Raw genomic sequence first — 72,089 nt, forward strand, 5'->3', positions numbered from 1 at the left:
TTGTGCTCCCCTGGAATCAACAACACTCAAGCCCAGCACGTGCATCCCTTGAACCCGTGACGTGTTCACTTCTACAAACCTGAACCCCTCCCGTACACACAATGGACAAGGAAAAACGAAGGGAGCCCCAGCTTGCATTAATGTCTTTCTAATTGCATTTAGCTAACTGATAGTGACATCGTACATATTTTAAAACTATGCTTCTCGTCTTTGTTGCCCTAAAAACGAGCATCCTTTGATTCTGTTTTGCTCTGCAGCTTGGAGGTTCGCACACCTGCCGTGTCAAGGTCGGTTTGTTGTGGCTGGAGGCAGTGAGCGGTAGTTAGTTTCACAGGCGGTTTCTAGGATTTCCACAGATCTGCATTTCGGGTGTGTGTACAAATCTGCTCGATATACCCCTTATATGTGTATTATGTTAGATTACGAGAGGTAGGTAGCGAGTTTAAATCCCTCCTATATCCGTTCACACTTCTTGGTAGGATGTCTTGTTTTTACCTATATTATTATTGTGTGTTGTCTAGTCAGGATTTCGCTTCTTATTTCCACTCTGCCAAATAGTGAAAGACACTTTTTTTCTGTGGTGGGGGAGTGGTGCAGTGGAACAGGCAATATGCCCCCCATGGAATGAACAGTTGTTATTGTTGCTGTATGAACATTTGATTATTTTGCCCTTGAAACCTGCAGACTCCAAATCTAACTCCAACATTGGCAAAGCGAATGCAAACGTGGGATTGTGGGCAAATGGCTGCATTTCCTTCTACCCCAACCTGTAAATATATGTAACAGAATAGAAACAATAGCAGTGCTGAAGCTCAATGCACAGCGTGCTGTCTTTGACTCTCCTAATTGCATGTTGCTACCACTTCTCTTATTTATACTCGCCCTTGTTTTGGTAATCACGTTTAAACGACACGCGGCTTCCATAATTGTATTTATGTGCGGCCACTCAAGTGGAAGACGCTCCTGTAAACTTGTCCTATCCTTGTTATGCCAAGAACAGGACTGAGTGCCTAATCATTATATTTAGTGCTACGTGAAGTTACAAAATATAAAGGCACGTCAAAAATCCAACCAGCTGTGACCAGTAGAGAAAGGTAGTAGTTATTTGCTATAATCCATTATTTAGTGTCACTGCCTCTGCTGTGCCTACCTTTGTCAGACTTGCTGCTACCCTCAGCAATTCGTAGATTTCTCGAGTACATCTTTCAGTTTCCAAAACTGACCGTACCTCACTACCTGTGTGAGCTCTGGTGCACCATTAACAAATACCTGCAAGAGGCACTGAACACAACTCACTATAAAGCACTCTTCACTACATGTATGCCTGGAGAGACACAGTGGAGCACCAATGTGTACCCCAGTGTACGATGACAAAACCACCAAGATGCCAGGCACTGTGAAAAACTGAGGTGTATCTCCCTTCAAGGCGCCTTATGCAATTGAGATATGCCATAATGTAGCGCACTGTACAATACTGAAATAAACTCATTTGTGGGCACTGCGTGCAATGAAGTATACCTCACACGGGAGCACTGTACACCATTCAGTTAGAACAAATTGTAAGTAACTGTACACTAATGAAGCGCACTTAATTACCTACCACTGCACACTACCATGATAATCACCACATCACTGGCGGAGGACAGGCTCATAACCGTTTCAAGATGTCACCTGAGGTCCAACACCTTTGGGCTTTCCTCAACCACACCATCCCAAAACACGAACTTAAACTAGGGGAGCCCCCAAGAGATCAGCAGCGTTAAACTGTCTCCCATGAATGGGTTTCAATAGGATGGTATGAATTAGAACACTGTCCCTTAGTTACTTCATCACCCACTCATACCCGCAAGCAGACCCTCCAGCATTTTGCGATTTAATGATTCACAAAATAATCGTGAAGTCAACTATGGAGTGCAATGAACCCAAGTTTTAACATTTGGCTGCAAAAAAAGGTCTCCAGGAAAACACCAAATTTATGGTGACTTTTAATTGGCCTTCTGGACCCCTCCCAATCCAGATTCCAATCCAACTACAGCACTGAGACAGCCATGATTGCAGCCATTGAGAACATCAGGGCTCTCCTGGACTGTCGAGAAACGTCAGTCCTCATCCTCCTTGACCTGTTAGCTGTGTTCGAGACAGTTTCCCATCACATCCTGATCAACAGACCCCACCGCATCGGTATCCAGGGAGATGCACACAAATAAATTGCGTCATACCTCACCGTTAGAAGTAGAACCCAGAGGATCCGTCCCCCCATTCACCTCAGAGCCCAAGAAGATAATCTGTCGAGTACCCCAAGGACCGTTCCTCACCCCCCCCACCCCCCTTCTTCAACACCTACATGACCCCCCTGGCTGACACCATCAAATCACACTGACTCAGCATCATCTCCTCTGCCGGCAACATCCAGCTCATCCCCCCACTGCCTGAACACTCCTCCATCACCAGAGCCAACTTCCACAGATTCATAGTGAATGTCGCTGACTGTTTGAAGAACAACTGTCGTAAACTAAATATTGTCAAGATGGAAGTCCTCATCTTTGAGACTGACACCTCGCCGTGGAATGATGCATGGTGACCCCCAGAACTCTGCCTACCCCCGCCACAGCAGACCATGCTGCATCCTCCACATCATCCTGGACATTAAACTATCTATGAAGAAACAAGTCAATGCAGTCTCGTCAGCCTGCTTCAACATCCCTTCGCATTCTTAACAGGATATTCAGGTGGTTCCTAGTCAACACCAAAAGGACCGTCATAGAGGCCCTCATCACCAGCAGATTGGAATCCCAACAATACAAAACTCAGCAGCAGGTCTCATCCTCAACCTCCCCAGAAGATCCCACATCACAACCCACCTCAAGAAACTTCACTGGCTCCCGATCCTGAAGAGATGCCTGTTCAAGATGCTGACGTACGCGTACAAGGCACTGTACAACGTAGGACCAGCATACATTAACAGACGACTGACCTTCCACCAACCAACCAGACATCTTCAATCTGCATCCCTCGCCTTCGCTGACTCCCCTCTGATCCGCCAAACTAAGAGCAGAGAACGCTCCTTCTTGCACCTTGAGGCACCATTGCTCCCTCACTTAAGGAAAGAACGCAAGACCTGGGTGTTCCAATAAGCAAATATGCAGTAACCAACTTCTCTAGCGCCTTGAAACTCTCACGGGTGATTTGCCATGCTTAATAAATGTTGATTGAATGTTTGATTGCCTGTATGCACGTCACTACGTGCTGCCGTCCTTTCTTAATAGCTTAGCTGCTTCCTCCTGCCCCATTACAGTTTTCTGAGGGAATTCCGCCGAAATGGGATGAAAAAAAGTGGAATCTCACCTTTTCCTGGGTTCAGGTTGTGGTTTCATCCTCTTCACCTTCATTTAGGTCCTCCCTGTCCTGCTGCACCTTGACCATAATGGACCTGCACCCTGTTTTGATGGACCCGGATGTAGGTGTTCATGGTGTGTGCGGGTACACATTGCATGGTGTGTGTATGTTGGTGGGGAGAAACACAGAATATACACAAAATGGTCCCAACACATAACCTACATACATACACATACCCAACATATATGTGTTCTGTATTAAAAGAATTGTTACTTACCTGTCTCCCCACCAACACAGTCACCCTCTGTCAGCCCTCCTCAGACACGCCGCCAGGTCAACAGGAACATCCAAATCTGCTCGGCGGGACCCTGCCGTCCAGACAGCGATGGCTGGCGGTTCTCCAACACAGAACACCGCTGCTGAGGCGGTCTTCTGTTTATCATATAAACATCTAAATATGGCAGCTGGAATATCGCCAGCTCAGCGAAGTACTTGATCCCACCGCCACAGCGGGCCGGCGGTAAGACCGCCAAGATCTAAATCAGGCAATAAGTCTGGTGGCAGACTCATGTAAGAACAATCTTGAATAGGCAACTCAATATCCAGAGAAGGAGAGGTTTGAACGCTGCTCAGGCATGCCAAGCTGAACCCAGCGCGTGCCCTGGTGGTACAGAAACCCTGCCTGCGGGTCTGCACTGTCTCTCAATTCAAGCAGCTAGAAGGATGCCTGCGAGATAACTTTGCAGAACCCCCTCGCCTTCACAAGACAAGACTCTGGCTGCTCTCCATGGCTTGATAGCAGACAGGCAGAATTAGCTCCCCGCATTCCTTCCTCTCAGAGCGGCTAATGACAGCAGGCTTGTCAAGCGGCTGCTAAAAGGCATCCCTAGCGCCAAGAATGGTACGCCAATATGACTCTCATTCCCCCCTTAATTTCTCCGGGGTGTGCCTGCAATGCTAACAGGAAAAAACTAAACACATCCTTAAGCCCACTTCTGAACACCACATACAAACAGCTGCATAATGACCATTCTGTGAAGAACAGTCACTTTGGGAGCACTCCACTACAGTCAGAGGGTGTGTCATTTAGAGAGACCTCTGGTGTGAGCTCCAGGGCTCCACAGCTGCTAAAGGTTATGGAGGAGCTCTTAGCGAGTAGAAACCTGTACCCTGTAGAAAGGGCTGTAGTGTTGACTGCCAGCCTAGAAGCATTAACACCACATTAAATGCGATAGTGTGTTCTATGTTATTTTTCTGTCTACCTCTTAAATCCCTTGCAATGATTTTGCTACTTGCTGATGTCCATGAACTTGTGAAAGGATGCACAAGCGCTTCTTGTATTGATTGCAATGCTGCGAGTACATTCCACTGGGGTTCTTTACCTTTAGCCTTACACTGCCTCCTCACAATCCTTACACTATGACAAGGAGTTAGGTTGTGAATTAGGACCCTTGCCGGACTTTTATATGAACAAAACAGTCTTGTTTTTCATATCAAAGCAGTACAACACGCACCACCTTTTTCTCCTCGTCCCAGTCTTTTTCGTATGTATGGCAACCAAGCAATACCAGTGGTCCGACTTACAACCCTCAGCAGCTTACAGTAAAATGCCCACAGCTTATGACCCTTGAAGGATCATCAGTTCCAAAACATCACTTACACGATAGGTGACCATGAACTCATTCACCAACTGGACGTCATGATACTCATACTCACTTTTCACAGAGTACCACCTTAAAGACCAGCGGATCTGAGAGTAGAACATCTGTCAATCCCACAATCCAGGTGCTATCCCATCTCACTGGTTAGAGGCTGCAGACCCGGAAGCAGAGAACGGCCCGGGACCAGGGTTCAATTCCCGATGCGGCAGGGTCGTGGACCAGGGTCAACGGACTTGATAATTCTCGCCTCGATGCCTACTCTAACCAGGGATCACACTCGGCAACTCTGGGAATTAACCTTGCCTCATCTCTACAACGGCCCCACACAGACGCCGGGGATGCCTGGTTTCACCTTGGAGATACCCAGAAGGGACCATTTCACAGGGAAAGCCAGGACGGGTTCCCCAGCGGTCTTCAGCACCAGGACACCCCGAGATGTGGTAACAGTGCGCTTTACAAGTATCATTACATTACATTACATTACATCTCCCAACATTGTCACCCAAGAGAAAATGAGGTGAAGAACACCATCTCCATATACGCCATACATCGCGGGAGAAAGTATTGTAATGAACAGTCCTGTGACTATCCTTAGAGATTCACTCTCAGACAATTTAAACATGCCCATTTCAAAGTGAAATACTCTGCTACAACAGTTTCTATTGAATTAAGGCTGAGAATGAACGATTACGAGTACAATGAAGTGCCACAATAATAGTGCAAAATTCAAATTTTTGTGCCGCAAAATTTGCCAATCTAAACCTCAGTATCCTGGGGGTTCTGCTCAAGTACTTTGCCAGTTTCTCTCAGAATTGGTATAGTCAACACCCATTTAGTACTCAATCAAGCTACAGAGGTCCACCCCCTCTTGGTAGCCGAACACACCTCAGAGGTCCAAAACCATGGATCCTGTGCTTCACAGAAACCTGAGTCACTAATGGTGCTACTTTGTGAGGAGTATGATAGAGATTTTGTTGGTGTGTGACTGCTTGCCTGTGAGTAGTGTGAGTGTGTTGGTTGAGTGAGACTCTTAGTGTCTGAGAGGTGTGAGAGTTCTGTCGGTAGTATTAGAGTGCTGTTCTGTCAGGGGTGTGAGTGTTGTTAGTAGTGTGGGACTCCTAGACTGTAAGGACCGTGAGTGTGCTTCTGATAGTGTGTGACTGCTACTCTGATGGAGGTTGGAGCTCCGTTAGTGTTACAAAAGCAGATCCCCCAGCGCCTTGAGACCCTCTGGGTAGGTAGTGCGCTATATAAATGCGATGATTGATTGATTGATTGACAAAACTGCAATCATGTGAGCAGTATAAGAATGCCTCCAGTGGTGTTTACAGTTGTCCCTGGGGACAGTCATTTGCCGAGCCCTGATGTTCTGCTTTTCCTAATGAGGATGGTCAAAGGTTGGAGTTGTGGGGGTCAGGAATGGCACACGCTGTCTATTGATTAACTATAGATAACCCTTAGCGGTGACCATTAGCAGATGCCCCCATCCACAAACCTAGTGCACGGATCACTGACCCCCACATGATACTCAACTGGTTGTATTTACCAATGCCATCAAGAAGCAGTGAACAGGGACTTAGTGAGTGCTTAATTTGTAATAAAATATGTGCCAGGGCCCATCTCGGGTGGCCACTGCAGCTTTAACCATCCACTGCCCCCACCAGAGCTGCCAATGACAACACCTGCGCAACTACTAACCATAACACTCCTAAAAGTGTGATAATTCATATTATTCCAGGCCCCCATAGCTATAAGAATGGCTTGGGCTGCAGAAATGAATAGTTTTTAATGTATATTAAATTAATAAACAGCTGTTGGTCTGTTCATCTCTAAATTATACACACAGCACCACCATGTGGCAGACTGTCATAAGTCCTAGCGTTCTCAATTATGTGTGGGTGCCAGCAGTGTAAACATCCGGCTCAAATTCAGCACTGGACTCAGTCCCCTTTCACATCCCTGACCCCTTAGTGCTCACAAACATAGGATGGTGACTCTGTCCTCACATTAACAGATCAGCATCAATTTGGAACAGTGGCTTACCCTGGCTGAAGTCAGCCCAAGTGCAACAAAAAAAAGTCTGTACAGCTCCAATAATGCAGACGTGAGGCAAAGCGCCCACCACATGCAGGGAACATGTGAAGAACAGTGAGCTTGATGGGAGCAGCTAAACCACAATACTGTGTGTGCAGTAAAGATCATGTACTCACATAGACTTCTACTTGTGCTTCAGATAAATCAGCATAGTTCAGAGTAGGCCCGCCACTAAGTCCTCACACATTAGGATGGAAAGGTTAGGGCTCTAGGCTATGCTATTAGCAACCAAAGCAAAGAATAATACGATCACCCTTAGGGATTGGCATGAAGCACCCCACAGTTCCTCGGCTATTCTTTGCGTTACCGTAGCATGAATTGCCCACCAGCCTATACTATAGGCCTCTGCATGATTAGGTTTGAATGTGGCGGCCATCTTAGGAATTGAGAATCTGACACACATCACACCACATTGTAACATCCCCGCTGGTAGCACGACGTGACATGTGATTCATTTTTATTTCAGTAGCGACCTTTACTGCAGGAGTACAGAAGCAGTCACAGCAGGAGGTACTGGAAGAGATGGACCGTGGTAGGGGAAGTGAGCAAAAGCGCCTCCAATGCTGTTCATGTGGGAGTGTCAGAACTGGTTGAGGGGTGGCTCCTGGGGCAAGCAGAAGTTGCTGGGCTCCAGTTGTATCAATTGGAGTCTTTCTTCTGGTGTTCTGGGGCCATCTTACTGCACACACCCAATAAAGCAATTGGACCCCACAGTAGTAAGGTGGAGCAGTCCAAAGCTTACTGGCGGCGGACGGGATTAGAAACTCAGCGGTTCAAAAAAACACACAGTAAGACCTAACATATGCATTGTTTTTACTTTTAAAAGAAAAAAATACTTTAATTCATACACAACTAAAGACTAATCATAAAATGACAAATATGCACAATAAAAACAAGCCCTCTCTAGCCCTTTCTGAACTAGAGATCGATATGAGAAGGTTTCTTTGTGTTAAACAATGTAAACCCCCTTCTTATCTTGTTAGTCACAGAGTTCATAATGTAAGTGTAACATTTCATTCCTGTTGAATTGTCACAGATTTTACATTGTAAAACCCTTTCCTATTGCCTTTGTTAGGGTGTTCCCAATGAAAACTCCATTGCCATTGTATTTGCCAGAAAACTCATAATTTAAATGCCCTTCTCACTGTGTTACTCATGCAGTTCTCCCTGCACAGCCCATTCCTATGGCACTTGACACTGGGGTCTCAGTTAAGAATGTTTTGTCCTCTATGAACGATGGTTGAGTTTCATAGCTGGGCGAAGTCAGCTGTTGTCCACTGAAATGATAGCAAAAAAGATCAAACATGGGTCAAGCTAATGCCTCTTTCTATTCGGTGTTTACATTTTTCTGATTACATAAGCTCTGGCAAACAGTTAAAGTTGTCTCTAGTAAGATCTAAAAGTTATTATCAGAGATCAATTTCAGATGAAGCGCCCCCAAGCCGGGAGCACCAATCTCTGCCTCTTTAATCTTGTTAACCCTGGCGTTGATTGTGTTCAACATGGCGGCAAGGCTCCGTTTTGAATCCGTCTGTTTACAGTGACAGCGTAGACTCGTGAGAATCAACGAAAGAAGTGCACGGTTGGTGAGAGCAGCGGAATGAGACGCCGCGTTCCACTCTGTGACTCAGATCCTCTTCTGACACGCACAAGCGACCTCTGGGAAATCTTGGAAAACAGGCGACGTCCTCGCCCGGGAACATTTGGTACTAGAACATTTTCCAGACCCCTTTTCCTGCCGCTCTACAGACAGTCTCCATCTTTCTCAATTAATATCAGCAGCTAAGGGAGGAAGGGAAGCAAATCAGACCTTTAAAGGCGACAACAGTTACAACAAGGCCTTTGTGACTCATACAGAAGGTAGACTTGTTAACAGAGGCAGCAATGGCTGCCTTCGGCACTCTTGCGCCCTCAGCCAGACACAGCTCAGGAACCTTTCCCTCAGATGGGGGTCTTATAATAATGCTCGGCGTTCATTATGCTTTAACTTGTCACACAGAAGGAGTTGCTCTTATATGATCCTCAAAATCCTGCCCAAGAAGAAGGTGACATTCCATGATATCTGACCCCTATGGATTGGATCTGTAAAAGGCGTAGACCACCCATGTGAGTGACGTGGAATAATGCTGATCTTGTTGGTCCCATGCTCTCAATGTGGTCTTAACCTCTTTGGCGCTCATTACGAGCTGAGCATGTCATGAGGCACAGTGGCGCTGTGCTCATGACGAGCTGAGCTCGTCATAACGGCCGTGGAACGCCCACGTGGGGATAATGCCCCTGCTGTGCTGGGCTGTCCATTAAATGGGCGTGGTCATGATGAGCTCAGCACAGCTCCACCCTGCTGCATGACGAGCCAAGCTCGTCACAAGCACTGCGGCGCCGGGTGCGGCACCCCTCGCCCCGCGTTGCAGGGGAATTAGCCCCGCGGCAAAGGCGTTAAAGAGGGACATCCAACCTTTAGTGTCATGAGAGAAAAGGGGAAGGACTTCTAAAGGGTGGATCCTATAGATACATAATTAGTTATCCAGCCCTGTGATAGCTGGACAACGCATAGAAGACACATAGCGCTTGGGGTGGATCTAGAACTAGAAGCACGAGCGCCATCCCAGCATGCCTTAGCCTTGATGCTGAGCTTTATCGGCTGTGATGCAGCTGCCGTGGGAAAGTGGGATACAATTATAGCACATCGTAATATGGTTCTGAAGGCTGAATGCGGCACTTGGTGTATCCAGCCTCTTTATTTGATTTTTTTATAGTGTTTTACCAGGTTTGTAGTGTTGCTTCACTGTATACTATATTACAACAGAAATAAACGCAATTACACCGTCTTGCGAAGAGCTAGGGACCTTTAATAGGCACTTCTGAGCCGCAGGCGTGAAAGGTAGCATGCAGAAGTGTTAAAAGGGTCTACAGAAGTTGTTCATGGCTGAAGTGTGATTACCACATGCTGAATGAGAGGAAAGGAAGATATGTATTTTACTTTACTTTTGGACTTAAAGGAGTTCTGCCCTGGTACCTGGAGATGAGGATACTTTGCGCAGTGTGCACAGGCATGATGTTTGTTCCCTGGCCTTTGGTGGTGGTGGCTGACCGGTGTTAGAAAAGTCCTTGTACTGAAGGGCTGTTCTTAGTAAGCAATTGTGTAGTCTTAGGAGGATGTGAAGTGCTTGCCTTGGCTACATCGGCGGGGGTCCACCGATCCAGTCCGGCGCAACCATGAATTTGTCATCATGTGAGTGGAAACGAAGGTGCACTGGTGCAGTACAGTGGATGTGATGTCCTTGTACTGGAAGGAGTGACTGGGGTGCACATGTAGAGTGAAGGCATGACCTCTTGATTGGCTGTGAAGGATAGAGGTGCCCGGCCCAGTGTGGTGACCTTATGAAGTGCTTGCCATTGGTGATGCTGGGATGGTACAGATATGCTATACTTTGGATTTGAAGTCCTTGACCTTCTAGAGTACTGTATTCTCACCCGATCAACCAGTAGGGGAACCTATCCGCAGACTGAGTGAGAAAATACACTTATAGGGAGCACCAATTTTGAACCTTCGCTTTGAAATTTCGTGAATTTAGAAACACTTCTATGAAGGAAACAAGAAAAAGAGGCCTATAGGTATATCCGTAGTCCCTTGGGAACAACCTATTTTCAGAGAGAAAAGAGCAGAAACTAAGGTGAGTACCAATCCATAGCCCTTTGTCTTCTGGCAAGAAAGGCAAACAGGGGCCAATACAGTACCCACCTAGCTTAGAGCAGGAGAGTACCCAGAACCAACCTCTGCCCACCCCTTGCACAAACAGTAAGACACAAACTCTCCTCAAAACGAATTTAGAGGAGTTCCCCCAAGTGCCAAACAAAAAACAACTGTATGCCTGCAATTATTTATTTATTTATTTATTTTTTCAACTTGTAGGGCGCAACAGCTACCCAAAAAGGGTTTCCCGGCGCCTAGATGCAGCTAGTAGAAAGACAGGAGAAGGAAGGTGGCTATTGAGATTTATTGATCAAATAGCCAGGTCTTGACATGCCTTCTAAACCTGGCGTAATTTTCCTCCTTTCGGATAAAGAGAGGGAGGGTGTTCCAGAGGGAAGGTCCCAGGTGTGCGAAAGATCTGCCACCTACTCTTGCCAGTTTGAATCTCGGCACACAAAAATTGGCCGCTGATTGCGACCGAAGGTTACGCTTGGGAGTGTAAGGGTGGGCTAGAGCTAGGAGGTATTTAGGTGCCGTGCCTGCTTTAATTCTGAACATATAGTTCAGGGCTTTAAAGCGGATTCTGTTTTCAACCCTGAGCCAATGGAGTTCCCCGCGATGATGATTAGAAATGAAATGACGGTGATAAGTCCCATGACTCATCTGATCGACCCATGTGTCCCTTGAAGCAGCGCCATCCAAAGCGTCTTGAGTCTGGCTACTTTGGGTTCAAGAACCTCTCCCTTAAGCACTTATTAGTGGACACTCCTGAGGTCACTACACCATGGCCATAAGTCCTGGGCTTTTTTCAGGATCTTCTCCTAATGCTCCTACTGAGGGAGAGGACATGACGTGGCTCCTGCTTCAGTATGCTCTATTAGTGAGATTAAGAGCAGTGTTTTGAGGAGGTGCAGTTTATGCTTGTGCCGCTCACAAGAAGCCTCAAATATTTAGATTTGTCATGATATCCATAATATTTTTGAGGGTAGGTGAAATGGGTGTTGTTGTCCTAGGAATTTAAAAAAAGTCATAACTTCTCTTCAGCAACTGCTTTTCATTGATTTATGGGGGGATTTATTTATACACACTGACCCCAGGTCACAGCAAGAATCCACTTGTTAACATCACTTGTGCTCTGGAACCTACTGTGCTGAGGTATCTGCTATATATTGCATGCTGTGGTTGCAGAGTTTGGCTTCCTGCCACAACTTGCACTCCACCACTGGGCCCCAGAAACTAAAAGCAGTGTAGCAAAGAGGGGCGGTCTGCCCCAGGCGGCACAAGTTTTGTGGGCGGCGGCCTCCCCCCCCTCCCAGGGGGGCAAACACAGGGACCTCCACGGGTGGCAAAAGGTCTAGCTACCCCACCCTGGAAACTGATGCAGAATGATTAAGGTCATGGGCAGCTGTTTCAGGCCACAATGTGTGACCTCAGCTATGATATACGCCCTGCTCCTCTGCTTCCAAAACCCATGTATATAAAGGCAAAGGATGCGCACAGTGATATATGGGTAAGGAGACTGTCTGGCTTCCAGACATGCCATGAGCTAAACATCTTTTATTACCCAGAACTTGCTGCACAAGGTCGAAGGAACTCCCAGATCAGACTACTGTTTTTTATTCTGTTTTTCCCGACGTTTTCCATTTTTTCTTTGACAGTTTGATAACTTTTTGAGAACTTATTCAAGAACCATTTTCATTTCTGTTTTTGTACAGAACAATACTCATTAGCTGTATATTTCTAAGTTATAAGTGTTCCAGCTAAGTCTGCCAGGATGTTGCCTTTTCCCACCCAGACTTTGCTGACATATTTTCTTAGTTATTTATAAATATTATAATGTTTCAGATTTTCAGGCCCAAGCGGCTTACCTACCACATACACACATGGCTCACAAGTGCTTTTGATTTACGAAAATTAATCATATTCTATTGTTTATGGACATAAAAAACACATCAACGAAGACGGACTGGGCCTACATTTAGTCGAGCCTAACTGATATTGACTGCCACATAACCATACAATTTATTTTGAGTGAAAAATCAGACAACACATCCTAAAGAAAAAAGGCATCATCAAATTAGGATGTTACTATAAAAACAAATATAAACAGGGTTTTGTGAACCTCAATAGTATGTGGTAGGTTCTAAAATATGCATTACTCAACTAGAACGTCATGTATAAAAACAAAAAATGAAATTCCAGTTTATTCACAGTAATGCTTAGCAGTGCTTAATTTGTGCCGATGGTTTATGGTGCACAGCACTGTCAACACCGTCTGCCACATGATGGCGCTGTTTTCTGATTTAGAGATGAGCACAACAACAGTTGTTTATTAATTCAAAATACATTACAAATGACTAATGCATTACGTCCAAGCTTTTCCTATTGCTTTGGGGGCTGGAAGAGTGTGAATTGTTAGAAGTTGTGTTGGTACTGTCGTTGGCAGCGCTGGCAGGGGCAATGGGTGATGCGAGCTGCGGTATCCTCCTGAGGAGGGCCCTGCAGCTTATTGTTTTACTAATTAAGCTCGAATTCTAATTAAAAACCCGTCCAAATCAATAAATAGCATGCCCTCCGTAAATGTACGAAGAGCAGCAATATTTTCTGAAACAATATTAATTTGTGAAGATAAGGTTGGCCATTTGCTGATCTTGGGTACAACACACAGCCTCAAAATATGGCCCATTCCACAGTTATTGTATGTACTACCTTAATATGAGCTACCAGCCTCGCCATACTTTTTTACTACGTCCAATATGTTTCCAGACATCAAGGACCTGATTGCAGAATCTACAATACCAGGAATTGTATCAATAATTTTACCATGGATAGAATCCAATGCTTCAATGACACAAATGTATAAAACTATATTACAATACCATAATTACACTTATAGATTTCATACAGTGGCATACAAGGAGTATATTCTAACGTGTGGCAATTCTGCGTAACCATTACAAACCAACCACTCATGTCTCACTGCCCTATAATTTTCCAAACTGCCAACACTGAAAAATAAACTATTATGCTTTTATTATTCAAATACGAAGCCACTCCAGCTACTATCAGGATTTATTTTTCACCCTATTAGTCAATCAGTAATCAACAAATTAGTCAGTGGTTCAAAAAGTATAATAATACAGCCAAAGAGTTCAGGTGTCAAAGTATTCTATATGTAAGTATTATAAAGTACAGAATAGTTACAAACAATATGTAAAGAATGCAAAATATCCAAACAATGTGTTTCATAAAGAAACTGATGTTGTCTAAATTAAAATAAGAGAAAATAGGGTATTTCTAAAGAGGAAAGGGATAAAGTGTCAGTATTCTGTGAACCTGGATACAAGGTTAGAGAAAACAAAAGTGTCTAGCATAAAGCTTTCCACTCAGGAAAACCCCAACAGAAAGAACTGCTGCCTTCTAGGTCAGGGTAGGGTTTGAACCTAACTAACTATGGAACACTAATTAAAAGCATAGTCGAAGATACCAGAACCTCCATATCTTGCTCCAACAGTCCAAGACCAGTTCCGTGGCCGAACTGGTAGACTCCCGAAATCCCCACTCTCGCACAATTTGGTGTACATCTCCAGCTAAGGCCCTGCGTCAGGCTAAATTAACTTGAGAATCAAAATGGAAGCACGTTACAGTATTATTAATCCTATCGTGTAAGCACATTCGGTAAATGTGTCTACATGGATTTTGATTCAACTTAGTATATTATACATGATTTCTCAAGCACTTAAGAAATGACTTACTACAATTCGTATCAGAGTTAAACACACAGATTAATGACATTAAACACACATTGAATATATCAATCACACATAAATGCATATACATTTTCTATAAAAGACAAAGCTTTAAATTATGCTACTCCAAAAACAACGTGGATCTGACGAAAGGGAGCCGGTACGGGTGGTTTGTGGTTCTCCCCTCTCTCTTATCTGTCTTTCCTACATTATGTGATTGGCAGGTGGTATATTAATACCAGTACTGGGGTGCCAAAGAGGGAAACAGATAAAAGCCAATGTTGCTGAAAGGAAGCCACTACCCTTCTTTTCTTGTGTGTGCCACTCCATGAGACACTTGAGCAAGATGGGATATTAAGAAGGAAGGTGCAACAAGCAAGGTGCATGAACCTGGCCAGTAGGAGAGCCAAAGGAACCACTAGAAGATTGTGCAGAACAATTCTTAACCCATATTTATTTTCTGTAGTGGGCAGTTATTTGTGAGACTGACTTAAACAATTGGTGCAGTGGGATGGGAAAGATGAAGAGAATAAAAAAAGAGATGATGGCAGTGGTAATACCAAACTGCTAGCACATCTGTCTAAATCGGAGGTTCGTACATAAGATACAAAAAGTATGATGTGCTTAAATGGATCAACACTATGCCACCTCAATAGGGTGTATAGAAATATGAACAAGCAGACTTTTCCATATAAGCAAATAACAAACAATCCAGAGCACTACACAAGTGTAGGACTTGGCCTTTATGGCTAAAGTTCCCTACATTTTTTCCTTTTCCCCAAGACCGTTTTCCTGACATAGAGTTGCCAATTTAGATGCTTTGGGCACTTTGCTACTGCTGATCAATGTCAAAGTACAAGTGTTCCCTGTGTAAAGTATAATGGTAATTGGTTTGCCATGATTGGTATGTTTGCCTTATTGGTAAAGTCCCTAGTGATGTGCACTGTGTGTGCCAGGGCTAGTAATGCAAAGCTGCGTGAGAAGGGAACTCAGGCCTCCAGTGTAGGGCCTGCAGCAGTTTGCTAAGTTAGCATGTTGTCCTGACAAGTGGAACCACTTGTCAGGTCTTACTTTCCCTTTTGCGTACACAGTTGGCACCCCTGTGGTAAGGGCCGGGTAACCCTTGGGCAGGGTGCAGTGTAAGTAAAGGGCAGGACATATACGGAGGTGTGTGCTATGTCCTGACAGTGAAAAACACTCCATTTTTGTTTTTCGCTGGGGAATGGCCATCCGGCCCATAGGACAGAATGGGGGAGGCTGGGTATAGTGTTTGTTAGCCTAGTTTCCCATAGGTTTAAAATATAGCGGTAAGTTTGGTATGTATGAACTCACAGTGTCATAACACATCTTTCTATGAAAGTGGTTTTGTCACTGTGTGTTCAGAAACCACTCTTTTGGAAAGTGGCTGAGTTTTGTGCTTTAAGCATTTCTGTGTGTCTCTGCTGAATGTGGATTGACTGTCTGGAACTGAGAGGTGAGATGAGATGGGGGTGGTCTTGACCCAGGGAGGGAATGAGATGGCACCAGGCTGACCTGCATCTGTAGAGTAGGGGGAGGAGAAACCCGGGAGGTGAAAAGCCAGGGTTGCTGCTATAAAACAATTGACCCATCTCCTGCTGAGTGATTAAGGATACAGACCCCCAGTATCAAAGGGAGAACGGTGACACTGGGAGGGAGACACCCAGAACTGATTTAGGCAGGGGTCAGGGACCCCTGAGCACAACGAACTTCAAAGACAATCAGGGGTATAACTATGAGAGCTGAGACCCCTGAACGTTGGAATAGAAATGGATTGAGACTGAAAAGGCTTGGACCCATTTTGTGGTCAAGAGGAACCTCTGCTAAGGAAGGAACAACTGAAGAGAATTCTGGGAAGGACCGACCCTTGCTTCGTGATCTGAGGCCGGTTTGCAGTTTGCTGTTTTAACCAAGGAAGAGGCTGTTCGGACTGTGCTTTGTGTGCTGGGTCCCCCTTCTTGAAGAAGACTGTGCTTTGTGCTGTGTCTTGTTACCCCATGATCCAAAGTTGAGCTGGCTCCCTGTTTGGAAACACAGGAACATAAAAGTTTGTGGAGAAGTTTCAAGCGATGCGGTGGGCGCGTGTTGTGGCAGCTTGAGACCCTCGGAAGGTGTGCCCTGTGATCTTGGACACACGGAGGAGACGTGAGACTTGAACGCACTGGGTGCATTTCGTGGTACACAGGAGGCATTGGTGAAGAGCACCTGGTCATCGTGTGCATCGAAGGTGAGGTGAGACTCAGATGTGCAAAGGTGCATGTCATGGTGCACAGGGCGTTGGTGAGAAGCACCTGGTCAACGCGTGCATCGGAAGTGGAGTAAGTCTCGGACGTGCTGGTTGCATGTCTGGGTGCACCGAAGGCTCTGGTGAAGAGCACCTGGTCATCGAGTGTACCGGAGGAGAAGTGAGGATCGAACACAGTGAGTGTGTCATGGTGCGGCCAAAGACGTTGGTGAAGAGCACCTGGGTATAGGGGCACTGGAGTTGGGGTAAGTCTCAGTGAAGTAGTGTGCATGCTTTGATGCAACCTGGGACTGTGGAGTTGATCAGCTGATCATCGTGTGCACCGGAGACAGTGAATCTCTGCAGCGCGGTGTGCGTGTCTTGGTGTCAACTGAGACCGCAGGAAGGAGTGCCTGTTGAACATGCTCTGGAAGTCAATGTGAAGTCTTATCAGTGTTGTGTGTCATGCCAGAAGACCCAGAGGGTGCTGAGGTGAACGTGCAACCGGAGTAACTTAATCTCAGAGGCGTGGGGTTTGTGTGCCCTGCGGCTGCCTGAGACCTTCTTGACAGTCGCAGCCCAGACCGGCAGCCCCAGAGGAGCTGAGCTGCCAGGCCGAGCCGCTGAGGCCCATTGAGAAAGTTCTGCATGGAAGTTCACTAAAGGAGGATTGGAGAGTGGGGTTGTGCCCCCAGGTAATGTGGATCACTACCTGGGCAGGGTGCGAGCTCGGAGGGAGACTCTCTCGGCCTCTCATTCCTTCTTGTGATGTGAGCCTCTGCTTCGGCTCAGTTTGGGGCCCGTACTGACCAAAGGAGCGGCAGTACTGGGGCCAAAGTGAGAAACTGTACTTTATGTAATCATTGATACGTGTGGGGGGGCAACTGTTATTGAAGAGGCTGATTGTCAAAATACACATTGCCAATATTGCTGCTAACAAACTGCTGGACTGTCTTATGACTCCTGACATTATTTCTGCATAACAAAGAACACAATTGTAGCGCTACGCATTGCATTATTTCTTCATTGCAAAGTACAGGATTGTAGCGGCCTGCTTTGTATTATTCCTTCATTGCAAAGTACACGATTGTAGCTATGCATTGCATTGTGCCTTAATTTCAAAGTACATGATAATAGCGGTGCGCATTGCATTATTTCTTCATTGCCAAGTACGTGATTGGGGTGTGACGCATTGCATTATTACTTCATTGCGTAGTACATGATTGTTGCAGGACGCATTGCATTATTTCTCCCATTGCAAGGTACCGGGGTGTATCGTTACACATTGTATTATTTCTCCTTTGTTAAGCACAGGATTGTATCATTACGCAGTGCACTATTGTTTGCCCTTTGCAACATGTGTGATTTTAACGTTATGACCAGCATAGCATTTGAAATGGGTGGTTGGGATTTGAACCTACCAGCCAGCCAGAACTAATATTACCCTTTATTATATGTTGGCTTTTGTATCGTGTGGTCTGATGGTATATCTTTTTATATACAGTTTATACTCGTTTTATCAAACTCGTGTGGAGTTCATTTGTGGTGTCACCGGTGGGTTGCTGTGAGTGTGGTTGCACATATTGTACACTTGTGCCTTGGAAGGAGGCCCGGCTGCTCGTGTCAAGCTACAATGGGGGTGAGCAGGGCTATCGCAAACGATAGCCTTACTTGGCCTAACGTTCAGTGAGGAGTCCTGGGTCTCACATTTGGTGACAGCGGTGCGGGACTGGGACTCCAGCTTCCAACAAAAAGTACAATAATTTCGATCTACCAATCTTGCAGACCCAACTTTCATTTTCAGACATTCAGATCCAAACATTTGTTGACATGCAGGTCAATGGATGAACAGCACAGCCAACAAGTGTTCCGTCATAATGACAACTTTTTCAAGGCACGTCAATCTTTCAAGGTGAGGAAATCAGTAGAAAATCTCTCTCACATATGTAGTGCTCTGGATTGTTTGTTAAGATAAAGAGAATGTCGAAGTGGATGCACTTGTGGAGTTGCATATGATAAGGCAGCTGTCCTCTTAGCATCATGTGCACAAGCATAGCCACTGATGATGACATCTGTACCCGATTGATGAGCAGTATACTTAACTTTTGTAAAGCAGTGCGGGGGCGGGATTTTGATCTCTATCTTATCACTCTAGATCTAAACCCCGTTCTGGTCGACTGAATCTTTATTGCCTGTCATTGAGGAAAGAAAGTGCATCTCTTACCAGGTTAGTTCAATCAATAATGGGCTCGACTCTGAAAAACCACAGACTACTTCTAAGTTTTAGAGGTTTATTACAGAGTCAATGATAACTGCAAGTACAGACATCTCAAAATGAGATTCAAAAGGTATACGGGCACCACTACATACATGTGCTCTCTAAAAGCCCTCAGGCGAGCAAAGAACACTACTAGGACTAGTTCCAAAATCAAAAGGGCTGCAAGCATTGACACGAATTGTGATCTCTCCGTCATTTACAGCAGGAAGGAAGGTTTCAGGTTAGGCTGTCCCTACCCTGTTCTGGATGGTATCCCTACTTAACAGAATCTCAACCTATCAAAGGTGTCAGCTGTGAATGACTTCCTAAGAAGCTCACCCACTCTTAGTCTCTAGGTGAAAACCTATGATCTTCCGCCATGACCCTCTCTGCCTACCCATCCGCTCTCTCAAGGGTCCTCAGGCATCTGCTCTAATTCCACCCAGGGGTGCTGTCCCTAATACAAAAACACAATAATCATTTGAGACGCCCCTCGAGAGATGCCCCTCACGTGGTGTCAATTCTGGCTTTTTCCATGATGATCTTCCTCTGGGCCTCGTGCTTCGCGTTGACCTTGCTTCTCAGGCTCTTCTCCGGCCCGCTGATACCCCCTAAACATTCCTGAATCCTCCTCCATGTCTGTACCAGTCTACTCGAACAAAGCTCTATTCATCAAGCTTTTAATCAAAACCCCCTCGCACCTGCAGACAGACATCCGCATCTAGGATCCCAATTCTCATAAACTTCTAACAGAAGTTTGCAACTTATTTCTCGACACAGCTCGGCCTGTACCAGTACGTGCAAATCAGAAACCTTTTGATCACTTCAGGCCTACAACATTTCTCGCAGAGGTTTATTCTCTTCAAATTCTTTCGTAAATCCAAATAACATGCTAATACTTTGTTCTATGATTATATAAAACACATCTATAGAATATAACAGAATTACTAAATAACATTAGTGCAATCCATGTTATGCAAATGAATACCTTTCCTTACCCTTTCAGCTCTGGCCATGAGGCCTATTCCGTTCTGTGCTTTGCAGCATGACGTTCTTCCATTAGCAGCTACATAACATGGATCAGGATTAATCACATCTAATAAGGTTATACATTCTCCACACATTTCTGCATTAGTTCCACTTCTATATGAAATCTCTAGATTAAACACACAATTCTGAGTATAGGTGAATATATTTTCAGCACTTATAATATTTCTATTATGGGTTGTGCATACTACTGGCACTTATGATGCACTTATACATTTTGTTCAGTTTGCGCTCTCTCAGCAGTAAGTAAAGATGATGCACCATTTTTAATAGGTGCACACGCTGATGTAAAAAACCCTCTATTATCAAAATCATAAACAACTTCAAAGGAATCCTTTAAGGCTGTATACTTTGCAACTGTCTTCTCAGTCACTAGGACACAGGCCCTGATCATGGTTATAATTTCAACAACCTGCGCGGAATAAACTCTTTGCAATATATTGATCGCAGTGGAGACTATGCACACAGCATATGAAACTACTGAATGACCTTGATTATTGCACAGGAATGAAGCATCAACTAAGAATACAAAGCAAGCATTGGAAGAGGCATATCAGACCAATATGTGGTTTTATGTTATTTTATGCTATATACATTTCTAAAGCGCAGCGGTTACCTGGAGGTGTTCTGGCGCTGGCTACTACCCTGGAAATGCTGCACGTTAAAAAGCCAGGTTTTTAGTCTCTTCCCCAGAATAGGGTGTATTTAGTAAACTATCATGATGTCCCCCATTTTAGGGAGTAGGTAGCAATGAAACAGGATTAAGAGGCGTAGAGCTCAGAAACAAAAATAGGAGGTTAGGAGAAATTATTCATACTTAGTGAGTCGAGTAGCAGTGAGAAGCTGTGTTTTGTTTTTTAAAGGACAAGCACCCATTGTGTGAGGGTGTGTCACTGTTGGTGAGATACAATATTTTCTTCTGGTTACATCAAGTTTGGATCTAATCTTTAGGTGGAGTTTGGTAATATTGTTGAAGTGGCAGATGCTAAAGTGCTTGTTCACTACTATGATATGGTGTGGTGTTGTTTTGCTTTGTAAAAAGAAGTGATTTATGGTCTGTGCATTTATACTTTAAGGCATATATTTGTGTCTAGTGGCTGCGTGGAGTGTTAAAGTGAATGTGGAGCTTTGTTTACTAAAATAATCAGATGGGTTTACCTGTTGCTGCGGGCAAGCCTGTTACCTGTTGCTCCAGTTCCTCACCTTCTTCTTCAATAAACTACTGTTTCAATCTACACTATGTCAGAGCACTGCTTTATTACAACTAGTAGGCACCCAGGCTGAAGAATGCCAGTGCCTGATTGGAGCATTCGAAGAAAGACTCAGCTGAAACTGATTTCCTTGCGTATTTGGGTGACCGTTCTCTGTTTGATAATCTTCTATAATGAGACTGGGATAAAGAAAAGCTGAAGTTGAAGTAATGCAAATTACCATTCAGCAGCCCACCTGGCACTTACTCTTCCCTCTTTCTTGTCACTTTCCTCACCTGTGCTTTAAATGGACAGGTATTGTTACCCTCTATGTACTTGCACTTCCAGTTCTTCGCTCCTCATTGCCACACACACTCTGGCATACGTCTTAGTACACGCCTGACATCTCTAGGGGGTGAAAGGCCTTAGGTAGGATGAGTGCTCTTTATAGCTCAATATTTCAGATCATTTTATGGGTAGATTAGTTGGATTCCTCCTATCAGAGACTGCCGTTCAGATAGAGAGGACTGCAACAAGAGAACGATTTACAAAGTGTACAGAGGATTAACAGTGCGTACTCAACTATCTACAACAAGATAAAGCTGTTTCTACTCCCTCTTCAAGCTCAGATGTATCTCGTGTTGAGATATCTCATTCTATTTATTGCTTCTTGAGAGACCAGACTGTTTTGCGACCACCTGAGATACCTAATTTTGCATCACATCTCTCAATGGCATGCCTTTTAGGATTTCTTGGTCATGGCAGATCTTGTTGCGGTGAGGACTTTTCTGGTTATTTCGCATCATGTATGTCTCACTGACATGCTTCATTGAATTTTCTGTTCATGGCAAACCTTGTTGTGGTAGTGTCTTTTCATGACACACATCAAACCTTACATCTCATTGACATACCTTACTGTATTTTCTGTTCGTGAAAGACCTTTGTGATGGTGATTCCTCTTGACATGCTTCATCATGTATGTCTCGTTGACATGCTTTATTGCACTTTATGTTCATAGCAGATCTTGTTGTAGTAGTGTTGTCTGTGCGTATGGATACATGTTATGGTGTTTCTTCTTTGAGTGAGAGGAGAGTGAATCCAAGGTGTTCAGTCCGCACTGCTAATTTGCACGTGGAGCCATTTAGGTTTAAGTTGGAGAATCTTGTGTGAATTCAAAGAATGTTTCGCATTATTGACAAACAGGAGGAATTCGGTTTTTATGGCGGTTAGCATTGGGTACTTTGTTGACATCCGTGTTTGGATGCATTTAAAGCAGGCTTTTAGTTACTGTATTTCATTGGTTGAGATTTTAAGATACTGATGCGTTTCGTCAGCATACTGGTGGATCTTGATGTTGCTGTCTGCAAGGTTACCTCCCAGCGGTTCCACATAAAGGCTGAAAATGATTGGTGTGAAGATAAAGCATTGGGGGACTCCGCAGGTGATGCAGAGAGTACGAGTTCCAGAAGTTCCTATTTTCTAAGAGTTGCTGTCTGTTGGTGACTTAGGAGGTGAACCATTGAAGGATTGTGCCAGTGAGCTCATGCAAGTGTTCAATGTGTGGATCATTGCTTGATAATTGACAGTGTTGAAAGCTGCAGAGAGATCAAACCGGATGAGGAGGCAAGGGTCCCTTTTGTCATTGAATTATAAGGCTAATTAACTACTTGGAGCATTGTTGTTTCAATACTATTGCATGCTCTGAACCCCAATTGACAGTCTTGAAGTAGGTTATTCTTACTGATGTGCTCCTGTAGCTGAACAGCGATTGCCTTCTCGATGATATTTCCAACAAATGGAAGTTGTGTTTTAGAATGGAGGTTGACATTGTTGGCTGCATCTTGTATCAGCTGCTTTAGCAGCAGGAGGATCTGTCTGGTCTTGAGGCTCTCCGGGAAGGTACCCTGGGTGATCAGAGACTTGATGGAGAAGGGAAATGCATCATAGTAACAATTATGAGTTGCGAGAGGTGGAAGCTCCACTCAAATATTAAACACAATCCTTGTCAGCATGAAACACAAAAAAAATTTACTAAACCTGTGCTTAACCCTTGCTTTGCGTAGCTTGGCACAACAATCTGAGGCTTATCATAGAAGCAATGTGCAAAGTGTTTATGCAGGACTCTAACAGTAATGAAGTAAAAACAGAACACAAACAAATCCCAAACCAATTAAGGCAAATAGAGTAAAATATAATCACTAAAAATGACAAAAATCCAATCAGTAAAATCAGAATTAGGACTTTTGAAAGTTTTAGGTAAAATAGAACAAAAAAGCATGAAGCACCACTCGCAGGTATATGGCCGCATTGGACAAGGTCAAAGTCACATATTCAGAGAAACCATGATGGAGTTTGGGTCAGATACAGAGACCAGGTTTGTTCTGGTGAAGCGTTTACCCTCTCAGCCCATGGTCACGTGAGGAGAGTCAGTTGTAGCTTCATGTTGGCAGGAGCCATGAGGAGTCTGTTGTTTGCGCGAGGAGCAGATCACCGCTGGAGCTTCACGTTGGCAATCAAGCCGCAGTCATTATTTGATGTGAATAGCCGGCCATTGCTGGATATTCATGTTGACGTGAGGCGTGGTGGTTGTTGCTGACATGTATGGTTGTAACAGATGGTCATTTCTTGCCACAAAGAGTCCTCTGGCGGTTGTGAGGAGCCCAAAACATCTGGAAATTCAACCATAACTTCTTTTTGAGGCAGGATAAACACATTCTGGTGGCAGCCAAGAGTCCAGGACCTGGGGGCACCTTTTGGGGATCAGAACTTACTCAAGCAGAGGCCAGCAGCAGGGCTCAGACAGGTCCAGGCAGGTCCAGTTGGTGTTGGTCAGCTAGACAGTTGCAGGGAAGGCCTCTGGAAGCTTGTTGTGTCCCTTTAGTTCAAACAGGAGGTTCCTCAACTGTCCCTTGGAGTCAGTACTGGAGATTCTGTATTCAAGGTAAACAGGTCCATTCTTGCTTCTTCAGGCAGCTGAGCAGTCCTTCTTGTGAATCTTCCACAAGATTGTTCTGATGAGAGGTTCGAAGATGATATTCTTATACCCAGTGCCAGCCTGTGGGTAGGAGATGGCCCACCGCTTGTCTGACCTTCCAGTTTTCCTGGGTTTGGTTACAAACTGTCTAGGGTAACAAAGGACAGGTAGGCCTAGATGTGAGCTACATTTGGCAGTGGCAGGGCATGCAGCCTAATACGTCAGGAAGGGGGCAGACATAGCCCTCAGGCTACCCCTTGAAGGCTCAGTACAGCTCCCCAGAACATCCTGCTCAGGAGAGGAACACTCTGCCCTACATTCAAGGCCCTTTTGTCCCCATGTCTGGAAGGAATACACAACACACCACAGGAGAGCGATTCATAGTCATGTGACCAAAGACACTAGCTGAGAGGCACATTTGGTCAGGCTGATAAATGCCAGCTTTCTAAAAGCAAATATTTTGCGGCGGGAATGCACTCTAAGAGTCTAGTTTAAACATAATAATCACTTTTACAAACTTAAATGAAAATCATGTGTGCACCAGGTGAGGGGCTCTGCAGGCCACCTGATTCAAAATGAAAAGTAATCAACCCAGAAAGGTTTCCAGGAATGCCCAGTGCACGACAGACAAGTCACTATCCAATGTACACAAAGTTATCACAATAATTCTTAGTATTGCTCAATGTCTTCAATTTTAAACAAAAGTACACCAAACAGTTTTCAATGTACCAATTAGGTGTATGCCAATGTTACCATGTTTAAGGAGAGAATACAAGCAATTTACCTCTGGTTAGCTGTGCAAAAGTGCAGAGAGCCCTAAAGCCAACAAAAATAAATTCAGTAAAAATAAGGGAGTGAAGGCCAACAGTTTGGGGAAAACCACAGCAAGGATGTCAGGTCTAACAGTATTCTTTGTAGGAGGTTACTTTTGAGTGAGTTCTGAATGTTTGAGAGGTCTGTGTTGGAGCTAGTTTTGAAATTTGACAGGTTGGTCATGTGAAAGCTGGGAATAGGTGATGGAGTGAATGACAAAGTTGAATGGGTGATGTTAGGTCAGATTTTGGTGATTTATTTCATTGAAGAAGAGGCTTCTACTGTTGCATCTGCTGGCTCATGAAGGGATAGCGGGGTCAGGTATTGGGCTTGACACAGTGCTTGATGGCCTTAAGGCCTAAAAGCTTTGTTTATGTTCATTGCTCTATTGATGACAGTCATATAGTAGGTGCTGTTAGCTGTGGTGATGATGGAACGAATATTGGAGTAGAATGCTTTTTAGAATGGTAAAGTCCTCTTGGCATTTTAATTGTTACCATTTCTTCTCCTGTCTTTGTCAGATGAGCTTGTTCTCGATACATTCTTGGATGAAACAAGATATGTCAGAGAGTTCTACATGATTCTTCACAGTGGCGTTGAGAGGTTGGGGCTGGAAGCGTCAGGGTAGGTTGATTAGTTATTCTTGGTGGTCTTCTAGTGGGATATCCCTGAAGGAGCAGAAGGTAACTTTTTTATTTTTCGGTTCCCTTTCATTTGGTGGAGCGTCATGTGTGATTGTGAAGATGACGGAAAGATGATCAGTCCAATCCAGGAGCATGAAAGGCTGGCTGGGGATGATGGGGAATGCAGAGAGGATGACATTCAAAATGTTTCCTTTGTAGTCATCTGGGTTGGTGATGTGGTCTTTTATTTCCAGGGTGATGAATAGAGAGACTAGGGCTGCCTTCTTGGTTTTGGTGCAGGACTCACCTGGCAGATTGATGTGGCTCAGGAAGGTGCGGTGAGAGTGTTGGATGGAGGCAGAGATGATGAGGCAGGACATTTCTTCGATTAATAAATAAATCAGGATTTATAAAGCACGGCAAATTACCCGTGAGGGCCTTAAGGCGCTGGAGTTGCTAGCTGATTCATTGAGAAAGCAGTGAAAAACAAAGGAAAAGCAGGGCAAAGAACTCAGGCAAAGGGAGAGAAGCAGAGTGGTGCAGCAGCACGGTAGAGCTGGGCCTGGGGCTGAGCAATGGGGTTGCGCTGCAGCCTCCATCAAGTAGGTCCTGCGAGGAGGGAGGGATGCTGGGAGGCGGTGGGCAGTCTAGCCAAGGGGAGGGAAAATCGGGGGCAGGCTGGAGAGACAAATGAACAACAAAACAAGGAGAAGCAGTGAAAAATGAGGGAAAAGCAGGAGAAATGACTCAGAGAAATGGCTCGGAGGAAGGAGAAAGCTGTAAAAAAAAAGGGAAAAGCACGAGAAAGCACTCAGAAATGTGGGGGAGGGGAAGGAGAATGCAGTAAAAGGAGGCAATAGCAGGAGAAAACACTCAGAAAACGGAGGGAAAAGAAAGAGAAAGCAGTAAAAAATAGCCAAAGGTAAGACAAAGCACTCAGAAAAACGGGGAGGAAGCAGAGCGGTACAGCAGCACCGAAGAGCTGGGCCTGGGGCTATAAACTCATTGTGGATTCTTGATGGTCTGTAGATGAGATGAAAGGAGGCTGAGAGAGACAAGTATCGAGAGAGCCCAAAGGACCTGGGGGATGCCACGTTGAAGATGGTACAGGCCCATGTTGCCTTGTGAATGAGTATGGGTCCACTTCTTGTTTTGTATGTGTGATCTATGTGCTGGGTGTAGTATCCAGAGGGGTGGAGGATGTCAAGAAGGTGTGTAGAAGAGGGTGTGAACTAGGTTTCTGTGATGATGAGAGGGTCTAGGTTGGGTGTATGATTATGTTGAAAAATAAAATAAAAAAACAGCAAAATCCCACCAACCCACTATAACCTATCGAGAGTGGATCAATTTACATGACACTGAACATTAAACTCTCAACTGAAAACATGTAACTCTGTGAAAAACTATGAATTGGTGTTCTTAGTATTTGACGTATTATTCCAAAAACTATTTCAAAATAAGGCAAAAGAAATACGAGGGCCCCTTGGATGAATGAAGAGCTGACAAAAATTAGTGGACTACTTTCAACACTTCAATGCAGATGGCTGAAGTCCAAGAACATACAACACAAAATGTCTCTACACAGACCCAACAGAATGTGCAAACCATACATATAGAAGGCCAAAATATCCACTACTCAAGCAGGATCAACAGTGCTAAAAGCTCAGCAAAGGAACTCCATAAAGCTGTATCACAATTCAGAGAGCTGTCTATCCTCTTCCCCACTTTCACAAGACATACCAGAATCATAACTAACAACCAAGAGAAACAACTCCTGTGGTTCTTTACAACTAACAACAATCACAGCAGATACTAATCTGCCATCTATATAGGTTTCCAAGAAATTGCAATCTCAATATTAAAGGACTTACTAAAAGCTAGTAGTCCAGTTGGCTGTCCTTTCGGTCCCCCGTCCTCCACACATTTCAAACAGATCTTTAATCATCATCAGCATCTATCTCAACCAGAAATATTATCCACAACTGCTTATAAACATGAACTTTCCCAGAGATATTAAAGAACGTATACCTACTCCCTACACTGAAAAAACCAACCTGGACCCTCAAGACCTCAACAGCCACAGATCAACCTCCTTTGCCTGTGCCTTTCCATAGCAAAATTATGGAAAGAGCAGCCTTTCACTAGAACTCAGAATTTATAGAACAAAAGAAACTCCACTCTGGCTGGCAAACATGGTTCAGCCTAGGGATAGGGACCAACTCTTTCCTAATCACAATTTAAGATGACCTCAAAAGCATAGTTGTAAAAAATGGTGTTGCTACATTGTTATGACTTGACCGTTCAGCAGCTTTTGACACAATACACCAAGACACTTTACTGAAAGATGTTGGTTCCAGAGGCATCATTCTCAACTGGATTTCTTCTCGCCTGAACAGCAGATAATACCAGAGTCACAAACTGCCTTTCTCTTCAGATTCTTACTATGTGAAAACAGGACATTTTAATAATTTCACGTCTACTCTTTAACACATAGATAAACCCATTACTAAATCTTATTAACAGGTTCAAACTCACCTGCTACAACTATGTAGATGGCACACTGTTAACTTAAATATGAATGCTTCAAAAACTGAAACACCGACTTGTGCTGATTGGAAAAACTGTAGCCCTCTAGCTTTCTGATCAGATCAATTGGGAACCCCACCAACAATAGACACACAATCTCAAAATGTTCCTTGATTTTATACTTTCCATGTATACTCAAGTGGACTGTCTCCTCCAATCTACATTGTACACATTCAAAACACTAAGATGCATCTTTCCACATCTTGGATTTCCTCAAAAGGTACTAGCAACAACAGCAGTCCTCCTCTCAAAACTTGACTATACTAACAGACTATGCCACAGCTGTCCAATCTCAACTTGTCAAAAGGCTACAAAGAATCAAAAACTCAGCAGCAAGACTACATCCACATCTAAATATATAAACCCATATTTCTCCAGTTCTCGAGGCTCCACACTGGTTCCAAGTAGCAAGTGGAGTCTCTTTCAAACTACTGTGCCTCAATCACAGTGCTATTAATGGCAAAGGGCCAGAAATTATTCTAGCAAAAAATAAAAAATATTCCCTACCCAGCAATTTATGTTCCATAGCTTGCATTGCACTAAATAATTCCTGTTAATAGGTAAGAAATCGTTGGTGGCAGTACTTTATCCGTTCTCTTGACAAAACATTTGGATTCCATACCAGTAAAGACCAGAGCCATTGACAATTTCATAAAGTTCAGAAGGCTTGTTAAAACCTGATTATTCCCATTGTGATCCAAAATATAATCCACGCATGTGCACTTTCTGCCCACAGACAGGTACCCGGCAGGACCCGCTAGATCAAGGAAGTGTGAAATCAGAATAATCCCATTGCAAACAACCACTAATTTCATGGAGAGTTACATTGCCATAGAAACTCAACACCCATGCATCTTTCGCAAACAAACACATAACATACCATCAATGCAAAACCATTGATTATCCACTCCTTAAAATCTCATAAGACATACTTAACAACTGTGTATCCAAACATACCAATTATTTAAAAAAAAAAATCAAGTACAAAGTTTGACAACTTCAATGATGTTCAATATCTGTATGGAAGTGAACTAATAGTGTTGGTGCCATTGGTGGTCCTAATTTACATCAGCTGTCTACAAGTATTCAACATTCAGTCTTTCTTCTACTTTTTTTTATAGCTAGGGATTATTCCCTCCCTTACCTGTCTATTTCAATGACACTTTCCTTATACTCCATCCTCTGCATGCCTTATATATATGTTTATATTTAGGAATTTATAGAGCGCACAGCTACCTCCAATGGATGTGTCCCAGCGCTAGGGCAGTCGACTAACAAAGGGTGCCTACAGGATTAGGAACAGTTGAAGGGCCAGGTTTTTGAGCTCGCCGGAAGGCTGGTTCTAGTTCAATCAAGCGGAGATGGAGCGGCATGGCATTCCAGAGTTTAGCGGTCCTTACCGCGAATGCCCTGCTGCCTGTCCTCGCCTTCCGAAAGTGAGGAGGGTGAGGAGCTTTAGGTGGTTGGATCGCAAGGCCCGGTCATGTTGGTAGAGTTGGAGTCTGACTCTCAGGTATGCCGGGCCTCGGACTCTGGTGGCTTAGTGCCTCTGAGTTTACACTTTCCATGCACATGCCTACTGTCTTACTGTCTAATATATCTCAGAACAATCGCCTATCCCTTCTTATAAAGTATAGACTAACCTTCGGAGTAACCGTTCCTGCAACACCAACACCGTTGTAAACTATCTACTCATCCTGCTACCATAAATCACGCCTCATTCTGTATAATCTATAATCTTTCCATACTATCTCATTATGTTAATCTCCTCCAACTCAGTGCCTCACCCCTTTTTTCACTTACATTAACCCAATATCCAACAAATCTACTAAAATAATTAATAACCACTGGATCACCCACTAGCTTTGGGCTATGAAGTAGCATCTTACCCATCATAAAGCACTTTAAAGGCTTTTCAAGTGTGGAAAGCGATATATAAATGTAATTCCAGTGCAATACAATACCCGGCCCTCTGTCAGAGCCACAGAGTGCATGCTAAGTCGGACATGCCCCCTGTCTTCCACCCTCTGTACATTGCCCTCTTTCAGACCCAGAGAGTCTGTGTTCAGCTGGAAGTGTGTCCTGCCTTCCAGGCTCTGCACACAGCCACTGGTCAGAGTCATGCTAGTTGTGCTCTGCAGGAGGCCTTTCACTTTCTGAACATGGCCCCACCTTCCATCAGGCTCATTCTGTGTGCGCTCTGAAAGAGGTGTATCCTGCCACCCCTCTCTCTGTACCCTGCTACTAAGTCCTATCCAAGACGATCTGCATGTGATGTGCTGTGGGTGTACCCTGCCTTTCTCTCTCTGTACCCGGCCCTTTGTCATTCTCCGTCCGCTCAGCAGGAGGTTCCACTCCAGGCCCGTGCTGCATGTGCTTTGCAGGAGGACTGCACTTCATGCCCCATGTTGTGTGTGCTCTGCAAAAGGGGTGCACACCATGCCTGTACTGTATGTCTGCAGGACGTGTGTAGTTCATGCCTCGTACCACTTGCCCCTGCAGGGGGGGGGCACCCCATGCCCCAAGCTGGGTGTGCTCTGAAGGAGGGGGTACTCCATGCCCCATGCTGCTTGTGTTCTGCAGGGGAGGTGCACTCCATGCCCCGTGCTGCGTGTGCTCTGCAGAAGGGGACACTCTATTCACTGTACTGCATGTGCTCTGCAGGCAGGGTGCACTCCATGTCCTGTACTGTGTACGCTCCGCAGGAGAGGTGCAGTCCATTCCCCATACTGCGTGGCCTCTGCAGGAGGGGGAGCTCTGTGCCCCATACTGCGTGCCCTCTGAAGGAGGGGGCACCCCATGCCCCTTACAGCCTGTGCTCTGTAAGAGGGGTGCACTCAATGCTCTGTACTGCGTGTCCTCTGCAGGGGGGGGGCGCTCCATTCCCTGTACCACCTGTGCTCTGCTGGAGGGGGTACTCCATGCCCCATACCAACAGAGATACTCCTGAGGCGGAAAGCCGGGAGCCTGATACTGCAACTGCTCGTATTTTTAACCTTTGTATTTTGGTGTATGGTGATTTTAAAACTGCACTCTGTATATTTGCACTTACCCTGGTACCCAGCCCAGCCTCGCCTCACAGCTGACATATTGCTGTCTTTGGCAATAAAACGCTCGTTTGTGCTGCCGCCATTACCCCGCTCGAAGAGCCCAGAGACACGCCCACCTCTGCTGGCCACGCCCCCCTCCCCTCTGACGCCTGAACATCCACCATAAAGCATGAATCATTACCGGAAGCGCAGCGGACGAGCGCAGCGGGAGCGCGGTTTGCGCGCCGAAGGCGCGTCTAAAACAAGCCCGTCTGCGCCCGTCCGCGGCCGGACGGGGCTAGAGGCACGTCTCTATGCCAAATTGACATCGTATTCTGCTGAGGAGCTCACTACTCTTCAGGGCCACTGGCCGCTTTCAGAGTCAGTCCGCAGCCACATCGCCTCACTAGGGCTTGCCCCTCCATCTTTGCCAATATCGGCTTCCCTGCCGGCATTGTCGCCGCTGTCCTCTCTTTTGACTGATTCCCCTCCTCCCACTCCTTTATTATCTATTCTTTTGCTCAACACCAGATCAGCGGTCAAACACCATCATGAGCTGTTTGTCCTGTTTGATTCCGAGAAGCCTGACTTACTGCTCCTGACCGAAACCTGGTTTTGTGACTCTTCCCTACCCGCACTTTTGGCTGCTCTCCCCCCTTCCTACGTTGCCCTACGCGCCGACCGACCGCCCAGCGGGTAGGATAGGTGGTGGTGTGGCTTTAATTGTTCGGTCCAAATATAATTTTCAACTTCTTCCCTCCCCCCCATTCCTCCAACTGAATTCCTTGTAGTTCGTTCTCTTTCCTTTTCCCCTCCAATTACTTTCCTTTTGATGTATCGTCCACGCCAGCCTTCGTCTTTGTTCTTGCCAGCATTTCAAGACCTATTGGCCACCCTGGCGGTCAACTATGCCTCTGTCTTGGTGCTAGGCGATTTCAATTACTGGCCCTCGGACCCTTTAGAGTGCACTTCATCTAAACAATTCACTGAATCTCTCCTTTCCCTGAACTTTGTCCCTCACATATCCGTCCCCACACACTCTCATGGTCATATACTCGACCAGGTTTGGTCTCTTAACCTTTCCCCGGTGTCTGTATCTCCCTGTCCCTGGTCTGACCATGCCCTCATCTCTTTTTCCATCCTTCTCAACTCTGTTACTAAGGTCCCGCATGCCAAAAACACCTAGGCGCGGAACTGGAATCGAGTTGATCTTCCTTCACTGACCTCCCTGCTTCTGAACTCCTCTCCGACCCTCACTGGCCTATCATCCAATTCACAAGCCATTGCTATCAATACCTGGCTGGCTGGAGGTTGCGACTCGGTCACTCCATTACGTTGTATCTCTACTCGACGACCCAAGGACTCCAACAGGTGGTTCAATGACGACCTAAAGGAACAAAAACTGACCGTACGGCAAGCTGAGAGGCAGTGGAGAAGAAATTACTGCCCCTTATTAAAAATTCATTACTCCTCATTATTAACTGAGTATAAAAAAGCTATTCTAGCTGCTAAAACCATTTATTTTTCCACAAAAATTCTGACAGCAGAAAATAAATCCAGGGAGATTTTTGGTATAATCAACGACCTAGCCTATTCTGATAGAGCCTCACCCCAAATTCCTCCCACCCAGACCCTGTGCGACCAATTAAACTCTTACTTTCTGGACAAGATTGCAACCATCAAGGCTAACATCCCCCCCTCTTCTATTTTTGTCGATCCCCCCCCCCACTATCCAGTGCCATCTTACCTCAATCCCCCCCCCCTCACTGAGGAAGTATTCTTGGAGATACTTCCTAAGGTCAAATCGGGTTCTCCGGCAGACATCTGTCCGGCACGAATCCTACAACAGATCTACTCTACTTGTCCCCAGCCCCCAATTACCTTCCTTAATAGCTCCCTCACCCAGGGAGTTGTGATCCCCGCACTTAAATCAGCCACAATAGTGCCCATCTTAAAGAAGTCCGGCGCTGACCCATCCATCCCAGCCAACTATCGCCCCATTTCCCTACTGCCCTACTTGGGCAAGGTGCTTGAGCGCCATGTCACCTCGGTACTCAGCGCCCACGTAGAAGCAAATGGTGGCTTGGCATCTCGTCAGGCCGGCTTCCGCCCCTGGCACTCTACCGAATCCGTCGTGGTGTCGGTCCTGGACAACCTCAGGGAGGGCATGGACCACAACAAACATCAGGCCTTGGTGCTCCTCGACCTCTCCGCCGCCTTTGACACGGTGGACCATACCATCTTGCTCTCACGTGTCAAGGCGGCGGGAATCGAGGGCTCAGCCCTGGTCTGGCTATCGTCCTTCCTGAGGGACCGCACCCAGGCGGTCCGGCTGGGGGATTTCACGACTACTCCACTTCAAGTCTGAGGAAAAATAAATTTTATGATCAAGTTGTGTTCCCTAGCGTGTACCCCACCGTCTCCATGTACGAGTTAAAGTGCATGTAACTTCCCTCCTGTACCAGTTATGAAGACGCAAATACATTTGCGTCCAACGTTAACATGTCCTCTTTCAGACCCACCATGAATGGGTTGAATGGTCCGTTCCTAAGTATGCCATGCCAACGTCTTTTTGTGGTGTACTTCTCCGTTTTTCAGCTCTAGCTGAGTAGGCCCTGAATTTCTGCCACCGAGCCTCTTTTCTGGCTTCTGACTCTAAGGGCCTCTGCCCAGGCTGCCTCTGTACCCGTGAACTCTGACTTACTTTCAGCGCGGCCCCTCGCGCTCAGCTCAGCCTGCTGCCTGCCAAGATTGACTATAACCTTCGAGTTATCTGTTCCGCTCCTCGAAAATACATTCCTGCCTGCTAGCTTCAGTAAACATCCCTCTTCAGCTGCAGGGCCAAAGGGCCGGCCTGTCTCCGTGCAAGTAATTCATAGCTTCTGTTACCATGCTCCCATGGAAGGCCCATGCCCCCACGCTTCTCATTCAGACATTCAGGCGCTTATACACGCACTTACAGTCAGTATAGAATAGCTTCTGCCCTAGAGACCTTTTCTGCCCAGATAGCACAGTTCCTAAACACCAGATATCAGATATGATAGAAGCACAAGTTGATCTGACATGCCAGACTTCTGTCTCTTTCCGTCAGTGTAAATGTCAAGTCCCCTGCACCCTCCGACTCCATGTCATTCACACGTCATGCAGCTGCGCGCGCATCCAAGTTTCCAATTTCTGCTGACATTGCAACATTTCTGTTAGTGCCACCCTTTTGTGACACCTACCTGTGACGTTTCTAGCACACACCTCCAGTTCACGCCTAGTCCACGCCTTTTGACTACGTACTAGCAACACGTGTATACTGTTATCTTGTCTTCTCTCAGCTGTTACGCCTACTATGACTGTTTCTTATGAACTGAATTAAGTATATAACCTATGTATTGTCAATAAATTGTAGCGCGCTCACTCTATCCCTTCTGACACCCCTGTGGTGGTCAGAACAAGATATTATGGTCTTGACCATTCCTTTTTGAGGAATAAAACCCCTAAGAAACTCTAACACCACGGACCCTGTCTCCTTTCTTTCCGACTTGAGTTATTATTGATTAAGTACTTACCTGCATAGAAATTAAGAGAGTAAATTATTTATTTACGTCATTTTGGCGCCCGAATAGGGACCCCTCCCCCACCTCACGCGCCGGTTGGTGCATTGCAAGCTGTGTCCCCTGCCATCAGTTAGATGGAACTACGCGTACCGGCAGGATTTCCTGCATCTCCCTCTGACCCACGGAGGTGACGAAGACTGCGATCAGTACCCAGACGAGGCGGTGAGGAGTGCGGAGGATCCCGACCAGAGCCTAGCCGAAAGAAGCAAGGTCCGAGGTGTCAAGAGGCCCACCCAGGTTTCCGAAGTTCTTCCGAAGTTTTCCGAAGTTTTCCGAAGTTGTCCGAAGTGTCGAGTCGAGTCCAGTCGAGTTTCCGAGGCCTTCTGTTTCCGTGCTTCCCGGTGAGTACCATTGCTGGGACGTATCTAGACGGGTTTGGGTACACAAGTCCGGTCTGCACTGTTTTTAGGCAGTGTATCTGTACTGTTTAGCAGTATATCTAGTATTCCGAATTTCTGAACTTCTGCACTGTTACTACAGGGTATCTGTACTGTTTAGCAGTATATCCAGTATAGGGGGTAGTCATTTATGTTCAAAATGTCTTTTTATGTGATTAATGTCGTGGTATGAATGAGACTGTTTTAAATGTGCATTTATGTTTTCTTGTATAGTTAGTTATATTCAGTATTAAGTAGCAAGGATCGAGTGTTCAGTATCAAGTAGACAAGATGCCGTTCTTTAATAAGTTAAAGCAGATAGGAACTAGGAAAGGGATACTGGAGGAAGAAATTCCTATCCCCCCTAGGGACACTCCAGGTAACTTTATGTACAACAAGCATGGCATAGATGCCATATTGTATCTAGATTTATGGGCTGACTATACCAAGCACCTAGACGAAAGACACAGATGGCCCGTTAACGGAACATGGGATGCCGAGTGCATCATGAAGGTAGAAGAAGCATTATGGAAAAAGAAAGCTAGACAATCTCAGAAAGACGCCATAGAATTTTGGCGTAAGGAAGCACATAAGCGTGCTGAAAGAGAACTACGTAGAGAAAATAGACTTAAAGAATCAGAAAAAGCCCAAGAAAACGAACTAGTTACCGAGGGGATCCGAGTAAAAACAGAACAAATAGACCGTGCACGAAACAATCTCGTAAACGGTATGTATCTCGCGGCCGAGGGTACACCTGAGGCCCTATCAGAAATACCGAAAAACTTACCGCCACCATTGATTCCAACTAAAGTAATGCATAAGACTACTAAAGACATATTCCTAAATTCTTATCTAGAGGATGTAGCACCAGCTTACACCAATCTGCCTGTTCGAGCCCTGCCTACTGACAGGGATGGGGGTGGCACCCCGCCCCCAGAGCATGTTCCGCCGGTACCGCGACAGACCTCCCCCGTTCCGCCAGCTCCGCCACTTCCCGCACCCAAAATAGACCTACCGAAACCACGTTTACCTGACGCAACTAAACGACAAATTCAAGTTCAGATACCGACTCCACAGGGAGATAATGCACAAGCTTCCGCTTCAGGAGGTGCGACCGCGGGTCTTCGGACCCCGCCATTGACAGCCAGATTCAATTTCAGGGATGTACAGAGTCCTCTCACGTACAGGTCACCCCGCCTTGACGCATTAAAAGAAAACATTTCAGTTTGCAGATATGATCCAGTACCCGGAAAAGACGATCTAATGATATTGGCATCACTACGGTTAAGATCTGCTACTGATATCTTGCTGTGCTATGCAGGAATGAAAGAGCACCTAGATAGAATATATGAGTTTGTTCAGACAGGAAAAGACCCTGACAGTATTAAGGAGGCCATGGAGAAACAGAAAGTTGACATTCAAGCACAGATACTACGTTTCTTTGTAAATTGCCTAATAAGAGAACGAGACAGGCCTGGAACAGATCAGAGTGAATTAGATGCACTAAATAAGTGGGGTCAAAATATAGCTGAAGGAAAGCATGATAGACAGAATTGCATAGCCAGTATGTACAAGAAAATAAGAAAAGCAGTGATAGCAGTACACCAAAAAGAGAAAGATAAAGCTTCCTCCGAGGAAGAAGAAGAACATGAAGAACCAGAAAGACCTACAGATACTATAGCATATGTAGGTAAGGGAACTTACCTTAGGAAGGGTATGCGTCCGGAAAATAAGAGAGTTTTTCTCTCTGCTTTAACAAACCCGAATTCTTCTGAACATCAGTTTCAGGAGACTGATAAAAGGCTTTGAGATCGAGTAGGGTACCATGTACTCAACTCTATGGATGAAAAAGAACTAGCCCGGTCAGCCATATTATGGGCCGAAAATCCAGACATATATAATGATGATACCTTAGCACAGACATTTCTGAACCTCTCCCCAGACGAGCAGAAATTAGCAGGTGTATACATGATTCAGCACCTCCTCACGAAATACAGAAATCAACATTCTGATCCAGGTCCCTTACACGAAACATTAGAAGCACTTCTCATGGACAGATGGAGAGGTTTCAGTACCAAGTTAATACAAATAATTCTAGAACAACGACATAAATATAACACTTTCATAAGCTCTGAATATGTTCCCGCCCCACCTCCAGAAAGGAAAATGTACCACATGCAATGCGGTAGTGGCATTGAGAGTCAGAACCCCTTACGAGAAGTACACCCAGTTATGGGTGAGGACCATATCTTGAAACGCGTGTATGTTCACACGCCTCTGACTAAATTAGAGCTGTTAGAAATGAAGAAACTAGTCCCGTGTCATGATAAAGATCCTGCAGGTTTTCACAGAGAGCTTAAAGACATGTTACTAATGGGGGATTACACATATGAAGATATCATGAAAATGTTGAAGGTACTGTTGCCCACGGGCATCTACGAGAAATTAAAGGAAAAGGACTGGGAGGTGGGAGACACAAAGATTGCATGGGCAGAAATAGAAGATGAAGAGAAGAAACGGGTCCCGGGGTTAGGCCTTGGGGGCAAAACTAAAGCACTACCAGGTTTGATAGTACAGGTTCTGCCAAGATTATTGACAACTAGAAAGGAAGATTGGGACGCAATCTCGTCCTGTAAACAGAAACATGATGAAGATACTAGTGACTTCTATTCGAGATTCGAGAAATGTTTCATTATAAATAGTGGTCTTAAACCAAGTAGCGAGTCATATCCGCATCTTTTTGTATCAAAGTTAGTTGAAAATTCCCTGTTAGCAGTTAAGAATCGTGTATACAAGGTTGAGAGTACATGGCAAGCAAATACGCCATCCCAGATGTTACAGATGCTCCAATATCATCAGAACAGAATTAGAGAAGAACAAGATCAGGAACAAAAACGCATGAAAGACACGAAGATGAAAATGTTAGTAGCTCAGACGGTCCCAGCCGACGGTCAGAGAAAGGGTGGGACCCAGATAAGTCACACTACAGCTCCCGTTAAAGGGACATGTAACTACTGTAAGCAGCCAGGTCATTACGTACATGAATGCCCAGTCCTGAAACATAACATAGCAACAGGTAAAACTAAAGAAAGACCGCATCCGCCTAGACAAGACCATAACCAGCATCAGTCTTCACAGAATGCACAGAATACACAGCCTATGCATGCTTCTTCACCTCCAACACAGACAGTAGCGGTATCACAGCCACAGCCCATTGCCGCATCCCAGCAAGTTTCACAACAGATGTACCAGTATGCCCAGTCCGCTTACCCTGATTATCAACGATATACATGAAACAGCCTAGAGAGGGAATTTGGCTTGCCTCTTATTGAAATTCCTGTAGATCAAGAAGGTCCTTATGTACACAGTCAAGTATTGGGAAAAGACAGAAAGTTTTTAATTGACACAGGGGCAAGCCGCACTACAATAAGTCATAATGAAGTTCCAGGGGCACCCCTCTCAGGCTCACAGAATGTTTCCCTTGGTTTTTCAGGACAGCCCATTGTAAATGAAGTATCGGAACCAGTCCCCCTGGCTGTGGGTCCATTATCACGTGTTACAGACTTGTTACTTACAAAATCATGTCCAGAAAATCTGTTAGGAATTAAAACATTGAAGGCTTTAGGAGCCATAATCTGCTGTTCCCCGGAGGGAGTTAGACTCTTTCTACGGGATTTCAAGGGTCATTATGTTTTGCGAGAATTCGATGTCAGATTGAAAAATGTACCAGATTACTTGTGGGCAAAAGGCCCAACTGATGTAGGTTGCATGCATATCACACCATATCGTGTTACACTCAAGACAGGTGTTGTTCTACCCAGAATCAGACAATACAAGTTACCACCCGATGCTGTAGTGGCTTTACTGAAAATCATTGAAGAGCTCATAGCCCAAGGAGTGGTCGTAGAGACCGACTCCAATGTCTGTAATTCACCGATCATTCCGATTCTTAAACGTACTGATCCCAATGCACCGCCAGTATATCGGCTGGTGATTGATCTTCGAGAACTGAATAAATGCATTATACCACAGTACCCTGTGGTCCCCGATATCTCATCCCTATTGACTGCTATTGATTCAGAAGCAACGTTCTTTACTGTAATTGACCTCAAGAACGCCTTCTTCAGCGTGCCTATTGATCCAGAGAGCCAATATCTCTTCGGATTCAGTTTAAATGGACGCAGTTTCAAATTTTCACGCGCACCTCAAGGATTCACAGAAAGCCCCAGCATCTACAGTCAAGCACTGAAAAGACAGCTAGATTGTATTTAAATGCCAGTTAACACCGCTTTACTGCAATACGTCGATGATCTACTGATCACCGCACGAAGTGAGCCCGAATGTGAACAAGCATCACTGACAGTTTTACATTTTCTGGCCGACAAGGGACACAAGGTGTCTCCTTCGAAGCTACAATTCTGTGTTCAGCAAGTTGTGTACTTGGGTCACTTGCTGTCCAAAGTGGGGAGACAGCTCACTCCCGATCGCATTCAGTTAATTGCAAATATGCCACAACCCCAGACACAAAAGGAAGTGCGGGCCTTCATAGGCCTCACCTCATACTGCAGACAATGGATCCCGCAATATGCATTTCTAGCTAAACCACTCATTCAGTTAACGACACAGGAGGCAGCGACCTCGACTGTCCTCCCTTGGACTCAGGAACACACGCAAGCTTTTGAAGAATTAAAGAAAGCATTATGCCAAGCACCAGTTTTAGCGACACCATGTTACAGCAAACCGTTTACACTTTTTGTTACAGAGCGTGATGGTACAGCGTTGTCTGTCCTCACCCAAGATCAGGCAGGTTCACATAAGCCTTGCGCTTATTTCTCAAGTACATTGGATTCAGTAGCCCAGGCACTCCCTGCGTGCTTAAAGTCAGTAGCAGCAACAGCGTTAGCCATCAGACAGAGCGATTCAATTGTTTTAGGCCATCAATTAACAGTACAAGTTCCACACTCTGTAGAAGTCCTGTTAAACAGAACCCAGACTCAGCACTTGACTATAGCACGATTGACAGGTTATGAATTAACATTATTCCAGCCACACATAGAAATCAGACGCTGTAGTATACTGAACCCCGCAACACTGTTACCTACAATTATGACAGATCCAGCCCCGCATGATTGTATAGAAATCATTAATACAGTAACCAAGCCACGACGAGATTTAACAGATGTTCCACTGACAAATCCAGACCTGACACTTTATGTGGACGGTTCATGCCTGAGAACAAATACAGGAGAATTAGTGGCCGCGTATGCAGTGACCACTGAAACTGAAGTTAAAGAAACACATCGTATTGACACACTGTCTGCTCAAGCAGCAGAGCTCATCGCTCTGACCCGAGCTTGTATACTAGCCAAGAACAGAAATGTTAACATATACACTGATTCCCGTTATGCTTTCGGAGTCGTACACGACTTCGGTATGTTATGGCAGGAACGAGGTTTCCTGACCTCTCATGGTGCCAAGATCCAACACGGTCCCCTCATTCAAGCACTGTTAGAAGCAATACATTTGCCCTCGGGCATATCAGTCATGAAGTGTAAAGCACATACTAAAGTTACAGACTCTGTTTCCCAGGGTAACGACCTGGCAGATCAGACAGCGAAACATACAGCATTAACTCACACTCAGATGGCTGACATGACAAAGACAATAGTACCGACAAAGTGTATGGCAGTCAAAGATCCCGCCCTAGACGTAATTGATATTCAGGCACATGCTACCCCAGATGAAATAAAGAAATGGATTGAACTAGGAGGGATCCAGACAGATCAAGGATGGATGATGAAGGGAAAATCTACATGGTTTCTCCCCGACTCTATGGTTCAAGTCATGATTAACACAGCACATAGCCCAGCACACCTAGGAGAAAAAGCGATGTTAGACAGTTTACAAAATCTCTGGAGCAATAAACACTTACGAGCAGCCGCAAAACAGAAAGTGCGTACTTGCATGATCTGTTGTCAGTTCAATCCAGGTAAAAGCGTCCCTGTAGAGCAAGGTGGATTTCATCCTCCCGATCACCCTTTTGAAGTCCTCCAGATGGATTATATCCAGATGGACCGTTGTCGAGGATTCAAGTATGTCCTCGTAGTTGTTTGTGCTCTGTCCCGTTGGACCGAAGCATACCCAGTCCCAGATTATACTGCTCCGACCACTGCCCGGCAGTTGGTTCGTGAATTCTTCCCACGATACGGTTTGCCTCGTGTTGTGTACTCAGATAACGGACAGCCGTTCTCGTCCGAGTTAATGAAGCAGGTTTCTTTACTGTTAGGATACCAGTGGAAATTTCATTGTGTCCGACATCCTGAAGCAGCAGGCCTTGTAGAAAGGCATAACCAGACACTAAAGATCCGACTTGCAAAGATATGTCAGGAAAAAGGGGTCGACTGGATAGTCGCCCTGCCCGTGGCACTATTCTACATGAGAATGGTTGCCCATTCGAGATCAGGGCTATCCCCGTACGAAGTGGTTTTTGGCAGACCACCGAATATGTGGGGGACGCCCATTCCGAAAAAGATCACTGATGTTGATTGTAACATGTTGACAGATTTCCTTGCCTCCTTGATGTCTGCACTCCAATCATGTCGTTCACAGGTTGCCGCAGCCTTCCCTGACAACACTGATGTAAAGCCACACGATGTCCGTCCTGGGGATATAGTATTGGTCCGAAATTTCGACAGGAAGAGTCCGCTGGAGCCCCGCTGGAAAGCACCGAAGACCGTCCTTCTCACCACGAGGACTGCCGTCAAGATCGAAGGGAGAAAGGGGTGGGTCCATACGAGTCATGTGAAGAAGTTTCATGAACTAAAGCCAGACCGAGACTCGTCCACCCCCACCAAAGACTGTGTTGAGCCAAAAGACTTTACCGTTACCGAACGAGAAAAGACTCCCCAAGAAGAATACCGGTCGAAACTCCGATCTAGCAAGTCAGACAGTTTAATTGTTTAAGTCCTCCCCTAGGTGAATCGGTTAAATAGTTTCTGACATGTATCCCCTAGATCGAGATAGAGAGAGAGAGAGACGAATTAAAAAACGTGCATATTGTAAATCACTTCGTAGTCACTGTATAGTGACACTATTAATCATGTTTATTCTGAGTATCTTAATTATTATTGTTAGCATTCTGCTACCTATCTACTGGCCTATTTTCAGGCGTGAACAATCTGTTTATAATGTCTCTGCTGAACACACTTTTAGCAAGTTACCTCTACACGAACTCTCTTACAGACTTGCGCTGCGCAACAACACATTCATTAGTATGTTACACCATTCCCATCAGACTAACAATGCTACAGACTGCTGGATATGTGGCCGACTCCCTCCCTACCAGAACTACAAGGGAGCCCTTCCCCTCTTTCCGTATCCGTTCACTCACAATGGCTCCTGTGGGGCATGGTTTAAAATAATTAATTCTTTAGATCCCGATATTGCTGTCTTCGATGGGGGCTGGGTTTGGGGAAACCTGAATTTGGTCCTGCTCGACGTCTGTTACCCCGATAAGGAGGGACTTCCCACTCGAATAGGAACTGATCTAGAAAATGAAGTATATGGATTAGGTAACTACACAATTAGCCTTATGATCCTTACTGTAGAATCCGGGGCTGCACCAGGTCTGCCCCATATGCTAGTATTACCAGTCACTGGTGAATTATGTGTCCGAAAGAAAGGTTCAGTACACTTAGGTCATAGTAAATGCACTACTGTGGTCGAATTCAGTGATCATGGTAAATCGTCCTTTAAAGCTATCAGTCATTCCTATTTTGTTTGTGGTCATACCGCATACATACGTCTACCTCCAGATTGGGATGGTACCTGTTACATTGCATTCCTTCTGCCACCTGTTTTCCTAGCTCCCCCTGATTACCATAGAAATACAAATCTAGTAAAGAATAGACCCAGAAGAGATATCCCACTTGTCGACTACACAGAAACGGCATGGGAACAGTACACTGATTTTAATAAAGGATTCTTTTTCTTTTTAGGACCTGTCCAAAACAGTAAATTAATACGTAGATTAACTAGAACACTTGAAGCAGTAGTACATGAAACTGCCTCCGCCTTAGGTAACCTAACAGAGGAGCAATCTGCTATACGGGTTGTTGTCCTTCAAAATCGTCTTGTAATTGACGTCATCTTGGCAGATAGAGGTGGAGCCTGTAAGGTCATCGGGTCAAGCTGCTGCGTTTTCATCCCACAAAACGCGCCATCAGTCTATCAAGCTATTACCCGTCTGCATAAAATTGCAAATCAGATACATCAGAATCCAGGCACCTGGACTTGGTCCGGTTGGTTCTGGACAACGTTGTCCGCTTGGGGATGGAAGATCCTATCCTTCCTAGGCATTGGCCTTGTCATAGTATTCAGCTGCTGCCTGTGCCTACAGTGTGGGCCGGCGATATGTGGACTGTGTGCCACATCATGCATTGAACACTCCAGTTTTCTCTCAAATAGACGACGGAAGAGAGATGAACAAATTATGTTACAAGAACAAACTGATCAATTTATGATGATTGATATATCATGAAGGGTCCGTAGGGAACAAGGAGGGAATGAGGAAAAATAAATGTTATGATCAAGTTGTGTTCCCTAGCGTGTACCCCACCGTCTCCATGTACGAGTTAAAGTGCATGTAACTTCCCTCCTGTACCAGTTATGAAGACGCAAATACATTTGCGTCCAACGTTAACATGTCCTCTTTCAGACCCACCATGAATGGGTTGAATGGTCCGTTCCTAAGTATGCCATGCCAACGTCTTTTTGTGGTGTACTTCTCCGTTTTTCAGCTCTAGCTGAGTAGGCCCTGAATTTCTGCCACCGAGCCTCTTTTCTGGCTTCTGACTCTAAGGGCCTCTGCCCAGGCTGCCTCTGTACCCGTGAACTCTGACTTACTTTCAGCGCGGCCCCTCGCGCTCAGCTCAGCCTGCTGCCTGCCAAGATTGACTATAACCTTCGAGTTATCTGTTCCGCTCCTCGAAAATACATTCCTGCCTGCTAGCTTCAGTAAACATCCCTCTTCAGCTGCAGGGCCAAAGGGCCGGCCTGTCTCCGTGCAAGTAATTCATAGCTTCTGTTACCATGCTCCCATGGAAGGCCCATGCCCCCACGCTTCTCATTCAGACATTCAGGCGCTTATACACGCACTTACAATCAGTATAGAATAGCTTCTGCCCTAGAGACCTTTTCTGCCCAGATAGCACAGTTCCTAAACACCAGATATCAGATATGATAGAAGCACAAGTTGATCTGACATGCCAGACTTCTGTCTCTTTCCGTCAGTGTAAATGTCAAGTCCCCTGCACCCTCCGACTCCATGTCATTCACACGTCATGCAGCTGCGCGCGCATCCAAGTTTCCAATTTCTGCTGACATTGCAACATTTCTGTTAGTGCCACCCTTTTGTGACACCTACCTGTGACGTTTCTAGCACACACCTCCAGTTCACGCCTAGTCCACGCCTTTTGACTACGTACTAGCAACACGTGTATACTGTTATCTTGTCTTCTCTCAGCTGTTACGCCTACTATGACTGTTTCTTATGAACTGAATTAAGTATATAAGCTATGTATTGTCAATAAATTGTAGCGCGCTCACTCTATCCCTTCTGACACCCCTGTGGTGGTCAGAACAAGATATTATGGTCTTGACCATTCCTTTTTGAGGAATAAAACCCCTAAGAAACTCTAACACCACGGACCCTGTCTCCTTTCTTTCCGACTTGAGTTATTATTGATTAAGTACTTACCTGCATAGAAATTAAGAGAGTAAATTATTTATTTACGTCAAGTCACCTGTGGTGTTCCCCAGGGTTCCTCTCTTTCTCCCTTACTGTTCAATCTTTATATCTTTCCTTTAATCTTCGCTCTTCAGCAGCTGGAGGTCACCGTATATAATTATGCGGATGACCTCCAGCTCATCTTCAACCTCTCTTCTTCTCCCCTCTCTGTCTCCAATTTCCAGTCTACTATGATTTTCATCAGGGACTGGATGAACCACAACCATCTCAAGCTGAACCCGGACAAAACCGAGTTTGTTCTCACAGGTGGTTCTTCCAGTCCCTGGAACTCTCTCTTCTGGCCCTCTTCTTTTGGTCCTTCCCCCACTCCTTCCTCCACAGTTAAAACCCTGGGCGTCAAAATGAACAACCAACTCACTTTACACTCTCAAATCAGTTCTGTTGTTTCTTCCTGTTTCCTCACTCTCCGAACCATTCGCACTGTTTCCCGTTTTTTTTCCCCCCAGGCACTTAAACTGATCATGTCCGCGCTGGTGATTTCGCAGCTGGATTATGCCAATGCCCTGTACAACGGCATCCCAGCATATAGCCTGAGGAAGCTCCTGATGGTTCAGAACCAAGCGGCTCGATTGGTGCACGGTCTCCCGCGTTTTCATCACTCAACACCCCTCCTTAAGGAGCTTCATTGGCTTCCTATCAAGGAACGCTCCCTTTTTAAAACCGGCTGTATGGTTTTTCAGGCTCGCCAGGGTACTGCCCCCGCTTTCATTTCTTCTCTAATTAACGAATATGTTCCCGTCAGAGAACTTCGTTCATCTTCTAAATCCCTCCTGCAAATCCCACGTTTCAAACGTAAAAAGTGGGGAGGAGCCAACTTTTCAACTCTGGCTCCTACCTTTTGGAACTCCCTCCCCGACCACTTACGATTTGCTTCACACTATTCCTCTTTCCGTAAAGATCTAAAAACCTTTTTGTTTAAACAGGCCTTTTCCTTGTAACTTGTCCCTGCTATTTCTCTGCGTCAGGCTTCCACTGTCCTGGGTTGCTGGACCTATCTCTATAGTGCCAAGAAACCGTAGGGTGAACGCTGCGCTTTACAAATGTTTTAAATTCAAATTCAAATTCCATACTGCGTGCCCTCTGCAGGAGGGGTGCACTTCATACACCATGCTGCATGTGTTCTGTAGGAGGGGTGCACTCCATAACGCGTGCTATGTGTGCTTTGCAGGAGGAGTGCACTTCATTCCCCCTGCTGTGTGTGCTCTGCAGGAGGGGTGCACTCCATGTTCCATGCTGGCTGTGCTATGCAGAAGGGGGCACTCCATGCCCTATGCTGCTTATGTTTTGCAGGAGGGGTGCACTCCATGCCTTATGCTGCGTGTGCTCTGAAAGTGGGGTGCACTCCATGCCCCATGCTGCCTGTGCTCTGCAGGAGGGTGGCACTCCATGCCCCATGCTGCGTATGTTTTGCAGGAGGGGTGCACTCCATGCCTCATGCTGCGTGTGCTCTGCAGGAGGAGTGCACTCCATTCCCTGTGCTGTGTGTGCTCAGCAGGAGGGGGGCACTGCATGTTCTGTGCTGCGTGTGCTCTGCAGGAGGGAGGGACTCCAAGCTCCGTACTGCATGTGCTCTGCAGAATGGCGGCACTCCATGCCCCGTATTGCGTGTGCTCTGCAGGAGGGGGGCTCACCATGCCCTGCACTGTAAGTACTCTACAGGAGGGGGGCACCCAATGCCCAGTGCTGTATATGCTCTCCAACAGGGTTGCTCTTCATACCCCATGCTGTATGTGCTCTGCTGGAGGGGTGCACTCCATGCCCCATGCTATGTGTGCTCTGCACGAGGAGTTCACTTCATGCCCCATGCTGCATGTGCTCTGCAGGAGGGGTGCACTCCATGTTCCAGGCTGCGTATGGTTTGCAGGAAGGGTGCGCTCCATGCCCCATACTGTGTGTTCTCTGCAGGAGGGGTGTACTCCATTTCCCATGCTAAGTGTGCTCTGCAGGAGAGATGCACTCCATGCACTGTTCTGCATGTGCTCTGCACGAGGAGTGCACTTCATGCCCATGCATGTGCTCTGCAGGCGAGGTGTTCTCCATGCCCCATGCTTCATGTGCTCTGCAGGCGGGGTGTTCTCCATGCCCCATACTGTGTGTGCTCTGCAGAAGGGGTGCAACCAATGCCCCAAACGTTGTGCCCTGCTGGAGGGGGGCACACCATGTCCTGTAATCAATGTGCTCGGCAGGATGGAGTGCACTCCATGCTTCAAACTGCATGTGCTCTGCAGGACGGGGAAACTCCATGCCCCGTACTGCGTGTGCTCAACAGGAGGGGGGCACTCCATGCCCTTTGCTGCATGTGCTCTGCAGGAGGGGTTCACTTCATGCCCTGTGCTGCGTGTGCCCTGCAGGAGGGGACACTATTTGCATTGTACTGCATACACTCTGAAGGAGGGGTGCAATCCATGTCCTGTGCTGTGTGTGCTCTGCAGGAGGGGTTCACTCAATGCCCTACACTTCATGTGCTCAACAGGAGGGGGGCACTCCATGCCCTTTGCTGTATGTGCTCTGCAGGAGGGGTTCACTCCATGCCCTACACTGCATGTGCTCCGCAAGTGGGGTGCACTCTATGCCCCATACTGCATTCCCTCTGAAGGAGGGGGGCACTCCATGCCACGTACTGCATGTGCTCTGCAGGACGGGTGCCCTCCATGCCACGTACTGCTTGTGTTCTGCAGGAGGGGGGCACTCCATGCCACGTACTGCATGTGCTCTGCAGGAGGGGTGCGTTCCATGCCCCACATTGTGTTTGCTCTGCAGGAGGGGTAATGCCCTGTACTGTGTGCGCTCTGCAGGAGGGGGCACACCATGCCCCATGCTGCGTGCCCTCTGCAGGAGGGGGCACTCCATGCCCATACTGCGTGCCCTTTGCAGGAGGGGTCACTCCATGCCCCATGCTGCGTGCCCTCTGCAGGAGGGGGCACTCCATGCCCATACTGCGTGCCCTTTGCAGGAGGGGGCACTCCATGCCCCATGCTGCGTGCCCTTTGCAGGAGGGGGCACTCCATACCCAATGCTGCGTGCGCTCTGCTGGAGGGGGGCACTCCATGCCCCATAGTGCCTGCACTCTGTAGGAGGGGGCACTCCATGCCCCATGCTGCGTGCGCTCTGCAGGAGGGTCACTCCATGCCCCATGCTGCGTGCGCTCTACAGGAGGGGGCACTTGCACTCTCCTCACATGTACTTTCAGATGAGAAGGCCCGTGCTATAAATCTACATATTTTTTAATTTGCTGTTTACTGTCGCGAACCAGTTCAAAGACTGGAAACGCATGAGAAATACTTGAAACTAAACATGCAAATTACAAGGTTTTCTGTTGCTAAGAAACCCCATATCCCGAGTCGGGTGGTATCTATTTAAGTAAAGTGGCTCCTTGCCAGGACAAAATAAATCTGCCTTTCATCCTGTTGGCTCTCCCTTGGTTCCCACTAACTAGCCTGTGTACTTCAGTGCTCACTGCATGCCAGGCTGTGTGTTACTCCTTTTTACCAGCAATCCTCCTGCCTCTGAACTCAGGTACAAGCACACATACTATGGGGTGTAGTGACTAGCAGTCCATGCAATCTGCCTGCTGCAAAAGAACATTTGTCTTCAGCTGTCTGTGCTCTCAGCTTGTTTCCTCTCTCCCCTGGTATTCCTTCCTCCTTGCTTCGTTTCTCACCCTAACATTCCCACCTGCATTTTCATTTCTCTGCTGGTATTCTTGACTGCTTGTTTCCTTTCTCCCCTGGTATTCACGCCTGCTTGTTTAGTTTCTTCCATGGTATTCCTGCCTGCTTGTTTCATTTCTCCGTTGGTATTCTGGCCTGCTTGTTTCCTTTCTCCCCGGGTATTCCCGCCTGCTTGTTTTGTTTCTCCACTGGTATTCCTGCCTGCTTATTTCGTTTCTCCCATGGTATTCCAGCCTGCTTGTTTTCTCTCCCCACCTGGTATTCCTGCCTGCTTGTTTCCTTTCACCCCTGGCAATCCCGCCAGGTTGTCTCCTTTCTCTGCTGGTTTTCTCGCCTGCTTGTTTACTTTCTCCCCTAGTATTCCCGCCAGCCTGTTTCCTTTCTCTGCTAGTATTCCTGCCTGCTTGTTTTCTTCCTTCCCTGATATTCATGCCTGTTTCCTTTCTCTCCTGTATTCCTGCTCGTTTCCTTTCTCCCTTGCTCTTCCTGGCTGCTAGTCTGATTATTCCTGGCCCAAACCTTATCTCGAAAATCCTTTCAGCCAGTGCCAGTTTGCCTCCTTTCATGGTATTAGATGAGAGATCTAGGTCCCCCCGAAGCCCACACAAACCCCATTGTTAGAAATGGGGATTATTGGTTGGCTAAGGCTTGCGCCAAAGCCAGGCAGAAACCACCACTCTACGTCAGGGCAGGGAAGTTACACGCCAAAGATAACCCCTGCTCACCTCCTTGGTAGCTTGGCACGAGCAGTCAGGCTTATCCCGGAGGCAATGTGTAAAGCGTTTGCCCGCGCACCCAGCAACAACACCCAAGGTCCACCACAAAGGAAACTCCACACAAGGTTATATAAAAATAGCCTTTGTATTATACTAAACACATTAGATATTAAACACACAATTTACACTGTGCCACTGGCATGGGCAGAATTTACAGGGGATTATATATACAGGACAGGGCCTCATGGACCACTGTCGGAGAAAAAACACTTAGTAGAACTATCACTTTGTAGAAATAGCACTTAGAACATAGAATAATTGTAGCACCAAATAGCAAATGTAGAACACAACCAATAACCACTGGTAAAAGGTAAGTACACACCACGCAAACCTAACCACCTTAGGTATATATCACGCAGGGAACCATGAACTCACTAGCATAACTATACTAGGTAAAACAACCTCCTAAGCATAAACACATTTAGAGGTATAGGCAAAAAGGCATTGCATATTATGCATGAATCACATTAGGCAAGTATTCTCATTTGCACAAAAATCAAATAAGGCATAGCCATGCACCAAGCAAGGGCACAACACATGAACCTGTCCCCAGGCCAATTTGGCTTCTCAGGGGGCTGGAAAGCCGGGGCATGCTGCGCAGGCAGCCAAGGAAGGATTTCAAGGGTTCCTTAGGGCCTAAACGATGCAGCTGCCCACTAAGTGCTGGGCAGCTGGGGAACTGTACCTGTGCACCAGCGTGCACCCTGGCTCTCCTCTGGGTCTCTGAATACAAAAATGTGGCCAAACACGATGTGGGAACCACGTAGGCCCTAAACACAAAATGCCCCAAAAACAACGTTGAGCCCCGCAGGCTCTAATTCAGCAAATGGGCCATACGTGGGAGCCTCGTGGGCTCTGGAAATAAAATATATCCCTAGGAGCACTCTGGCTCCTGAAAACCAACTGGGGCCTCGTTGGAGCCCTCAGGCTCGGGATCCTCCAAATGCCCCCGGGAGCCTCGTGGGCTCTAATGACCACAATGCCCACCACAACGTGGGAGTCCCACTCTGGGGACCCGGAAAAACAATGGCCCCTTTAGTGAATCTGCCTGTCACGTTTGGATAAGCGCAGAGTCACTCCATGTAGGCTCCGGCCCCACCCCACTCACCGGAGCTCTTGCTGGAGGCTCTGTCTCCTCGGCGGCTGAGGGCGGACACGGAGCATGCGCCGCTTTGATTTTTCTGGGGTCGCGGGGCTCTCTCCGGTACACGGGGGCCGCCTGCCTCAGTCCAGGCTTCTTTCTCGCACTGGAGCGTGGGGTGGGCTCCCGTCGGCTTCGGGTTCTCCTCTCATGCGGGCAGCCAATCACAGCGCGGCTCCTCCGTCGAGCCTCCCGCAACTTAGCCAATGAAGGCGCGGCTTCCCTCATGACGACAGCGGCCCGGGCCAATGGCGGTGAATTTCTCGGGCAAAATACAGGGTAGGCTCCCGTTCTGTTACATACATGATCCCTGGCGGGGTGGGCACCCGCTGGGGTTTTCTGGGCACGGCAATGAGCGGGGTGGATACCCGCGCCAATAATCAAAGTCCTGCGGGGGAATCTCCACGCCAGGGAATCCCTCGTAACGAGGATCGCTGCTTCAACGGTGCTGAGCGCTATTTGCACGGAGGAGGCCAGCGCTTTCCGGACGCTGGCAAGCGAAAGTCACAGCCCAAAAAAAGGAAAATGAAGAAAGGCAGTGGGGCAAAGACTGGGCCCAGGGGCCAGCTCACAGGGCCCTCCAGGCAGGGAGGCAGTCCCCAGTGGCGATCCTCCTGGTGCCCATCAGCAGCAGCAGGCCCCATCAGATTAGGATCAGAAGAAGAACATTTTACATGGGGTCACAGACCCTTTTTATATACATTCTTCCTTTGTCTCTGGCTGCAGGTCAGGGGGAGAACCAGTCGCAGCTATTGTGCTCAGCCCCTCTCCCCATTCAGATGACAGGCTAGGGACATCAGTCACACCACAGGGGGCAGAGCCAGCATTGTGTAGGGAAGGCCCAGCCCTTCTCAGGTCCCAGGTGAACTCCTCCCACCCATCTGGATGTAAATCTCTCTATTCACACCGGGGCAGATCCATCCTGACTCCTGGAGCCAGGCACACCAGCCTGCTCCAGCCAATCACAAGCCAGACAGTCAATTCATCTTTATGACACAGACATGCCAACTTCTAGAAGTGGCACTTCCACACTAGACACATTAACGCCGCACACATCAATTCGCAGCATTCAATCTCACCAGTTCACACATACCAAACCCGACCCTGCACTCCCCATCCATCAGGAGCTACCATGGATATACACATTCCCCATGCATTCCTATGGGAGGGCAGGCCAATCTCACAACATGCACTCAGAGTGCGCATGCACTTTACACTGGGACACAGTGTTAAAGTGCACAAAGGCCAAAAACAACTAACACCGGGTCACAATTAAAAGCAAAAAGTTTAGGGGTGAACCTGCCAGAAGGGCCAAGTTCAACACCCATCATGCTCAAATAAATGTCTCTAAATGTCTCCCATTTTCTTTGGTCTTGCCTGCCAGGCAGCACAAACTACCTAGTTGGAAAAGACCTATTGTTCGTTTACAAAAAATTGCAGTGGGCTTAAAACCTGTCCATTGCTTTCCTTTCCTTGGCATTATTACTGTCACTCTTTGCTTCTCATTCGATGGGTTTCCTTATCCATCTTATGTTTGGCCCACCCTTGGAGCACAGACTCCTTACTATCATCTTGATTGACTGATTTGTGTTCTTCTACTGCTCACTTTTAGAAAACTTCTTTTTTACTTTTTTGAGCAAGTACTCCATGAGACTGCATGTGTTCTTTGGCTGTCTCCCTAGAGTCCCTGCATGCCCTGTTTTTCTCAGTTGCCTGCCTGCTTCACCCCTGTTCCCTGCACTCTGCATTGCACTCTCCCTTGTGTGTTTCTCCTGTTACTCCTGTTATTCTCTCGCATGTGTGCTTCTTTCTTTTTGGGGGGTGGGAGGGTCATGCAGCAAAATGCTGCCAGCTCTTCCGCTCATATTTTAAAACATTTTACCAATCTGTCACGGATTGGTAGATGAAAACAAGCATTGGCAAAGCTACTAGGTTTTGCCTATGCTTATTGTCTTTGTCAATGTTTCCAGACGTTTGCACCGCAGCGATTACTGGTCAACGTCGCACATCCCATACAGTGATTTAAACAGATATCATTTGTACGTGCTTCAGTGAAATCTCCACGGGCGGAGGCAGACGTGCAATTTAATTATTGGCGTTAACTATGCAGTCAATACAGAGACGGGGTGGAGAATTCACTCTGTTTCCAACCATTTTACAACACACAATTCAACATTGCCTGTATCTAGGGAGACCAGATTTTGAGGAGCAAAAACCAGAACAGGCAAGACATAAAAGTAGGACTTAAGCCTTTGACCGTACATCTATGTCGGGTCTGGCCCGATATTTGCGTAGCCCTGTAAAATGATATTGAGAGAGCGCAATTTGAATGAAAATTATGTCTGCGTCATATTTACTAGCCTGTGGCGTAAAGTTAGCTAATGTAACTTAATAAGCGAGAAAATGTATCTGTATTTACTCTAGAGTGTTTATTAGAATTAGGAAAGTCCGTATAGAGTGTGGGCTAATGTAGTAATGTGTGAAAATGCTTAGGAACATTAAAAGCGTTAATCAGGTTCCATGTGTGTAGCTGCAAACGAAGAAAGAGATAAAATGTAAAATGAAGAAACGTGCAGACTACATGACACTGTGTGAAAACGAAGTGTACTATTTCATCTAATACGACATGGATTCAATGTAATCAAGGAGTTTGCTTATATATGTTAAAGGCAATATTTTATAGAAGTGTTTTTGTATAACTTTAGAGTGATGTGTTAGCATATTATTTTAAACTCAAGAAATAAGGGTTCATGGGGTACAGACTACTGCATATAATTTAGTGGGCCTGTAGCGATAGTGGATTGTCTTTGATCTGCACGTGTGAGCTAAAAGTCAAAAGCCTTGTTAAAATAAATTGCCAATGCTGGTCGAAGTTCTACGGCCTAGTAAGATAAGGGGAGCCTGGAATTTGGGGCCTTGTTTCGAAGTGTCTGTTTGCAGGTGCGAGGGGGTTACCAATCAAAGGCTCGATGAATAGAGTCTTGTTTGAGGAGATAGGCTTGGGTCCGGAGGAGTCGACCGGAATGTCATGGGGGTACCAGCACGATGGAGACGGCGCCTGGGAAGCAAGGTCAACTTAACAGACGATCCAAAGAAACGAAACTATGGAAAAAACCAGAAGCAGGACTACGTGAAATTGTGTACGTGGTGGGCGTCTCAAAGGGGCGTTCCACCCGTACTGTGATTTTGTATTAGGGACAGCACCCCGGGGAGGAGGTAGAGCAGATGGCCTGAGGACCCTTAGAGAGCGGATGGGTAGGCAGAAAGGGTACTTCTACGAGACATAGGTTTTCATCTGAGACTAAGAGAGATTGAGCTTCTTCGGAAGTTCAACTGCTGACACCTTTTTAGGTATAGGAACTCGTTGAGTAGGGATGTCATCTAGCATAGTGTAGGGACAGTTTAACCTGTTTCATTTTCTTTTGTAAATGACGCTTCAGATTCACTTGGTGTCAATGATATTCAACTTACTGATTTTCGAACTGGTTTTGATTGTTTTCTTCTGTCGATTGAGGTTTCTTAGAGAGTTCATGTTCCTTCTAGTACCTGTATATCTTTTGAACCTTATATTGAGGTGCTTGTATTTGCAATTGATTTTGGTTTTATAATAAATCTTTAAACCTTTTTCAGTTGTAAGTGGTTCTTTAGAAGTTGCGTCAGTCTATGGGGTTGATTTGACTTATGTGGGTTTGCCTTTTACTCAATGACAGTCAATAATCGATCCAAAAGGGGACTTAAGTGAGATAGGTATCAGGTGATCAGATAATCGATCAAAATCTCACTCCCGCAGTTGGTAGCAGAGAAAGATGGTGGCTTCTTGAGGAAGGCAACCTAGAGTAGGTCAAGATTACCCCAAGGCCCCTAGTCATCGACGACCAGAAGAAGAGCTACCTGCCGAAGAAGGTGCTGACGGTGCGAGAGAGAAAAAGCAGCAGAGTCGGTCGAGAGTGAGTATAAGGGTCATGCGTTGCCAGATTGCGGTGTTTTGTGTTGTACTTGTGTTGTAATGTCAAGCGGAGTTGAATGCCTGTAGTGTGATTGAGAGACGGTTGTGAGCGCGCGCAACCGGGGAAAAATCTTAAGTCCAGGGAAGGGCTTAAGTGGTTCGGGTGTATCGGACATCCAGAGTAATTGTCTACCATTGTGAAGGGGGTCATGAGGTACCATTGATCGCCCGTAGGACCGTGATAGGGGGAATGTAAGTGTGAGTGTATGAGTAACGGACGCTGGTCGGACGTTCACTGTGTGTAAGTAACCTATCAGTAAGGCGATCATCTGACCGTTGGGAAAGACGCTTCGCCAGTTAAGGTGACAATTACAGTTAGACTGTGGACGTACAGTCAAGGAAGGTGATCGCTTGGTCGGAAGTAGTCATTTTCCGGTGTATGAATGAGACGCACGCAAGACCGGGAGACGAGCTGAGAAAGGAGGAGAACTGCTGCGAAGGGGACGAGTGACGTCAGAGCGAACCGCGCTGGGATAGGCTGGTTGGTGTAGAGCCGCGCTGGGATAGGCTGGTCAGCGAGAACCGCGCTGGGATAGGCTGGTCAGCGAGAGCCGCGCAGAGATTGGTGGTTCGCCATCGGGAAGTAAATAAGGAAGAGAATTAAGGAAACCGTAGATTCTTGAAAATGAAGTGTTTTAAATGTCTAAGAGCGATCTTTAAGAGAGACAGGGAAACTCGTATGCTGGGGAAGAGGCTCCGCCGGAGGGTACACCAGCTCATTATATGGCCGTGAATGTGGGGTTACACACTATACTGTGGATCTCAGAGTGGAGCAAGATAACAGAGGGAAATGAGGAACTGACGTTCCCGAGATACGGGACGTTTAGGTTAGAAGCATTAAACCAGCTGAAAGCAGTAATGCTTGCAACGAGACCCCTGCCCAGGCCAACACAGTTCGAAGCCCTCAATGCATGGTTCAGGGCGGCGTACGATCGGAGCCTGAACAGGCGCCAAGAAAGAGTGAAACGATCGGTAAGAGCAGTACAGGATGCCAAATGGGATGATGAAGCCAAAAAGTGGAGGGTGCAGAGAATAGAAGCAGATAAACTGTACCCAGTGTTAGAAGTTACAGGAGAAAAGAAGCCTCCAGAGGAGGATGAGGAGAGCGAGACGGATGATAGTCTGATAAATAGGCTATTATTAGACAGACCACCTCCGTACAATAGAGAGACCGAACGTCCCGAACTCCAGCAGGGGGACGGGGCCGGGAAGGGGGAATATAGACCACTCCCCGTATCGGATTGGGAACCCAAGAAAGGTGAGGAAATCCCTCAACCTAGTCCAGTACAGAGAGTAGTCTGAAGGTTTGTGGTACAAAAAGTGCCGGAAACAGAATGTGCAAGGTCGTATCAGCTGCCGGATGCTCTACAAGTACCTGTTACCATAGGTCCTGTAGTGTCAATCTACAACCCAGAGAGAGCTCAGGAGGAGGAACAGGCACGTTGGGACAGGGAAAGAGCAGAGATGGAAAGCAGGAACAATACGATTAATTCCCAAAGGCAGTTGCTAGGACCAAGGGGTCGGAGTACCCCATTGGACTCAGTAACGGATCCCTTAATAGAGCAGGGGGGTCAGAGAGGGCTGATGGATCTGAGGGGACCACGACCGAAATCCCATAAAGAGCTAAGGGAGTATTTGAAAGAATGGGACGCTGCCGTAGAGTCTCAGAATAAAAGACTAGAAAAGGAAGCGGAATGGAGAGGCCAAGATAACAGGATCCTCTCTCACTGCGGGGCTGGAGAAAGCAGTCCAGAGTGGGATGGAAGGAGTCAGGAAAGCAAAGGAGATACTTGCCATACCATCGGTGGCAATAGACAAACATGTGAAGACAAGAGTGCAGGATGTGGGGGGGTGCCTCGCCCCATCCTCAGTGAGGGAGAACGAAGGACACAGGAGTACAGGAATAGTTACCGGTGCACTCACCACACACCGGGCGAAAATGTGCAACATTGGAGCCGCGGGAGTATGGAAAGTCGCGAAGGGTCTCGCCATGTATCCAGTGATCACGGATGTGGTCGCAGGAACATGGAGAGCTGTGAGGGACCTTATCATTTACTGAGTGACACCAGACAGCAAGGGAATTGTGGAGACATAGAAAATAACGGGGGATCCTATCATGTGTCTAGAGAGATCGAACCGAAGAGACAGAATGGGGTGATGGGAAATAGAACTTTGTTCCACCATACACCTAGAGAAGATGGAAGAGCATGGGATTTAGAAAGATGGGAAGAAAGGAGGACTCCTCATAGCTCACCTGTGCCTAGACGTAGGACTCGGAGTTGAGACGAGAGGGATGTAAATGGACCAGCTAGGAGTGAGGTACTGAGAGCTGAGGTAAAGGCAAAAAGACTCAATGTAACCAGTCTAAAATCTGACCTAGATGAAATAATAGATGGTACATTGCCAATGGAAAGAATCGACCTGTATGAACAAGATGAGGTACTGTTTATGGCAAAGGATGTTACTCGGAAGGCGAGGTCAGCACATGAAAGATTGTCTGAGCTGGCAACCAAGTACATGATAGACTTATCAAGAACAAAAGCCTTACAGGGTAACCATAGGTTGAATTGCACGGATCAGGACCTAGACGAGCGGAGGACGATTGGGTTGAAAATACACATAAAGGAACTGATCTTGGGCATAAGAACGTGGAGGGATTTGGATAAATGGGAGGACAGATGGTCCAAGAGGGGGACCGTCAGAAGGAGTGCAATTGGGATGTCCCCAGAGGGAGGGCCACCGCGAATGGAAGCTTTCCCATTGCGAGAAATCGCGAATGGAAGCTACGTGCATGTGCCCTGGAGTAGGGGGGACTTAGCGGCATTTACCAATTCCTTCCCTAAACTAAGAGAGAATCCTGTGGAGTGGTACAAACAGGTAGAGAGGTTCGTAAAGATCTCCAAAGTACTATGGGTCGATTTGAACACCCTGTTTGATATCGTAGTACCAGGGGATTTGTGGACGGCATGCAAACTTAGTGTTGAATGGCCCATTTCCGAACCGGATAGGGATGCCCAGACAAATGGGCCATCAGAGAAAGTCATGGAAAAATACTAGAGGGTAATGGCATGGTTGAAAGAGAAGGTGCCGTTGCAGGACATAGACTGGGTTAAGATAGATCGAACCACTCAGGAACCAAAAGAGACTGTCCATGAATATTATGAGAGGTTGCTGAAAGCATTCAAACAGTACAGTGGGTTGGATGTGATGGATCCTAAAGACATAGGCCAATTTGTGTCAAAATTCGTCCTGGGTCTGAGACCTGACATCAGCCTGATGATTCAGCAGCATTTAATTTGTTGGCAAAACAAACCATTAGATGAAATTCTGAGATATGCGAGGTACTGCAGCGATGAAATAGATTCGAAAGCAAAGAAACTTAAGGAAAAACTAATGTTGGTACAGATGCAGTCAGCTGGAAAGGGTGGACAGCGGCAGCAGGGAACCGGAACCCTAGGGAAAAAGCAGAATAATCAGAGTAAGGACCATGAGGAAAAACAGAGACCTAGGATAGATATTGCGGCATTGAAAAAGACGACTAGGTGCCACCAGTGTAACGAGGTGGGACATTGGAAACGCGAGTGCCCCTATAACGTCGAGACTGGAGAATTAGAACCTGAGGAAGAGGAGGTCCAGAACAGTCAGGTGAAGGGAATGACGTTACCGAAGGGAAAGTTTATCAAAGGGGGGACTTCGACTCCGCGAGCCCAGTTCCCTCAACCACCTCGTATTGCGAACGGGGGAAAAACCTATAGACAACTGCCACTGTTCGTAGGAGGAGAGGAATGCTACTATGTTGATCCCCTTACGGGACAGCGAATGAATAGAGAGGAAGATTGTACCCTAGGGGCAGCCTTAGAGGTAGACCAGAGAGGACCATACGTGGAGGCTGAAGTGGCAGGGTGCCCTACGACCTTTTTAGTGGACACGGGGGCCACTCGATCCACTCTGAGATCAGCGGTGGTCCCAGGTCTGCCCATGTCAGGAGAGACGATCCAGGTGGTAGGAGTCGCAAATAGGAGAATGACGAATCCTCTGACAGAACCAGTGTCGGTGAAAATAGGGAAATACAGTGATGAGCACCAGTTTGTGATTTGTGATTCCAGTCCTGTGTGTCTGTTGGGAAGGGATCTGTTATGCAAACTGAATTGTACGATATATTGCACACCTCAAGGAGTAGAAGTGCAAACTAACGATGATGATGCCAATTTTAAGGTTGCAAACTCACAGCTATGCGTGGAGCTGTATCCTACCTTGACGGTGGAGGAGCTTTCATGGGACTTGAGAGGTGCGGTGTCAGCTGAGGTGTGGGATTTTACTGGAGAGGAAATAGGCTTGATTAAAGGGGTAGAGCCAGTAAAGATCATGGTAAAACCAAATGTTGAGTATCCAAGAACACCCCAATACAAGTTGACACCGGAGACGATTGCAGGAATAAAGCCTGTGATCGAATCTATGATCAAGCAGGGAATACTGAAGGAAATCGTGGGAAGCCCATGTAACTCCCCGATTATGGGTTTGCAGAAGCCTAGTGGGAAATACAGAATAGTGCAGGATCTTCGAAAGATTAATAATATAGGGGCATATTATCAAGGGGGTTTATCTCCGCTTTTTTGGCTTTAAAAGCCAAGAAAGCGGAGATAAAATTATCTCCCTATTACCAAGCTGTCGCTAACACCAGTTAGCGACAGCTAGTAGGAGATAGCGACCATCTTGGGCCCCACTTTGCATGTCAGTGATATTTATCACTAATGAGATGCAAAGTGGGCGTGCCAAGATGTTAGAGACTGAAAACAGTCGCTAACATCGCTATCTCCTATTACCAACTTTTGGAGATATTCGCGCTAAGCGCGAATATCTCCAAAAGCTAACACCTGCCCTGAGCAGTTCTTAGCCATGTTATCCAATGGGAGGTGGATAACATGGCTAAGAGCATTTGCTCGATAATGCATGAATATCGCTGACTTTTCAGCGATATTCATGCATTTCGGCCGTTTTTTATCGCATTTGCGATAAACCTTGTTAATAGCAAGGTTTATCTGCGATAAAAATCGCCGATGTGCGGCGATAATTTTTGTCTCTAAACAAGTTAGAGACAAAAATTATCGCTAGTTGTTGGTAATATGCCCCCTAGTTGTCTCATGTTGTCCAGTGGTACCGAATCCATCAGTGATACTGTTTCAGATACCATTCCAAGCTGAATGGTTCACGGTGATAGACCTGTGCCAGGCCTTCTTTTCAATCCCCTTAGATGAGGAAAGCCAATATCTTTTCGCTTTTAAGCTGGAAAATCGCGTTTTAACATGGTGTCGTATCCCACAGGGGTATACAGAGAGCCCATCGATTTTTAACCAGCTGCTGAAGAGGAATCTTGAAAGTCTAGTACTGCCCATGAACTCGGTTCTGGTTCAGTACATAGACGACCTGCTTGTGGCGTCAGAAACGGAGGAAGCGTGCAAAATAGACACCATCACCTTACTAAATCACTTGGCAGAGAATGGACACAAGGTGTCTCCAAGCAAATTGCAGTATTGTTTGACAGAAGTGCAATATTTGGGTCACCGGATCGAAAAAGGAAAGCGGAAGGTGTCACCAGACAGAATAGAGGCGATCATGAAAATGAATGCGCCTACAACACAAAGAGAAGTCAGGATGTTCCTAGGAATGGTTGGTTATTGCCGGCAGTGGATAGCTAACTTTTCCCTGAAGGCAAAACCCTTACAAAAACTGACGCACAAGGGGGTGAGTGATCCGGTACCATGGGACAAAGATTGTTTGATGGCGTTTTTGCAGCTGAGGGAGGACTTGTGTCGCGCCCCGGCTTTAGGAATGCCTGATTAAGAAAAACCATTCTTACTTTACTGCTGTGAAAGGGAAGGTTGTGCTTTGTCAGTTTTGGCTCAGATACACGGAAATGCCCGTAGACCAGTTGCATATTTCTCGGCTACCTTAGATCCAGTAGCCGCAGCGTTGCCCGGATGTCTCAAATCCGTTGCTGCAACGGGTGTCAGCATTGAACATTGTGAGAACATTGTGATGGGACACCAGTTAGTGGTGTATGTACCGCATTCTGTTGAACTGTTGATGACCAGGACCAAGACACAGCATCTGACAAACAGCAGGCTCACGCGCTACGAGCAAGTCATTTTGGCTGCCGAGAACGTAACCCTAAAGAGGTGCTCTGTTTTGAATCCTGCTACTTTGATGCCACTTCCAAATGACATAGATGATGATGTATGTACAGATCATGACTGCCTTGATGTGACTGAACTATGCACCAAACCGAGACCAGATATCGTAGATGAGCCATTGACTGACCCCGATGAGATATTCTTTGTTGATGGCTCATGCGTAAGAGACGATATCGGTCAGCTGAGAGCAGCATATGCAGTTTGTACCATTACCGGAGTTGTGGAAGCCGCCTGCCTGGAAGGAGTGTACTCCGCTCAGGTAGCTGAAATCATTGCTTTGACCCGTGCCTGTTTAGCAGGTAATAAGATTCGAGTCACTATTTACACCGATAGCCAGTATGGTTTCGGGGTAGTTCATGACTATGGGCAGTTATGGTCTCAAAGAGGTTACATGACCTCCTCAGGTTCTCCTATCAGGAATGGAGAATTTGTTCGATTATTGTTAGAAGCGCTACAAGGTCCAGCAGCCATTGCAGTTGTTAAATGTACCGCTCATACCAGAAATACTGATTTTGTGTCACAAGGCAATAGGTATGCAGACGAAGTCGCACGTTATTGTGCGGAACAAGGGTATTCCTTTACAGAGGTAGAAGTGGGGGGAATACAGGAAAGGACTGAATTAACTATGTTGTTGGAAACTGTAGACACTTGGGATGAGTTGAAATGTATACAGGAGAACGCACCTGATTTTGAGAAAAAGGCATGGGAGACAGCTGGTTGTACCAAGAGTGAGATGGACTTTTGGATCTCTGCAGACGGGAGGGCAGTGTTACCAAACGAACTCGTCAGTCCAATGGCAAGGAGATTGCATGGACCGGCACACATAGGTAGAGATGCCATGGTCAGGGTATTCAGACAAACCTGGTACAACCCAAAGTTTAGAGTAGCGGCAGAAGCAGTATGTCAGCGTTGTGTGATCTGTCAGCTACTGAATGTAGGGAAGAGAACACCAGTCACATTGACCCACATAGGGAGGTCTGGGGGGCCTTTCAATAGAATGCAATTAGATTTTATTGAAATGCCAAGGTGCAATCGCCTCAGATACGTCCTAGTGATTGTCTGTATATTTTCCAGATGGGTTGAGGCTTACCCCACACGTAGGTGCGACACACTTACAGTAGCAAAGCTATTGCTTAGAGAACTGATACCGCGCTTCGGGGTGCCGGCCTCTTTGGAATCAGATAGAGGAACACATTTTAACAGCGAAATTGTGAAGATGCTATGTTCAGCCCTAAGTATAGACCAGAAGCTGCACTGTAGCTATCGACCAGAAGCTTCAGGGATCGTGGAGCAAATCAACAGCACCATTAAGTCACGACTTGCCAAAGTTTGTTCGTCGACATCCTTGAGCTGGCCTGATGCACTTCCACTGGTCCTTATGAGCATACGTAGCACACCAGATAGAAGGACAGGTCTCTCCCCACATGAGGTGCTAATGGGGAGGGCTATGAGACTGCCATCCGTTCCAACTGCAGCACTGTTGAACATCACAGATGATTTGATTCTGGACTATTGTAAGGGACTCTCTGACGCCATTAATTCTGTGTCCCTTCAGGTGCAGGCTGCAGAAGCTCCATCGTCTCAGGACCTGTGCCACGATCTGTGTCCGGGGGACTGGGTCCTGGTGAAAAAACACGTCAGGAAGAATTGTCTAGATGTACGCTGGCGTGGACCTTTCCAGGTCATTTTGATCATGAACACTGCAGTGAAGTGTGGAGGCTTGCCCAACTGGATCCACGCCTCGCACACTCGAAGAGTTCCAGCACCTCTGGAAGAAACAGCTCCTCTCTCGGATGAAAATCCAGCTGAAAGCGGAGAAGCCACAGAGGGGACAAGTCAAGCTGTAGAGGTGCCAGAAGAGGCTGAGAGTGTGTCTGACCAGGCTGAGGACGGTCAATACACCAGTGAGACTGAAGTCGCCTCAGAGGGAGGAAGTAGCTGGGAGTTCGAGTCAGACACTGACCAAGCTGCAAGTGGTCAAGAGTCATGTGCAAGAACAAGGAGCAGGAGGACAAGGAGTGGAGAAGCTAGCTGGCCGGAAAGAAGGAGAAGGTCAAGCTCGAGAGCGAATCCAGAAAGAACTCTTGTCCCGATTTCTGAAGAATCAGACCTAGACGAAGGTGCAGTGGACTCAGACCCTGAGAGCCCAAGGAGATCAAGGAGGGTACGTGTGCCCTGCAGAAGATACGCCACCCCTGAGTGGACCTACCTGGCAGCAGATGTTTGGGGAATGAGATCCGGGAGGGTGAGGGAAGTACAGGTGACCAACCTCGATCCAATTGTAACGGTGGAAGTACGGTTGTTGACACCTGGAATCGAAACTGAAGGATTGCTAACGTTCACACTCCCCGTCCCTCTGTATCTAAGCCGGATCAAAGACTTGGTACTAAACAGGTTAGAGTTTCCAACATTGGGTCATCCAGTACCAGAGCACGAGGAGAAAATTCTTCGCTTAGAGTTGTTAGAATATGCTATTAGAGCTGCCGGAACCAGAATTATTGTAGATACCTAAAGACTTTGTAAATAAAACAGCGTGAAAGAAGATAACCTAGCGCCTAGTGGAAAGAAGAAGAATAAAGATACTTTGTTGAAAAGAGACTTTGTCGTTTAAAGTGTGGTTCACAGACTGAGAAATCAAATGTAAGCCGAGTGGAGAAATCAAAAGAGACTTTTTCAAGAAGGAAAAACTACGTTGTTTGATAACATGGAGACCGGCAGTCCAAACCGCAAAGCCAAATGTATAGTAGGCACATTTATAGCAGTAGTAATTTCTCTCATAATCATAGTAGTTACTGTATCATACATAGTAGGACATGCAAGTGTAACTGAAATAACAGATGTAAAGCCTGTAACGACTTTGAAACCTGCTCTTGCTGGAAAGAAGGAGGAGAGCAATGTGATACGAGAAAAAGCGTTACTAGCAGCTGAAGCCCGTAGGTTACACATAGATGAGTCGCAGGGAAATTTCAGAACTAATGCATATGCCAAGTTATTGTACGAGTATATTGATGCCATGGAAGCCAAAGACTGTTACGTCTGCATGCAATTGCCGGCTTCCGTTGATGAAGGCATCAGATACCATCATCTTCCATTGACATATGGGATAACATGTAGTTTATTGCTCAGTATATTTTATGGTCGAGAAGGGTTTGAGTACTACTTTTCAAATTATGATTCGGTACTGCCTGAAGTCCCGAATTATAAGCAAATGAATAAGTGGGACTATTACAAGAAGGAAGATAGATTGGCAAAATTCTTCCTTCCTTGGGATACATTAGATACTTCATATGCACGCCGAAATAATCTGACTTGCAAAGTGTCAGAGATCGAGAAAAAGTTCATTGGACAAGTTGATGACCGATACAGGAGGCAGAAGATTTTGAAAATGTCAGGGCAATGGAAAACAGATTGGACCGAAGAGGAAAAGGCACACAAAAAGAAGGGTAGTAATGGTCCAATAGCTTTAGATAGAACACAGAAAGGAAAGTTATGTCTGACCCGAAGCAAAACGTATTATGAGAGTGTATTTGTAGGTGAAGTTAGTTGTGAACATGCTTTTCGGTTAGAATATTATACGAAAGATTTCTTGAAAGGGATGCAAGTGATTCCTAATGTATATTTTGTATGTGGAAGAAATGCCTATGTAAAACTGCCTGACAATTGGTATGGTTCGTGTTATTTGGCAATTGTCTTCCCCAAAATATACCATGCAAAGGATTTAGAGGTCATAGAGGGAAAGGCTTCGGCAAGAGGGAAAAGGGATGTAGGAGATGCTGAAGTGGTTGGAGATGTATTTGGCGCTATGTTTCCTCTTTTAGGTTTGATACTCAATGATGTTAAGATCAGGAGATTGGCAACGGTTGTAGACAGATTATCTGCCAGTACTGCAAGGTCATTGATGCTGGTGGAAGGAGAGATGCAATCGATTAGGGCAATGGTTCTTCAGAATCGTCTTGCTTTAGACGTTCTGCTAGCAAAAGAGGGCGGAGTCTGTAAGGCTTTGAAGGTCCAGGAATGCTGCACTTACATTCCAGACAATTCAAAACCTCTTGAGAAGGCTATACAGAATATTACTAAGATACATCAAGAAATTGAAGACCTAACAAGGGTAAATGCTTGGGAAAAAGTAGGTCACGGAATGGGTAAAGTTGGAGGTTGGTTTGCCAATCTCGGGAAAAGCTTTGTCTGGTATATTCTGAAGCCTATCTTTATAATTTTGATTTGCATAATCATATTGTGGGGTTTAGTGAGATTGTACAAATGGTATAGATCAAACAGGTTGCAAAGGTCCATGAGAGAACAGGAAAGGAGATTAGCTGCTATGCAAGATCATCAATATAGAAGTCTGAGAGCTCTAGAAACGATAAAAAGGGGGAGCCTTGCAATCAGTTCTGTGTGACACATTCAAATTGAAATATTAGTGATGACCCCTAGAGGTCATCAAAGGGGGGAACTGAGAGAGCGCAATTTGAATGAAAATTATGTCTGCGTCATATTTACTAGCCTGTGGCGTAAAGTTAGCTAATGTAACTTAATAAGCGAGAAAATGTATCTGTATTTACTCTAGAGTGTTTATTAGAATTAGGAAAGTCCGTATAGAGTGTGGGCTAATGTAGTAATGTGTGAAAATGCTTAGGTATAAATCAAAGAAAGTAAAAAGGTGGCCCCCTTATCTGTCAACTTTGGGACAGGGGAGATATATTGAAAACAACAATTGTCCCACAGATTTACCAATAAGTTGGTAAGGAGTGGAAAAGTGGTACGTTATAACTTTTTAGATGTTTAGCAATACCAATCACACAATTCTGTAGGTTGCAAAGATTCAGGAATATAGAACATAGGCCAACTAATGTACTCATTAGACCACCAAGAATTGCAAGCTTATATCACTATGACACACCATGCATCCTATAAAAACAAGATACAAAATTGGAAAACCAGAAAGTAGTTTTTGGAAAAATATATATATACTTTGTATATTTATTCAGATGAAAAACATTTTATCACAGTGATCACAAATCTTTTAAAAAACATACATGTAGTATGTTAAACATTTCATAAAAAACATTTAAAATCACATGAAGTAAACATTGGTTAAAAGTTCAAAAGAACGTGGGTCGACGCGGCGTTTCGGTTACAGGCAAACAATAGAAAACCTTCTTCAGGACCAAGTTCTAAAAAGAAACAGAAAATTACTTTTTTTGCAGTTCCAATTTATCAGACAAAACATTTTTCCAAAACAACACTATTGGTTGGCTACATTGTTTGGTGGTTGGCGCTATTTACAAAAATGGGTGGCGGTTGACACTATTGGTATTGCTAAAATACATCACATATCGTTAATAGTACCAGTATATAGGACCCAGTTTGTATTTATGGGGAAGATTTCACTAGTGTGGATTTATTTATTATTCAGGTATTAACTTTCAATTTACCTGTATTATGTTAATAGCTTTCAGATAGATCCTGGAAAGCCATGAGCCGGTTCTAGAATCCGGTCAGGAACTGATTATAAGTTCTCGCTTGTTTTAACATACGCTTCAATGGTATCTATAAATGATAATAAGGTTTTGGATCAATGATTTGTGTGCTCTATTCTTGCTTAGCAGTGATACATTAATATAGCACGTCACTACCTTGAGATTGTTTAAGGATGGACCTCGCTCTGGTAGTAGGAGCCACCGATATTGGACTTCAATTATGCTGTAAACAAATACACCTATTACCATATTGCAGTCAAAGGAGTGATTACCAAATGTCAAATTGGTTTTTGGTTAATTATACTCACCCAAATTTAAATGACTGGCAGCTATATATTTCCACGAGCTTTTCAATCGGCTTGTGTATCAATATTATCGTTCATATCATGATGGGGGTTATACTGCCTCTGTTTGTTGCAGAAATATATAAAACATTTTGTTAAAATCCCACTTTGTTTTCTAACATAATTAAAGTTTATGTTAAACGACCTCTCTATTAGTTTAGTTTTTAATATTAATGTAAATTTGTTCTAAGCAAGTATTATGGATGATTTGTTACCCCAATGTTTTGGTTACTTATATCTGTATAATTATATGGGGACAAATTGTACTCGAAAACAGCACCAACGTCAGTATCAGCGTAAGTGTAATGCCCAAATGGTTAAGCAGCACTTTAGACCTCTAATTAAGTCTATATCGCGTGTGGATCGTATTAAGTATTCAAGCACCGCTGTGCCTCAAGTGCGTGTGTAACCTCTAATTAAGTCTATATCGCGTGTGAATCGTATTAAGTATTCAAGCACCGCAGTGCCTTAAGTGCGTGTATGATTGTTCTAACGCTAGGCATTTAAAGACCTTTCCAGTCTAATACGGTTAACCTTTGCCAGAAACACGAATAATTCGAGCGCAAAGACATCCGACATAGCGAGCGGATTCATTAAAGCGTACGGCCGAGTATACCGGTGATAGAGTTGAGCACGCTCTCCTTACCTCAGGCTTGAAATTCGGCCTCCCTGCTCCTAGGCATTTAAAGACCTTTCCAGTCTAATACGGTTAACCTTTGCCAGAAACACGAATAATTCGAGCTCAAAGACATCCGACATAGCGAGCGGATTCATTAAAGCGTACGGCCTAGTATACCGGTGATAGAGTTGAGCACGCTCTCCTTACCTCAGGCTTGAAATTCGGCCTCCCTGCTCCTACTCCGTCAGCGTATTCCCGGGTCTCGTCAGAAATGAAAGTATCAAGAGGCCGAGTTGTTTGCTCTATTTGTAGTACGAGGCCGCTGATTGGGCGGTTAACCTCGCGCTTACTTATTGGTTGATATGGTGTCACCTGATCTTATAAGTTTATTTATCAACACTTACAAAGGCGTGTGTATTCACGCGGTGTGCTTGTTTTGATAAATGTGATTCACACGATCCTATTTGTTTTCATCATACCGATAGATGATTCTTCATACATGATAAATATAATTGTTTATTGAATCGCCGGTGTTATTTATGCAGAGATGTTAAGAAAACCGGCAAAAGAGCCCCTTGTTATTATTGATCGGAAACAATGTCATATACCATGTGGTGATTGTATAAGGACTTATACCAGAGATATTGTTGTCTAACGCAATGAGGTCAGATGAATATGCAGGAATGATATATAATGTTGCAGAAATAATGGGAAGTTTTAAATAAAATTAATTTCGATTTCTGTCAAGCCGCCAGAGATTTTTAAAAGTAATGAAATGCTGGAATATTAGGATACAGGATGAGGATTCAGCGTTTGTTGACATCCCTCTTGACTCTAGTCTACAGGTCTGGGGGGTTCTCGTATTGAATATATCTGGGTAAGTTGGAGATTACATGACCAATCAGTGTGCACAATATATTATTATGCGCTGGGCTGTTATATGTGGCAAAAGAGATTGCCTGCGCATTAAGTTTACACACTATATTAATGTATCACTGCTAAGCAAGAATAGAGCACACAAATCATTGATCCAAAACCTTATTATCATTTATAGATACCATTGAAGCGTATGTTAAAACAAGCGAGAACTTATAATCAGTTCCTGACCGGATTCTAGAACCGGCTCATGGCTTTCCAGGATCTATCTGGAAGCTATTAACATAATACAGGTAAATTGAAAGTTAATACCTGAATAATAAATAAATCCACACTAGTGAAATCTTCCCCATAAATACAAACTGGGTCCTATATACTGGTACTATTAACGATACGTGATGTATTTTAGCAATACCAATAGTGTCAACCGCCACCCATTTTTGTAAATAGCGCCAACCACCAAACAATGTAGCCAACCAATAGTGTTGTTTTGGAAAAATGTTTTGTCTGATAAATTGGAACTGCAAAAAAAGTAATTTTCTGTTTCTTTTTAGAACTTGGTCCTGAAGAAGGTTTTCTATTGTTTGCCTGTAACCGAAACGCCGCGTCGACCCACGTTCTTTTGAACTTTTAACCAATGTTTACTTCATGTGATTTTAAATGTTTTTTATGAAATGTTTAACATACTACATGTATGTTTTTTAAAAGATTTGTGATCACTGTGATAAAATGTTTTTCATCTGAATAAATATGCAAAGTATATATATATTTTTCCAAAAACTACTTTCTGGTTTTCCAATTTTGTATCTTGTTTTTATAGGATGCATGGTGTGCCATAGTGATATAAGCTTGCAATTCTTGGTGGTCTAATGAGTACATTAGTTGGCCTATGTTCTATATTCCTGAATCTTTGCAACCTATAGAATTGTGTGATTGGTATTGCTAAACATCTAAAAAGTTATAACGTACCACTTTTCCACTCCTTACCAACTTATTGGTAAATCTGTGGGACAATTGTTGTTTTGAAAATGCTTAGGAACATTAAAAGCGTTAATCAGGTTCCATGTGTGTAGCTGCAAACGAAGAAAGAGATAAAATGTAAAATGAAGAAACGTGCAGACTACATGACACTGTGTGAAAACGAAGTGTACTATTTCATCTAATACGACATGGATTCAATGTAATCAAGGAGTTTGCTTATATATGTTAAAGGCAATATTTTATAGAAGTGTTTTTGTATAACTTTAGAGTGATGTGTTAGCATATTATTTTAAACTCAAGAAATAAGGGTTCATGGGGAACAGACTACTGCATATAATTTAGTGGGCCTGTAGCGATAGTGGATTGTCTTTGATCTGCACGTGTGAGCTAAAAGTCAAAAGCCTCGTTAAAATAAATTGCCAATGCTGGTCGAAGTTTTACGGCCTAGTAAGATAAGGGGAGCCTGGAATTTGGGGCCCTGTTTCGAAGTGTCTGTTTGCAGGTGCGAGGGGGTTACCAATCAAAGGCTCGATGAATAGAGTCTTGTTTGAGGAGATAGGCTTGGGTCCGGAGGAGTCGACCGGAATGTCATGGGGGTACCAGCACGATGGAGACGGCGCCTGGGAAGCAAGGTCAACTTAACAGACGATCCAAAAAAACGAAACTATGGAAAAAACCAGAAGCAGGACTACGTGAAATTGTATACGTGGTGGGCGTCTCAAAGGGGCGTTCCACCCGTACTGTGATTTTGTATTAGGGACAGCACCCCGGGGAGGAGGTAGAGCAGATGGCCTGAGGACCCTTAGAGAGCGGATGGGTAGGCAGAAAGGGTACTTCTACGAGACATAGGTTTTCATCTGAGACTAAGAGAGATTGAGCTTCTTCGGAAGTTCAACTGCTGACACCTTTTTAGGTATAGGAACTCGTTGAGTAGGGATGTCATCTAGCATAGTGTAGGGACAGTTTAACCTGTTTCATTTTCTTTTGTAAATGACGCTTCAGATTCACTTGGTGTCAATGATATTCAACTTACTGATTTTCGAACTGGTTTTGATTGTTTTCTTCTGTCGATTGAGGTTTCTTAGAGAGTTCATGTTCCTTCTAGTACCTGTATATCTTTTGAACCTTATATTGAGATGCTTGTATTTGCAATTGATTTTGGTTTTATAATAAATCTTTAAACCTTTTTCAGTTGTAAGTGGTTCTTTAGAAGTTGCGTCAGTCTATGGGGTTGATTTGACTTATGTGGGTTTGCCTTTTACTCAATGACAGTCAATAATCGATCCAAAAGGGGACTTAAGTGAGATAGGTATCAGGTGATCAGATAATCGATCAAAATCTCACTCCCGCAATATATATAAAAGCTACCCGCACATCCTTACATATCATTAGCTATGGCTCCACCTCAACCTTTAACCCCCCCCAACTCTTGGGCTCCTATCTGCTTCAGCATGCATGCATCCGAGTTCAACCTGCCCTGCCTGAAAGAGATGTTGTTTTACTACAGTAAACCTTTCAATTCTCCTTTGCCTTATAACATGACCTTTGTCCCAAAAACCGAGACATGTATCTAAAATTAAGGAAAGCAGCAGGACACTGGGACGGTCCGGGGAAATCCAGAACGTCTCTGGCCACCCTACCTGTATCCCAACCTAGATGCAAATCGAACAGTTTGTTGCCCTGAGCGGAGTGTGGCTAGTACCTCATTCACTGTCAATGACTTGAGGCAGACATGTAGCATCATTGGCCACAACCAATAGGAGAAGACACACTGATGCATTGAGTATATGTTCAAGTGGCGGGTCCTCCGATAAGACGGAGGAGTGTCGCCCCACTACCAGGATCAGCAAAGAAAGGAAAAAATAAAATGATAATAATGGAATAGTTTTTATCATTTTATTGTTTCCCTCTTGCTGAGGCAGTGCCTGAGGGGATGGGGTGGAGTTGCAGGGGAGGAGTGGTAGACACTCCTGTGCATAATGATTGTTTGATCTGCACTCTCTGGCCGCCCAAAACAGTCATGTGCACTCCACTGCTCTCCATGCAGGCTGCATTACACCCTCCATGGAGAACATGCCCGCCCCTACAGCCTCTGGCTGAGCGCTGTGTTACAGCGCTCAATCAATCAATCAATCAATCAATCATGACATTTGTATAGCGCTCTACTCACCCGGAAGGGTCTCAAGGCGCTGGGGGAGGGGGAAACGTTACTGTACGAATAGCCAGGTCTTGAGTTGCTTCCTGAAGGAAAGATGGTCCTGGGTCAGCCGAAGTTGGATGGGGAAGGAGTTCCATGTCTTGGCTGCCAGGTAGGAGAAGGATCATCCTCCGGCGGTGGCTCTGCGGATGCGTGGTATGTCGGCGAGGGTGAGGCTGGTCGATCGTAGCTGGCGTGTGGGCGTGTAGAAGGTCAGGCGGTTGTTGAGGTACTTGGGGCCGAGGTTGTGGAGAGCCTTGTGTGCGTGGGTGATGAGCCTGAACGTGATCCTCTTGCTGACGGGGAGCCAGTGCAGGTCTCTCAGGTGGCCGGAGATGTGGTTGTGCCGGGGGTGTCCAGGACGATTTGTGCGGAGGCGCTCAGACCAATCACAATGCGCCATTGAAGCACTGTGATTGGCTTAGGGGTGGGAGCCTGGCTGCCTGCTTCCTGTTCTGACCGGAAGTTGGACACAGGCAGCAGGAGAGAAAATGCGGGACCTGGTGGTGGCAAAGTAAGTTTTATATATATATTTTTAAAGCTTTCGGCGCACCTCCCCCTACCGCGCCTGCCCCCCCCTACCTGCGAGCTGTGCTGGCCGCCTGTGATATGTTCTCCTGGACCGCTGTCAACAACCCTGAACAACCATTCATCTGGTTGCGTTCCCTCGCAGCGTTCACTCAGACGAGACAGCAGCATTGTTTTCACGCAACACCCAAAGA

Source organism: Lissotriton vulgaris, unplaced genomic scaffold (genome assembly GCF_964263255.1).
Source record: "Lissotriton vulgaris unplaced genomic scaffold, aLisVul1.2 SCAFFOLD_408, whole genome shotgun sequence".
Lineage (NCBI taxonomy): Eukaryota > Metazoa > Chordata > Amphibia > Caudata > Salamandridae > Lissotriton > Lissotriton vulgaris.